General features: G+C 44.6%; 1 protein-coding gene across 2 annotated transcripts; it reads right to left on the bottom strand.

Moving 5' to 3' along the window:
* Window positions 1-34,321: 34,321 nt before the first annotated feature.
* Window positions 34,322-43,627, bottom strand: LOC309348685 (kelch-like protein 26). 2 transcript variants are annotated; one of them, XM_081874318.1, is made up of 5 exons: window positions 43,517-43,627; window positions 41,002-41,139; window positions 39,671-39,749; window positions 37,558-37,779; window positions 34,322-35,921 (listed from the first exon to the last, which is right to left on the bottom strand). In XM_081874318.1, exons 2-5 carry the CDS (start codon window positions 41,078-41,080, stop codon window positions 34,412-34,414), a joined length of 1,890 nt encoding a protein of 629 aa, XP_081730444.1. In that variant the 5' UTR covers window positions 41,081-41,139; window positions 43,517-43,627; the 3' UTR covers window positions 34,322-34,411. The 2 variants fall into 2 exon arrangements, with proteins under 2 accessions (XP_081730444.1, XP_081730445.1); XM_081874319.1 differs by lacking the exons at window positions 39,671-39,749; window positions 43,517-43,627 and having other exon boundaries at window positions 41,002-41,141.
* Window positions 43,628-72,089: the final 28,462 nt, after the last annotated feature.

Genomic DNA, 72,089 nt, shown 5'->3' with positions numbered 1-72,089 from the left:
ATCTAGTCCAACCCCCTGCAGAAATCTCAGCTGAAGCATCCATGACAGATGGTCATCTGCTTAAAAACCTCCAAGGAAGGAGAGTCCACCATCTCTCGTGGGAGTCTGTTCCACTGTTGAACAGCTCTTACTGTCAGAAAGTTTTTTTGAATGTTTAGTTGGAATCTCCTTGTAACTTGAAGCCATCAGTTCGGGTCCTACTCTCAAGAGCAGGAGAAAACAAGCATGCTCCCACTTCTATGTGACCATCCTTAAGATATTTGAAGATGGCAAGATGGCTTTCATATCTCCTCTCAGTCTCCTCTTTTCCCGGCTAAACATACCCAGCTCCTTCAACCGTTCCTCATATGGCTTAGTTTCTAGACCCTTGACCATCCTGGCTGCCCTCTTCTGCACACATTCCAGCTTGTCAACATCCTTCTTAAATTGTGGTGCCCAGAATTGGACACAGTACTCCAGGTGTGGTCTGACCAAGGTGGAATGGAATGGTACTATTACTCCCTTTAAAACAATTTATAAGCCATAGAAGTGAAAGGACGGAAAACAGAGGAAGTCACAGCTGCCATCACGCTAAGTGCCTCCTCCCCGCTGAATGGTTTCTACAGACATTCACAAAACCCTCTTGATCTTCCATTCAGGTAACCCAAAGGCAGTACCAGAAGCCCCTCCTGCGCTAAACATTTATATCAGTGTCACATGACCTTATATAGCCATGGCTTTCCCCCAAGATTCCTGGGAACTCTAGTTTGTTAAGCGTGCTGAGAGCTGTTAGGAGGTCCTTGCATACTTTCCCATTTACTGGCCCATTTTATATATATATATATAAATTTTTATTAATTTTTTAACATATCGTTTTCAACAGTAATTAAATATACTTTTACATCTTATTCAGTTTTTTTGATTCCATCAGTCCTGTCTGAAAATTTTCCAATCTAATCTCTTAGTATGCATTTCTTATTTTCCCTATTACGTTTCAAACTCATAATCAATATCTCTATCTTTTTCTACTTTGTAACACTTCGTATATTTCTCCTTACAAGACTTCTTGTAGTCCTACTAGCATAATTTGTTGATTACAGTTGCTTTTCAAATAATTCATATACTTCTTCCAATCTTCTGTAATTCTCTGGTCCCACAGGGTTCGAATCCTTCCTGTCATTCATTTACTGTACCATTTTAAGCAAGACGCGGGTGGCACTGTGGGTTAAACCACAGAGCCTAGGACTTGCCGATCAGAAGGTCGGCGGTTCGAATCCCCTCAATGGGGTGAGCTCCCATTGCTCGGTCCCTGCTCCTGCCAACCTAACAGTTGGAAAGCACGTCAAAGTGCAAGTAGATAAATAGGTACTGCTCTGGCGGGAAGGTAAATGGCGTTTCCGTGCACTGCTCTGGATCGCCAGAAGCGGCTTAGTCACACTGGCCACATGACTTGGAAGCTGTACGCCGCCTCCCTTGGCCAATAAAGTGAGATGAGCGCCGCAACCCCAGAGTTGGCCACGACTGGACCTAATGGTCAGGGGTCCCTTTACCTTTATCTTTAAGTGAGACAACCCTAGGTTTACAGATGCCACCTTGGGACAAGAATCGACCAAATATGGATAACTAGAGGTCTGGCACCCAAGGTTAGAAAAGTGGAAATCTGCCCAAAGACCTGCTCCGACCATAATGCGCTGAAGATGGACATGACACTATTGCCAACCGGTTCCTTTAGATGGAAGATGAATGACAACTTGTTTAGAGACCAGGAGATTATTAAGAAGGCCCAAAAAACTCTGAAGGATTACTTCGAGATAAATATGAACACTACGGTGGAAAAAAGAACTATCTGGGACACAAGCAAAGCTGTGATGAGGGGGTTCTTGATACAACAGAACGCCGTAAAGAAAAGGACACAAAATGAAAGGAAAGATAAGATCTTGCAGAAAATTAAAGAATTGGAGAAGAAATTAAGATCAAATCCGAAGTCACAGCCGATTCTGAGAGAAATTAAACTATACCAAGCACAATATTCTAAATTGATAAACCAGGAAATAGAGTGGAAGATTAAATTAATGAAACAAAAAACTTTTGAATCGGCGAATAAATGTGGGAAACTGCTTGCATGGCAGTTGAAGAAGAGACAAAAATTAAATACAGTTACAAATCTAGAAATTGAAGGAAGAAATATTCAGAACCCCATGGAAATTAGAAAGTGCTTCCAGAGATACTTCAAAAAATTATATACTCAAGGGCCGCAAGACGAGGTTGAGATTAAACAATTTTTGGAAAGAAATGGACTAACAAAGTTGTCACAAAAAAACAGATTAATCCTGAACAACAAAATAACACAACAAGAGATTGAACAAGCCATTCAGAACATGCAACTGGGCAAATCTCCAGGGCCAGACGGCTTGACTTCCAAGTATTATAAGATATTAAAAGACTATTTGATCCAACCAATGATGGAGGTCTGTAACGAAATTATGGAGGGGAAGAGGGCGCCGGAATCGTGGAAGGAAGCCTTTATCACATTGATACCTAAACTGGAAACTGAAAAGACACAACTTAAGAACTACCGTCCCATCTCCCTTTTAAATGTGGATTACAAAATATTTGCAGATGCTTTGGCAAGTAGATTTAAAAGAGTTTTAAACGAGGTAATTCATAAAGACCAAGCAGGCTTTCTCCCAGGTAGACACATGTTTGCTAATACAAGGAACATTATTGACATTTTGGAACTTTTGCAAACAGATATAAATACAAAAGCAGTGCTAATTTTTATAGATGCGGAGAAGGCCTTTGATAATATTTCTTGGAAATTTATGAAGGGAAACTTAAAAGAAATGGGAGTGGGACGGGGGTTTGAGAATGGGATTGATGCAATATATTCAGAACAAAAGGCCAAATTGATAGTTAACAATGTGGTTACAGAAGAGTTCAAAATTGAAAAAGGAACACGACAAGGCTGCCCGATTTCCCCTCTGTTATTTATCTCGGTTCTGGAGGTGCTCTTGAACATGATCAGAGGGGACCGGTTGGTGGAAGGGATTCAGGTCGGAGCGAAACAATACAAACTTAAAGCTTTTGCAGATGACCTAGTTTTGACCCTGCAGGAGCCAGAATCTAGTACGAAAAGAGTATTACAATTGATTCAGGACTTTGGTCGGGTGGCGGGATTTAAATTAAACAAACAGAAAACCAAGGTGCTGGGAAAAAATTTGACAGATACAGAGTCAGAACGGTTTCAGAGAGAAACAGAACTAACTATGGTTAAGAAGGTAAAGTACCTAGGGGTAAATATAACAGCAAAAAATCTGAGTCTATTTAAGGATAACTATGAAAAATGTTGGTCTGAAATTAAGAGAGACTTGGATAGTTGGACAAAACTGAAGCTTTCTTTGTTAGGCCGAATTGCTGCTATTAAGATGAATGTATTGCCAAAAATGTTATTTTTGTTTCAAACACTACAGATTGTGGACAAAACGGAGTGCTTCCGGAAGTGGCAGAAAGATATATCTAAATTTGTCTGGCAGGGCAAAAAGCCCAGAATTAAGTTTAAGATATTAACAGATGCGAAAGAAAGAGGGGGCTTTGCCCTGCCAGACTTAAAGTTGTACTATGAAGCCGCAGCTTTCTGCTGGCTAAAAGACTGGCTACTTCTCGAAGACACTGACGTACTGGACCTGGAAGGTTTTAATAATGCTTTTGGTTGGCATGCATACTTATGGTATGACAAAGTTAAGATCAATAAGGCCTTTAAGAACCATATTGTCAGGAAAGCAGTGTTTAACGTCTGGACAAAATATAAAGACTTACTGGAAAATAAAACTCCAAGGTGGCTTTCACCTCTGGAAGCTAAGGCCCGAAAAAGACCCAATATGGAGGCCAAATGGCCAAAATATTGGGAAATATTAGAAAAAGATGGAGACAATTGGAAATTGCAGAGTTTGGAGAAAATGAAGGATAAAGTGCGAGACTGGTTACATTACGCTCAGATTAAAGAAGTTTTTAAAAATGACAAAAAGTTAGGGTTCCAGGTGGAGAAATCGAAGTTAGAAACAGAATTGTTAGAACCAAAGACTAAGGTACTATCTAGAATGTATAACTTGCTGTTAAAATGGAATACACAAGACGAAATGGTTAAATCGGCTATGATAAAGTGGGCGCAGGACATTGGGCATAACATTATGTTTGAGGATTGGGAAAGGTTGTGGACCACTGGGCTGAACTTCACCGCATGTAATGCTCTGAAGGAAAATGTAATGAAAATGATATATAGATGGTACATGACCCCAGTTAAACTTGCCAAAATATACCATTCGTCTGATAATAAATGTTGGAAATGTAAAGAAAATGAAGGAACATTCTTTCACCTCTGGTGGACATGCCCTAAGGTGAAGGCCTTCTGGGAAATGATATATAATGAGCTGAAAAAGGTATTTAAGTATACCTTCACCAAGAAACCAGAGGCCTTCCTTTTGGGTATTGTCGGCCAGAAGGTGCTAAGGAAGGACCGAACATTTTTTATGTATGCAACAACGGCAGCAAGGATACTCATCGCAAAAAACTGGAAAACTCAAGATCTACCCACACTGGAAGAGTGGCAGATGCAGCTGATGGACTATATGCAACTGGCCGAGATGACTGGCAGAATCCGAGACCTGGGAGAAGAGAAGATTGAGGAAGACTGGAAGAAATTTAAGATGTATCTACAAAAACATTGTAATTTGGTTGAATGTTAAGAAGGATGCTAGATTATAAAAAATTGGCCACCACTAAATTAGATTTATTTGAGGATAAGTGAGACTAAAGAAAATATAAAATTTTTTGGAAGAATTGCTAGATTATATTTGAATGAGTGGACACGAGTTTGTAAACAAGTTGATAATTTGTTTGGAAAAACCTTTTAACGATGTAAATGGGAGCGGGAGATGCGAGGGAGTCCAAAGAAGTGATGAAACTATGTTTGTGACAGAAGTAAGATTGTTTATTATTTGTGCATTCATATTCAAAAACTTTAATAAATATTTATAAAAATAAATAAATACAGATGCCACCTTGGCTCCTGATCCCAATCCCGGATGTCCCATTTTGGCTTCTGTGCTCTGGCTGTGCAAGAGCATGGGACCCAAAGGCGCATGTTTTTTTCTACCCTGTGCTGTGGTGTGCGTCAGTTCGCTCATACCAGAGTGTGAGCCCCAAACCTGGAAGCCACCGTGCGTCACCACTCATCTTCCTCCTTCCACCGCAGCTTTCCAGCTGACACACTTCATGAAGTCAGCGCTGCTGATTTCCGGAAGTACGTTGGCAGCTGCAGCAGAGGTGGAAACTGCAGTGGCAGCTGCAGTAGTGGTGGCTGGTGAAGGTGCAAGGCAGGGAGGGAGCCAAGGGGGTGGTGCTGGAGTCAATCAATCAATCAATCAATCAATCAATCAATCAATCAAACCTTTATTGCATTAGCCAATAGCCATAGCAGGATAAAAAAAAAAATGAAAAAAATATGCTAGAGACAAACAACCAAACAAAATTCAAAGCGATATTACTGCGAATGTATATAAAGCATATAATGGCCCCAAAATAGGCTCGGGACATTAGGTTAAAAAGGTAATAAAAGAATTAAGACAGGTCCAGGTCTAGGACACACTACCCGTCAGAGTAGCCCTGAGTTTCAGGCCTGCACTATAAAGATTGCCACCCCACTTGGGGATTTGCGTCCACAAGAAGCGATTTCAAACAGTCTTCCTTAGATGTGATGGTGGACGGGATCAAGAGGAGGAGCTTAGTTCTTATTAGCTCATAAATAGGGCAGTAGAAAAAGAAATGTATGAAGTCCTCTACTTCATTCATTGTGCACAGACATAGACGCTGAGTAATAGGGGTCTTAGAGTAAATCCCCTGCAGGAAGGCCGTGGGTATAGAATGGAAACGGGCCATGGTAAACGCTCTTCTTAAATTGGGCTCCGTCAGGTCTATCAAGTAGTTGGCAAGTGATCTTACCACTTTCACTTTAGGGAGCCACATGGAGAGGCGAGCTGTGGTGGACTGTGCCCGGTCCATGGCCTCGTCTCTAGTAAGAATCCAGGCCCGGATTTTATGTTGATCCCAAGCTGACAGCGTGTCCAGATCTGGGAGGGAGTAGCGTGCAGTAATAGTCTCCATGGCCTTGGACCATTTATTGCTGTGAGAACAAGTTAAAAAGGCTTGCCTGGCTAAAAGGGAACCTGGGGCTTTGATTAATTTACAATAAAAACTAATAATTCTAATGTGGGCTCTCGCAACAATGGAGGGGAGGCCCAGTTCTGTTCTTAACTGTGCAGCAACCGAGCCCTTGAGGAGACCCAGTACCTTTCGTGCAAAGGAGTTTTGTAGAATCTCGAGCCGTTGTAGTGTTTTTAAATTCCACCCCCAGATTTCAACCCCATACAGTAGCATCGGGAGGACTTTGCTGATAAATGCTTTTCTGATTGGTGGAACCAACTGGCCGCCTTTTGCATAGAAGAATTTCTCCAAAGCTTTGATGGTTCTACGGGCAGCCAGGATGGACATATTTAGGTGAGCTGGCCAGCTAAGCCCATACTGAAAAGTGATACCCAAATACTTGAATGCTGAACAATATTCAATAGAGTGGCCCTCAAAATTCCAGAATGGCTTCCGAGTTTTCGTGCCAAAAGTAAGAATTTTGGTTTTGGTGAAATAGATTTTGAGGGAGTTGGTATCACAATATGGTGCTGGAGTCAGAGGGGGCAGGGCCAGAGTGAGAGGGGGCACAGCCTCCATTGAGATCATGCCCCCATTGCCCTCAGGCCTGTGTTGGAGGGTGTGTCCTTGTTCCCCTCACAGAGCTACAATTCCCAGAGATCTCTGGGCAATGGGATTTACTGTTAAACCAATCTGAAAATTATAGCTCTGTGAGGGGAATAGGGGGAGTAACAATTTAGCAAATTACAGCCCCTAGGATTCTCCTCATTATTTAAGACTCGCTTGTTTAGGACTTGTTAGTATTGAGCCTCCAGAAAAAAGCCCAAAACATTTGTTCTTCTTTTTGGCAAATCTTCCAAGGGCTATCGTTTTTTTAAAAAATTATCACCATAGCATACTCTTTTATGGTACCGCAAAAAATAAAAAAAATAAAAATCCAATCTGTGGAAATAACGAGATGGTTGTTGATCTGAGGCAGAACAATGTTACGGCCCTAACTTTCTTTTTAATAAATACTCCATTTGCATTAAAATTACAAGCATATGTGCCCAGCACTGGAAGCCCTAATTACATCATAAATTTATGTCTGCGAATTCTTCTTTGAATCAATCATAGAACGTATAAGGCTTCGGTTATGAACCATTAATGCTGTGTAGGATTTAATTCCTCCTGGATATGCATCTGAAACATGACAACTTGTATCCACGGATTCTTCCCAGAATTATATCCATGAGGCTGTGAGAGATGCACTATTTTTTATAATTAATTATTCCAATGGGTATGCAGCAAGAGATTTCAAAAGAGCATAACTCAGATGAATAATAAAATATGGACGAAATTCAATAAGTTAACTTAGTTGCACTCAGCCGGCAGTCAAAGTTTTTAGGCCAAGAAAGAAGAGACTTAAACATCTGCTGGAGGATGAGACCATTTTCAAAGTGTTAGGTGAGTGACTGAGGTTGTAAAAAAACCCTTACAAGCTTTCACTTTATATCCTTCATCGCTTTCTGCTTAGATTCTTTTTCTAAATTTTTGAGAGTCTGATGATCTATGGAACATTGTCTGTGATGACTGGGAGCGGCAATTTTATAATTCATCCGAGGAAAAAAGGCTTTGACCATCTTCCCCTGGAGCTCAACAATCTCATCCGCAAAGCAACATTGGTCGCTCCCACACTGAGAATCAGGAAATGAAGTCACAGGTCTCACTGAGTTTACGCAGAATGTTGTCAACACTTCAACACGATGCACAGCCATTTGCAAGTCAAATTTCTACTCAGGTGTGCACTAAGGAGAAACAGATCAGAAGAGAAGTGGGTAAACTCACGCGTTTGATGCTCAGACAATGTTTGCCAGATGCAATTGAGAAAAAAGTGCAGCATCGGAAACATGACTGGCCGGGTTGCCTAGAGGTGACAAGAGAATTTCTCCTTCCTGAAACAAAAGGCAAGAATTCCTCTGATAAAGGGATGTGATTCAGAGTGATGAGAAGCGTCTCTGCGTGTGGTTCTCCTCTGCATTAAATACAACTAGGGATGACAGAGAAATTTGATTCAGTTCACATTTAAAAATCTGTACTTCCCGAAGCAATAAATGAACAAAAATACAGTTACCCTTCAGAAATGACACTCATCTGAATCTTTTGTGACTCAGTTGCCAACCAAACAATGGTTGCATCTGTTAGGGGAAATTGCTTGCAAAAACCTGTACACGAGTCAAAACTCTGTACAATAATGTATTTATATGAAGAAATCCGCACTAAAATGCTGATGAATGTGCAGGAGGATTTTTAAAACAACAGCACATAATTTGGTGCAGGAATGTGGATAACCAAATGTAAGGTTAGCAAAATGGGAAAGTGAGAGACAGAACCTTCCACCCTCACTTACGACCCACATGTGCTTCTTCTTCAGGGGCACATGTATTTCTGCTTAGTGCCAAATCCAATGCTCTTCTATTTTTGCAATGCAAGCTGCACTTACTAGGGAGTCTTTTTCTTCTTCTTTGGCAATCACTCATAGCTGAGTAAGACTGTCTTCCATAAACACAGTCTTAACAGTCTGGTGACTTCTGTTTCCGTGTATCTGAAGAAGTGTGCATGCACACAGAAGCTCATACCAATAACAAACTTAGTTGGTCTCTAAGGTGCTACTGGAAGGAATTTTTTGATTTTGTTTCAAGCTGAAAAGAGTACAGGGAAGATGGCTGCCTGATGTCAATAGGCGGGGAGTTCCGAAGTATAGGTGCTTCTAACAGATCAATTTCTTACAAGTGCAGAACGACTGTTATGTGGCATCTGTAACAGGGTCAGTTCCACAGATCAAAGCGGTCAAGTGGGCATATTGGGGTAAGGCGACCCTGAAAGAAAACCGGACCGAAGCTGTTAAGGGCTTTAGATACGAACAGATATGGCACCGAAGCTGATTTTTGTCTGAATGTTAGGTGAAACTTTGGAGCTGTTTTGGCAGGGGAGCAGTCCGTCTCAAGAAGCGGTGGGCTCTCTTTCCGCAGAGGTGTTTTAACAAGAAGTTGGGACAGAGTTCTATCAGGGATGCTGTAGTTGTACGGCCGCATGAATATTGATAGCCAAATGCTGGAAAGAGGAAAAAGACCCCCCCCAAAAAAGATTGGCAAATTAAGTTAATGGAATATGCAGAGATGGCCAAACTAACTGGTAGACTTAGAAATCAGGATGATAACAAATTTAAAAATGAATGGGGAACTTTTATTGCATATATGACAAAGCATTGTATGCAAGTAAATACATCAGCAGGATTCTAAACGCACTTGCAATATTATCATAATAGATAAAAATAGATATGAATGGATGGAAATATGATTTGGACAAGCACGATTTAACAATGTAATAATGTAAATACGGAGGGGGTAGAGGGAAGTCGGGGTATTGGAGAAATCCCATATTTCGGTAGTATATTGAATGAACAAACATTATGCAAAATGATACAGTTGCTGAAATTTTTATTTTTTATTTCTTAATGTTTATTGTTATAAGATGTTTGTTATAATGAAAACCAGTAAAAATATTATCAAAAAGGGATGCTGTAGTTGTTGCAAAAATCAACGTTTGGGGCTGAAGAAAGACTCTATGCAGTGAATGAGGATAAACATAAAGTATATTGCTGGCTCAGAGAAATCAGTTTCCAAAGTCTGAGCCCCCTCAAAAGGTAGGGGCTCCTTCATATATACATTTTTGTTATCTCTTAAGGTACTACATATGCATAAACTGCAGCAAAATCCTTCCTATCCTAGGCTACATTGCCCTATTAACATACCCTGTATGGTCTTCCCTTAATTGCATATACATTAAGCAAGCACACAATGAACTCTCTCTAAGCAGCACCTTGCTGCCCGTGATCGCTTTGAATTCCTTTCCTTATATGGGTTTACCTAAGGGAGTTTAGGACATGGAGCAAGGCAGGTCTCCCTTTTTTACGCAGACACTCTGGAATGTGTTTTTGCAAGACAACTGGATAGTTATCATGGTACGAGATTAGGATAGCCTGGCTTGAAGGTCCCTATATGCATCATAGTTCATACACAGAGCCAGAGATTGGACTTGATGATCACTAAGGGCCCTTCCAAAGCTTGCATTCTATGATTCTGTGATTCTCTGAATCAGTCTCTGATTCCTGCAAGGTCCTCTCTACCTGGCCTAGGAGGTGGGGTCCACACTCACCAGCTCTACTAAAGAGGCTCCTGGTGGGACTAGAGGGACATTGCTATGCCTGATAACAAATCCTAATTATTGGATTCTTTTGCCCCGTCTTTTTGTGCCTGCCAAACAGCCGCGTCATGCTTATATTTCATTCTCTTGTTAATTATGTTGTTTTAAATGTGCATTTTATATTTGACTTCACTTAGCATTGTTTTCTGTTGAAATGTTTAAGACTTATTTTTGATTAACTTTATTTGTGTTAAATATGTATTCCATAGTGGACCTCCTTTGCAATGTTTTATTTTGAAATCTTTAGGATAATATTTTAGTTTCCTGTTAATTATGTTGCTTTGACTATATACTTTGTATTAGACTTTCTTCATAAATGTTTGATTCTGGATTGTTTTATTGATGGTTAATATGCTGTATACCGCTTTGGGATTTTTCTTAAAAATATAAAGCGGTATAGAAATGACATGACATGACATGAATATATACATACATACGTCTCTGAGGCCCTGTGTGCTGGTCCTGGGGGCTAACCGAGAGGCGCGGTCCAAGTCCAGTCCGAGGCCGACGGTGCGGTATGGAGTCTGTCCGTCAAAGTTGTAGCTGGGTCCAAGGCAGGGAGTCGGGTGGGGTCAGGAACTCTGGCCGAAGAGCAGGACAGGGTGCAGGCAGGAACAGGCTAGCAACAACGTTGCTCCCGCAACCTGGGACTGGGGCTGACTGGCTTTCATCTTCCCCGAGGCATTAGGCGGCCCCGATCCACAGGTGACTCGCCTCTCCTGGCCTGGAGGCGAGCACTCCTCCTGCGGCAACTTAGTTCCCTCCGCCTCTCTGCCCTGAGCCTCTGCAGCTCAGGAGAGGCTGGAGGGTTACTGGACCCAGAGGCAACCTCAGCTTCCTCTGACCTGGCTGAGAGTGGAGCACTTGCAGGCAATGGATCCTCCATCACCTCAGGGGCCAGAGCAGACTCAGCTGGTGCCTGCACCTGAGGATCCAGCACAGGTGAGGACCCTTCAGGCACAGGCCCCAGCCCCGGCTTAGCTGGCTCTGGAGGCGGGGACTCCTGTGCAGGCTGGGATTCCTCAGGTTCAACCTCTGAGTCCGAATCCCAGGCCATCACACCCTGCAGGCGAGTGGTAGAAAGCCTTAGCAATGGTGAGTGCTGTTTCCGAAGTCATTATCAGCTGCTAAATATTCACCCGTGCACCAGCAAAAGCAGCTCATTATATGAAGAAATGGATCACTATTTCTAATTTACTTGCAGTGGTTAATTACAGCCAATTATTACATTGAGTAATAAATAACTACTTCTAATTATACTGTGGGTACAGTTGGAACCATTAGAAATGCAATTTGCACTGTTGTTTACATCCCGAGAATGCCTAAGTAATTGTACTTCCAAAATTATATGGAACAATTGGTGTTAAACAATGTTAGGACGCCCACATGTGATGTTCTGTTCCTTGGTGGAGTTTCCAGGTGTTCTGAGAGCAAATGAATGCTTTTCTTTATGGCAAAGCTTTTCAGACTTTCCATACCCAGGGAGTCCTTTCGACACGGGCCCAGCTACCTATAAATATCTATCACTGAACCTCTGTGAATTGCAGAGGGTTCTCCAGAACATTCCAGGCTGGGGGTGATGAAGTGGATCTGACTGCTGGTTCATAATCCTCCATCCCTATTGTCCTCCATGGATCAACTTGTCAGGTGGGCGGGATCACTAACCTGTCACTCACTTAGCATCATAATGATGTCATTGGTCAGGGTGCCGATGGTCCTCCTGGGTCTTCCTGTCAGTGCTGATCAGCAGGCATGCTGCCTTTAGATGGCATGATAAAAGTCTGTAATTTTATTAGGACAAGTTACTACAACTAATCCAGAATGTGGCAGCTAGACTGGTGACTGGGAGTGGCTGCCGAGACTATATAACACCAGTCCTGAAAGACCTACATTGGCTCCCGGTACGTTCCAAGCACAATTCAAAGTGTTAATGCTGACCTTGAAAGCCCTAAATGGCCTCAGCCCGGTATACCCGAAGGAGCATCTCCACCCCCATCATTCAGCCTGGACACTGCAATCCAGCTCCGAGGGCCTTCTGGCAGTTTCCTCCATGCGAGAAGTGAAGCTACAGGGAACCAGGCAGAGGGCCTTCTCATTAGTGGCGCCTGCCCTGTGGAACGCCCTCCCATCAGGTGTCAAGGAGATAAACAACTCTCTGACTTTTAGGAGACATCTGAAGGCAGCCCTGTTTAGGGAAGTTTTTTTATGTTTGATGTTTTATCGTGTTTTTAATATTCTGTTGGGAGCTGCCCAGAGTGGCTGGAGAAACCCAGCCTGATGGGCGGGATATGGGATATAAATAATAAATTGTTGTTGTTGTTGTTGTTGTTGTTGTTGTTGTTGTTGTTGTTATGATTACTTGTTTACTGTTGTAACAATTGTTTTCTCAACATTTATCTTTTGTACCATGAAAATAACAGTATGAACAAACAAACAAACAAACTAATGATAGGCATGCTGCTTTTGTCTCCCGGTAATAATCCTCTCATTTCAGAACACCACCTGACAGAGCTGGTCTCACGATGAGGCAAAGTGAGGCAGCTACCTCAGGCGGCATATGCTGATGTGTAGGGAGGAAACAGACCTGAGAGTGCTCTGTGGCTTGCCCTGTATCACCTACACTAGCCTGCTGCCCTCAACTGAAGTGAAATATATTGTCCTTTCACCATTTTTGGAATAAGATTCAACTTCCAGTCCATTTGGCTTCTGTAGGTACCTTGGGGGAGGGCGCCATCTTGTGATTTGGCTCAGGCAGCAAAATGTCATGAGCAGGCCCTGTTACCCGAGAAGCACTGAGGAGAATCCAGTGCTGCTTTGAGAAGAGGCTATCCTTTGGCTGCAGAGAAGGTCCCAGGTTCATTCCCTGACACCTCCAGCTAGGAAGAGCTCAGCTGCCAGGTGACTGGCTTCTGCCTGAGACCTGGGAGAGTCAGGATAGACGATGCTGGAATAGATCATTGCCTCACCTAGAAAAGGATCTCATGGCACTGGAAAAGGTTTAGAAAAAGGCCGTCAAAATGACCAAGGGGAGGGAGGAACTCCCCTGTGAAGGAAGACGGCAGAATATGGGGCTTCATAGAGTAATAAGAGATACGATAGAAAAAGCAGAGACATCACCTTGCCGACAAAGGTCCGTATAGTTAAAGCCATGGTTTTCCCAGTAGTGATGTATGGAAGTGAGAGCTGGACCATAAAGAAGGCTGATCGCCGAAGAATTGATGCTTTTGAATTAAGGTGCTGGAGGAGACTCTTGAGAGTCCCATGGACTGCAAGAAGATCAAACCTCTCCATTCTGAAGGAAATCAGCCCTGAGTGCTCACTGGAAGGACAGATCCTGAAGCTGAGGCTCCAAGACTTTGGCCACGTCATGAGAAGAGAAGACTCCCCGGAAAAGACCCTGATGTTGGGAAAGATGGAGGGCACAAGAAGAAGGGGATGACAGAGGACGAGATGGTTGGACAGTGTTCTCGAAGCTACAAACATGAGTTTGACCAAACTGCGAGAGGCAGTGGAAGACAGGAGTGCCTGGCATGCTCTGGTCCATGGGGTCACAAAGAGTCAGACACGACTAAACAACTAAACAACAACACATGGTGTGGAGAAAGTTGATAATTTCTCTCTCTCTCCCAGAACTCGTAGACATCCAATGAAGCTGAATGATGCTTGTCAGGTGAAGGAGCACTTCTTTCATAGCATTTAATTGGCTTGAGAGCAGTACATGTGAAAAGGTTCTAGGAGTCTTGGTTGACCACAAACTTGACATGAGGCAACAGTGTGACGCGGCAGCTAAAAAAGCCAATGCAATTCTGGACTGCATCAATAGGAGTATTGCATCTAGATCAAGGGAAGTAATAGTGCCACTGTATTCTGCTCTGGTCAGACCTCACCTGGAGTACTGTGTCCAGTTCTGGGCACCACAGTTCAAGAAGGACACTGACAAACTGAAACGTGTCCAGAGCAGGGCAACCAAAATGGTCAAAGGCCTGGAAATGATGCCTTATGAAGAACGGCTAAGGGAGCTGGGCATGTTTAGCCTGGAGAAGAGGAGGTTAAGGGGTGATATGATAGCCATGTTCAAATATATAAAAGGATGTCATATAGAGGAGGGAGAAAGGTTGTTTTCTGCTGCTCCAGAGAAGCGGACATGGAGCAATGGTTCCAAACTACAAGAAAGAAGATTCCACCTAAACATTAGGAAGAACTTCCTGACAGTAAGAGCTGTTCGACAGTGGAATTTGCTGCCAAGGAGTGTGGTGGAGTCTCCTTCTTTGGAGGTCTTTAAGCAGAGGCTTGACAACCATATGTCAGGAGTGCTCTGATGGTGTTTCCTGCTTGGCAGGGGGTTGGACTCGATGGCCCTTGTGGTCTCTTCCAACTCTATGATTCTATGAGTTCCCACAAGAAGTAGTGAAGGCCGCCATCCTGGGTGGTTTTAAACGGGGTTAGACAAATGTCACCAATGGCTACTAGACATGATACCCATGTTCTTCACTGTTGAAGGAAGCATGCTGAAATGATAGTTTTTGGAAACAGCAGGGTGGGAAAGAGCTGTTGTGAGACCTCTGCCTGAGAGCCCAGAAACTCAGCGTAGACAATGCTGGACTGGATGAGCAAATACTTTTCCAAGCCGGTAGAAGGCAGCTTTCTTGGTTCCTGTATCACAATCTGGAAACTCCTGTATTAAAACATTCATGTCCATTAACTAGTATTGCTAGCAGCCTCAGGGAGGAAACACACTTTTCACCAGCAATTACAAGCTTGCGAAATACATGTCTGCTGGTGAATGTGAAAGCAGGGGCAGAAGAATTTGCAAGGAAGGGAAGGCTGAACTCTTCTCGTACCGCCCTCTCTTGCAAATGTTCCTGCCCTGGACTGCTTTTTCATCCCCTCACAAGTCTTGGGAGTCTGAGGTGGGGAGCAACAACAGCAGCAGCAACAACATTATTAATTGAGGAATGCATTTGTAGAGAAGATTGGGTAGGTATAGGAAACATTATGCATCTGCTTGTTGGGAATGGTGGGAAAGGATATTGATAAGAAGGATCAGAAATTGTTCCTATACGCAACAACAGTGGCGAGGTTACTGCTGGCTCAGGTGTGGAAACAACAACAATTGCCAACAGTAGAAGAGTGGCAGTACAAGGTCATGGAATATGTGGAAATAGCCAAATTAACGGGGAAAATTTGATATGGATAAGGTGAAATAGTGAAATCAGTAGAATGGAAATAAATCTCATAATGGGAAATTAAAAGAAACTTTACTGGATGTTAATGACAATATGAATTAAAATGTAAAATACAATCAAGGTAACTAATTGTATCTGTAAATGAATATAGACAAACAACAAGATGTGTATATTCAGAAAGATTTATTTGTGCAGTGGTACCTCGGGTTAAGTACTTAATTCGTTTCGGAGGTCTGTTCTTAACCGGAAACTGTTCTTAACCTGAGGTACAACTTTAGCTAATTGGGCCTCCCGTTGCCACCACACGATTTCTGTTCTCATCCTGAAGCAAAGTTCTTAACCTGAGTATATTTATATACTTGCACTTAACCTATTTCTGGGTTAGCGGAGTCTGGAACCTGAAGCGTATGTAACCTGAAGCATATGTAACCCGAGGTACCACTGTATATAGACACTGTACGGATAAAGTTGAAAGAAGAACAACAATATACAAAATCGATAAAGACAATGCGAAAAACTTAGAGACGACATAAAAAAGCCAGAAGAGGGAAGGAGGGAAGTCAACTCTTAGGAGTAAATGTAAAGTAATGTGTATATGTATAGTATGTAATAATAAAATCAATAAAGATTATCTTAAAAAAAGAGAGGAAACATTATGCATCTTGCATGCTGATTCTCCTCTGCAAATGCTGTTCCACCTCACTAGTCCAGTTCAGGCATTCAAGGTATACATCTAATGAATGCTCGTTGGTGAGGAGGGTTTGCCCTGACCTCCGCATGTTCATTAGCATGGCTGTGGGGAGCACCTGTGCATTATCCAGCACATTAAGAGACGTGTACCAGCTGAAACTCCCTGCAGATGTTCAAAGGAAAACTCACGGATTGTTGCGGGTGTATGCAGAACCTGCCAACCTCCACATTCATGCACGTTCATTGTGTACGCCTTGAATACCTGAACAGTGAGGCAAACGTGGGTTGGAACTGCTACGTTTGCTCTGAAACGTACAGTGCAGACTCAGATGCACTGGAGTTCTCTATTCTCTAAGCCCCTGGTCTTCACAGCACAACGACCGAGAAGAAAATGATAGCAGTACATAAATTCCCTGCATTGTGGAAGCCTGTGATAGGGACCATGTGCACAAAGAGGCCTGTAATGTTATTGCCTTAATCTTCAGCTGCTGCTTAGCAGAGATATAAGGCCACAGGACCAAATACAGTCAGCTTCAGATGCTGAATCCAAGCCCTCGCTTGCCAGAAGGAGATCCCTGCTTAATCCTCTGGAATGCTCAGTTCTTTGCCTAAGGAATCAGCTACAAAACAGCAAGGTGATAACCACTGGGTAACCTAAAGGATGGCTGAAGGGTGCAAAAGGGGATCCAAGCTGTATGACGGAACAATCTGCTGCTGTCTGGCTATGCGTGTGTGCTGCGGATAGATTTTGGAATAGAAAAGCAAAGTCTGGGTGCTCCTGGCAACCCAGGGGATTTTAAGCACGCCATAATGAAATCCACTCTGTAGAATGTGGGCACACTGGGAAAACCAGCTTGCATATTAACCCTAAAAAGTGCTCTCCTCATTTCAGGATGAATTTAAAACTTTTGTGAGTGCTGCAACCTGTTTTGCCAGTTATGCAAAGGGGTTTGCCTCCTTAGATTTGACGCAACAAATTGATGGAGCGACCACACTTGGAATACTGTGACCAATTATGGTTGCCTCACCTCAGAAAGGATATTGTATGTTACATGCACCCCAGTCTCCAAGCAGTGAGAGAGGACCTCTTTGGAGGTCTTTAAGCAGAGGCTTGACAACCATATGTCAGGAGTGCTCTGATGGTGTTTCCTGCTTGGCAGGGGGTTGGACTCGATGGCCCTTGTGGTCTCTTCCAACTCTATGAACTCTATGATTCTATGAGACTCCAGGGGTTCCTGTGTTTCCTTGGAATGAAGGTCAATGAAGGTCAATAGAGACTGTAGTGTCTTGAAGACATACAGCTTTACTTACTTACATCCTGAGTAAAGGATGGAGGGTCTTACAGAATTAGCACCCCAACAGATCTTGCTTCCTCATTAGGTAAAGGTAAAGGTACCCCTGACCATTAGGTCCAGTCGTGGCCGACTCTGGGGTTGCGGCTGTCATCTCGCTTTACTGCGCTGAGGGAGCCGGCGTACAGCTTCCAGGTCATGTGGCCAGCCTGACTAAGCCGCTTCTGGCGCATGGAAACGCTGTTTACCTTCCCACTGGAGTGGTACCTATTTATCTACTTGCACTTTGACGTGCTTTCAAACTGCTAGGTTGGCAGGAGCAGGGACCAAGCAACGGGAGCTCACCCCGTCGCGCGGATTCGAACTGATTGGCAAGTTTGAAAGCAAATTGAATGAACAAAACCAGACTTTTTTTTGAAATAATAAAAAAAATTCTCCAGTCCAAAAATATGACCCAAAAGCTTTACTTCCAGAACTCAAACTCCAAAACAACAACACCACCCAACCTAAAACAATAAAGTTACATTCAGTTAGAGGCGCAACTTTTTATACTGGTCCCAGCATTGGTTAAATAGCTTAGATAATGAATATCTTCCACCTAGAGCTAAAAATCTAAGCTCTGTCTCGTCTCCATTCCAACCTCCATTAGCCCAAGGCTGTTTTCCTGGGGAGAGATTAGTATATCCATTCTCTCCAGTAGCTTGAGAACAAAGACTCACTTCACCCAAGATGGAAGCCTACAGATTAGCATATGCCTAGACTTGTAACGGCAAGGCTGTATATTGTCCCCCTGCTTATTTAACTTATATGCAGAATTCATCATGTGAAAGGCTGGGTTGGATGAATCCCAAGCCGGAATTAAGGTCGCCAGAAGAAATATCAACAACCTCAGATATGCAGATGATACAACCTTGATGGCAGAAAGTGAGGAGGAATTAAAGAACCTTTTAATGAGGGTGAAAGAGGAGAGCGCAAAATATGGTCTGAAACTCAACATCAAAAAAACGAAGATCATGGCCACTGGTCCCATCACCTCCTGGCAAATAGAAGCGGAAGAAATGGAGGCAGTGAAAGATTTTACTTTCTTGGGCTCCATGATCACTGCAGATGGTGACAGCAGTCACAAAATTAAAAGACGCCTGCTCCTTGGGAGAAAGGCGATGGCAAACCTAGACAGCATCTTAAAAAGTAGAGACATCACCTTGCCAACAAAGGTCTGTATAGTAAAAGCTATGGTTTTCCCAGTAGTGATGTATGGATGTGAGAGCTGGACCATAAAGAAGGCTGATCGCTGAAGAATTGATGCTTTTGAATTATGGTGCTGGAGGAGACTCTTGAGAGTCCCATGGACTGCAAGAAGTTCAAACCTATCCATTCTGAAGGAAATCAGCCCTGAGTGCTCGCTGGAATGACAGATCCAGAAGCTGAGGCTCCAGTATTTTGGCCACCTCATGAGAAGAGAAGACTCCCTGGAAAAGACCCTGATGCTGGGAAAGATGGAGGGCACAAGGAGAAGGGGATGACAGAGGACGAGATGGTTGGACAGTGTTTTTGAAGCTACAAACATGAGTTTGACCAAACTGCGGGAGGCAGTGGAAGACAGGAGTGCCTGGCGTGCTCTGGTCCATGGGGTCATGAAGAGTCGGACAAGACTAAACGACTAAACAACAACAACAGACTTGTAACACTATATCTTTCATGTGATTTAAACACCCCATGACTGAGCCCCAAAGACACAGCCCCACTTAATCATTAACCCGTTAGGCTCTCTTCTCAGCCCTTCTTTAGATTCAGTGGAAATCTCCATGCCATGCTTCACAGTGTATATTACGGAGTTATTCTCTATTTCAATGTACACGAAACAATTATACTTAATACTCATTAGCTCTCCAGGGAAGCTTCAAGTCACAGCTTTGGATCCAGCACAGAATCCATTTTTCATACAACCCTGACATATACCCAGCCCCTCTTGACTTATAGTTATTCATCCTAAGTTGACATTGCATCCATCGAGGTGAGATGGGAAAAGGTCCACTCATTTATCTCTATGGCCACCTTTTGGGACTTGTAAATCCCAGTATTTAATGACCCACCAAAGTCATTACTTTAAGGAAGAAACTGGTTTGGCTGGTTTCCTCCTATAGATTCTTCCCCACATACACAAGATCTCAGGTTTGGAATGGAGCCAGGATAGCATCCAGATGGACCCCACCCCCAAACCTACAACAACATTGTAGAGCTGGGAAAGGTTCAGAAACGGGCAACCAAAAATGGTCAAGGGGTTGGAGCAATGCCTTTATGAGGAACGCTGACATTGGTTGAAGCTTTTTAGTTTAGAACAGTGGGGACGGGTGGGGAAGACTGCTAAAGCCTTTAATAACCTTCTATTCTATTCATTTGGTTATCCACCTTTGGAAGCTGCCCAAGTTGGTGGCTTCCACGGTGTAGAGGTGTGAGGGTGGATCATTGGTCAACCGCCCTGAGACCTCCAGATATAGGGCGGTATATAAATTCAATAAATCATAAAAATAATAATAAATGGTGGATCATTTAGGGAAAGATGTGGCTCATTAACCTGGGGTGGGTAGATAGATAGACCATGTAGGAGACTGAAAACTCTGATCCTAAACCTTAGCTGGCTTGTGGGATATCTTCAGGAGACGATAAAGCTAAGAAGGAAACCCTACACAAATGCCTAGTAGAGTCCCTAAGATGGTTGGATGGGATCTTGTACACCTCCTTCTGGCAAATCCTGCAGCCAAGCTGGTGCCAAACGTATTGTTCTGCTTTCCTTTGGACCACACCAAAGAGGCCGAGATGGGGGTCTTGTCATCTGGGCAGACCAGGACCTCCGTACACACTGCCCAGGTTTACACCTCGGAGAGGTTACTTTGGTGCTGCTAAGACAGCAGTGCAATTTCACCCCCAGAGGCACACTCCATGTGTCTCGTGGACTGTTTGACAAGACGATGCAACCTTTTACTAGCATTCTGAGATTTATACTGCAATCTGGCGTAACGGAGCCCCCAACAGCTGTTGGCTACTTTATATCTATCCTCGCAATAAAAAGGTTTCGAGCTTTTCAGGGTGGAAACAGTATTTAATAAGAAATGAATGGGCCTCTATTTTTCATAAGGTTAAAATTCATTTTTTAAAAATAAACGATTGTTCTGCGCTTGCCATGCTAGTTGCTATTTAATTAGCACGAAGAACTCTGAGCATTTTTCAAGCGAAAATGGATGAAGAATCAATCCCTGGGGGATAACTGCTGCTTAGCGATTTTAATCACACCCTTAGCGTTGCATCTCTCATCCTGCAGTGTTCGGAGAGAGATTAGGGAAGGTGGTTTCAGCTGGCAACATTGTTTCTATAAATACTTTTGGGTGCCTACTGCAGGGGTGGGGAGCATTTTCAGACTGAGGGTCACATTCCTAACTGGGCAGTCTTCTGGGGTCCATATGCTAGAGATGTGAGCAGAGGCAAAAAACACAAAACCAAATGCAAATATTGCCTTTGTATTGTAGGTTGGTTTCCACACACATTGCACGTCCCTATTCTTCAGCCAGGCAAGCAAGTGATATCATCCGAGTTGAAGGGCACATTCCAGCCAGGCAAGAGCTGCTTCCATTGTCAGAGATGGCTCCCTCACTCTGCCTAATGGTAGAGCCGGCTCCGAATAAGTATCCTATCCTCAAGGAAGCCTTCCTTCCTCCCTCAATCTGTCAGTGAATCTCTCGCTGTGTACTCACTAACCTGATGGTAGCACAACATTGCAGTCTTTCTCAATCCAGAATTATTTGCGCTCATCCTCAACATGTTGCTTTCAATCTAGATTGGTTGTGTATGTTAACCAGCCTCATAAAACCTGCTTAGGTAAAGGTAAAGGGACCCCTGACCATTAGGACCAGTCATGGACGACTCTGGGGTTGTGGCGCTCATCTCGCTTTATTGGCTGAGGGAGCCGGCGTACAGCTTCCAGGTCATGTGGCCAGCATGACTAAGCTGCTTCTGGCGAACCAGAGCAGCGCACGGAAATGCCGGTTACCTTCCTGCCGGAGCGGTATCTATTTATTTACTTGCACTTTGATGTGCTTTCGAACTGCTAGGTGGACAGGAGCAGGGACTGAGCAATAGGACCTCACCCCGTCACGGGGATTCGAACTGTCGACCTTCTGATCAGCAAGCCCTAGGCTCTGTGGTTTAACCCACAGTGCCACCTGCGTCCTGCCTACTTGATTCTAATTAATGCACAAAGGGGTTAATGCCATAGAGGGAACTGTCCCGCCAAGCTTAGCCTTTGCCACTTCCCCTCATCTTGGGAGGAAATTTTTGTTGTGGTCAGTTGACATGTGAATTTAGTGTGTGAGGAGATCTCAGCTGGTTGCTCTAGCTCAGCCACATGACTTTTGTTTCAGTCTAGAATGAATTTTGAAACTTGTATTTTTTAAAAAATAGCAATAGTTTAGGAACTTTTACCATTTTGTAACCCAGCAGTGATTTACTGCCTGTGCAACTTTTTCTGACTGCTGTATGAAAAAGCACATGAATCTGACCTTTGAAGAGTTTTGTAAGTAAACCATTTTATAACTTATTAAATGTATGGTTTATCTTTGTACCAGGGGAGTGAGATGCTTTGGAGAAAACTATTGAAAGGGCAGGTTTTTAAAGGTTTTACCGACTATATTCCCAGGCTTTTCTTTACTTCATGTTTTGCCATGTATAACCTCTGCTGGGGTTCTCTCGCGAAAGAGTCCTTGCCCTGAACTTAAAGAAGGAGTGAGTGTTAAATGATCAGAGAATTGTAGCTCTGGAAGCAGAATAGGGGGTTCCCCTAAAGACTCACAGCACCCTTAACAAAGTTCAGTTCCCAGAATTCTTGAGGAGAAGGCACAACTGTTTAATGTGCAATCATAAATGTGGGGTATTATTATTATATTATTATTATTATTATTAGTGGCAGGGAAGTAGTGGCTGAATGAGGGCAGACTGTTAGTGCTCCATTGACCCTAACAGAACAGCCTCCACTAGGAGCTGATAAGCAATTTTTTTTAACAATGCAGAGTTCATCAAGTCTGACAATGTGTGCATGAAAAAAAAGTTATTTTGTGCTCCTCTACTTAACCTGTCCACTTAAAACTATGTGTTACTGTGAATAACATAATCTCCGATTTTGCTCTTGCAATGTTGAAAAACGTATCAATCAAGGAACCGTCAGAAATCTTCCTTTGTCCTTTCATTGCTTCTTAAAGAGGGCTGCTGTTTTCCCTTAATAGCAGTACAGCTTTAATTCCCTGCTCATCTTCAGAGGACTGGAAAGAGCCTGCCAATAAAGGAGGATTTAGCTTTCCCCTAGGCAAAACTTAACCTTTTCCCCCACTGCATTACCAGCTACGCCTGCACATAGGGGTGTCCTTTTGAAAACGGGAAACTCAATTGAGATGACACATGGATTAGGCAGCCAAAGAAACCAAGGCTAGTTGCGTTTTGCTGATTTCTTATCTTCAGGACAAGCTAACCAGTAAAGTTCCCTTTGCTCTTCTCCAGGATTTTTAGAAACTCCTGTTGTAAGGTATCTCTCGTAGTAGATGGCATGGTGGGGCCGTTGCGGTCACCTGACCTCCAGTTGTCGTGGTGCAAATGCACCAGCAGGAGTGCCGGATTGGCTCTGCTGGCGCGTTTGCACTGCAACAACCTCACTGCAGCCTCCTCCACTATCTCCTAGTAAGCAGCAACGAAGAGACAAACCAGAAGTAAGGTGAGCATCACTACCCTGCTCTCCCATCTGCTACTGAGCTTAACCAAATTATATTGCTGATGTTTGCATCCGCCTTTCACCATGCATAGACCCTGTAGGATAGGGACCAGACCTCTCTATCTGGCTGTCAGGACTCTCCCTAGGCTATGCCACATTCCCAGGCCAATGTCCCTCGCTGGCTCAGATCTGTTTATCCCATGGATACTTTGGCCTAGCTAAAATGTGTCCCTGACGTACAACCATGCCTCCTGTCTTGGCAGAAGTTGTGTGTGGAGGTGCAGTGTATGTTTGGAGGGAGTCTGCATGCTGCTGCTGTAGGCAGTTGCAAATTACCTAAAACCTTGCAATAACTACGATCCGTGGAGGAAGAGAATGACCTACAGTGTCTGGGGAAAACTCTGGAAAAGTGACTTGAAGTTTACAGCATGTTATTCTTTGAAGGAGAACTACCTGAAAATGATTCACAGATGGTATTTAACTCCAAGTAGGCATTCTAAGACTGAAACAGATAAGTGCTGGAGATGCAAAGAGGTGGCGGGAATGTGCTTTCATATGTGGCGGACTTGTAAAAGGGTAAAAGAGCATTAGGAAATGATTCATAATGAATTGAAAAAAATGTTTTAAAGTACTTTCCCCAAAAACCCAGAGTCCTTTCTGTTGGTGATAATTCAGAATGAACTTCCCAGGTGTCAAAAAAGGTTATTTATGTATGCCACTAATGCAGCCCGTGTTTTTTTAGCCCCCAAATGGAAAACGAGCGAGGTCCCAGCTAAAGAAGAATGGCAACTCAAGTTGACAGAATATGTGCAATTCACAGACTTAAAACATAGAATAAGAGAACAAGAAGAACATGTGTTTAAAGTAGATTGGAAAACGTTTATTGAATATATGGGGAATAATTGTGTACACTTGGAAATGCTGGCAGCATTAAGATAAATTCAACAGTGTAAACAAGTTTTGATGGAAGCAATAATGGAATACTGAATGGTATAGTTTTTGTAAAATTTGCAGGGATTTATGATTCGTAAAATGAACCATGGAAAGAGAAGAATGAAAGTCATTGATATCTTAAGGATGTAAAATTAGTATTTTAAATTGTAAAACAGAAAATTTAATAAAAATTATATACAAACACAACACAACACAACACACACACACACACACACACAAGAATGACCTTTTGTTGTTTAGTTGTGTCCAACTCTTCGTGACCCCATGGACCAGAGCACGCCAGGCACCCCTGTCTTCCACTGCCTCCCGCAGTTTGGTTAAACTCATGTTGGTAGCTTCAAGAACACTGTCCAACCATCTCGTCCTCTGTCGTCCCCTTCTCCTTGTGCCCTCCATCTTTCCCAACATCAGGGCCTTTTCCAGGGAGTCTTCTCTTCTCATGAGGTGGCCAAAATACTGGAGCCTCAGCTTCAGGATCTGTCCTTCCAGCGAGCACTCAGGGCTGATTTCCTTAAGAATGGATAGGTTTGATCTTCTTGCAGTCTATGGGACTCTCAAGAGTCTCCTCCAGCACCATAATTCAAAAGCATCAATTCTTCGGCGATCAGCCTTCTTTATGGTCCAGCTCTCACTTCCAAACATCACTACTGGGCAAACCATAGCTTTAACTATGCGGACCTTTGTTGGCAAGGTGATGTCTACAGTGTGGCTAATTGTTATTGATATCCTCGTTCTCTACAAACTGGTCTGATCCTCTTTTAAAGCTGTCCAGGTTAGTGACCATTACTGTCTCCTATAGGAGCAAGTTCCACTCTATGCTGCATGAAAGAACTTCTTTGTTTTATTTGCCCCTACTCTTCCAAAATTCAGCTTCACAGGATGCTCAAGAGCTCTAGCATTTTATGATAGAGGGAGAACAACTTTTCTCTCTCTGCTTTCTCCATGCTATGCATAAGTTTTTATAAATTTCTATCATGTCACCTCTTACTCACCTAACCGTCCCCCCAATCCTAGAATTGTAGAGTTGGACATTTGCCTTGAACATTTGTGTTGCCCTTTTCAACCCCACAGTGTCCTTTTTGAGTAAGCTAGGTGCAGACATTTACCCTCCATCATATAGTGGAGGGCCAAAATGTAGCACCCCCAGATGGATCTTCTCAGTTATGGATCTGCTCAATTTTGCACCCCCTCGGCTTGGTGTCGTGTACAGGGAAACTGGTTGCACCATCCTAAATCTGGTGCTGGGGGCAGAGGGGGGTATTATTGGGCTATTGTTTTTGTTATATATTTTGTATACTGTGATCTTTTTGTGTGAACCGCCCTGAGACCTCCAGGTATAGGGTGGTATATAAATTCTAATTCTAATTCTAATTCTAATTCTAATTCTAATTCTAATTCTAATTCTAATTCTAATTCTAATTCTAATTCTAATTCTAATTCTAATTCTAATTCTAATTCTAATAATAGAATGGGTAGGTGGGGCCAGAAAGTATGTTCCTCCCCTCTCCTGATTCTAATTATGATAGGTGTCGGGTACATTGACTCAGGAAAGCGATTTTGGGTGCTGATCATGACATCACAATGTTGGGCATGATGCCCAGACATCAAATGTGACACCTGGATGTGATGCTGTCATGCATGATGTCTGGGCATCACAAGGCAATCTGCGGTTCCTCTGCCTCCTGCCTCCACCATGGGCTGGGTGCTGCTTCCCCTTCATGGCAGGTGATGGAGGAGGGGGAGGAGCCACCACGTTGCTGGATCATGTGATGATCATTGAGGGGGCCCTGCCCCCTCACGAATATTGGGGTGGCTCAAAAGGGTTCAGCCCTTAGGAGTTGGCACCCCTGATAGGTGTAGTCCACAACATGTGGAAGGAATCATGCACGTGCATATTTCCTACATCCATTTTAGGATGTGTTGGAGGTAGGAGGTAAGTTTGGTGGAGTCTTTTCATTTTGTCTCTTTGCGTCTCCCGACTGCGGAATCAAGTTATATTAAAAAATGGCTATGGAAAAGTTCTGAATAATTCATTGGCAAGACAAAATGCAGTGAAGGGAGGAGGCAAACACCTGATCCCTAGCAAAGGCAGGCTTGGGATTCTCTGGAATTAAAAGTTTTCCACTTGGCAATTGTTGCCAGAGGCTGATTTTTTTTTAAGGGTTAAAATGAGGAAATCAGCTTTTGGCACCACCCACACCTAATTATTCTACAAAGGACCCAGCATCTCTGTCAGTGGGACAAACTAACACGTTCAATGATTTGCATCTGGTTGCATATAATTTTTTAATTGGTTGACATGGCGAAATCCTTGACAAGATAGTGAGCAAAAGCCAGCAGCAATCTTTCTGCATCCCTTTGATTGCATGCCCTCACCGTGATGGGATCTCCTCCTGCCGCCACGTTGCTGGAACAGCATCAGACAGATGGGCGAAGAGTAAAGGCTTCAAGTTTGCTGAGAGTTAAAAGCTCAAACGACAATGGTGCGCATTCAGTTGAGGTGCCTTGCTCATCAGCATGCATACTGATCATCAGGCACCTGGAGGGAATTTCCACAAATCTGTTGTTCAGACCTTTAATCATCACATTGACATTCAAACAAGTTAGCGCAAAATGGAGCTTCATAAAATACAGATCAGGCTAGTTCTTGCACCTTAGGACCTTTTGAGGGTTGACTGGGTTGAGTCAGGGACCCTTCAGCATCATGGGCTAGGATTCACTGTTTCATTCAGCTCTGTCTATCTATCTATCTATCTATCTATCTATCTATCTATCTAATCTTTTATTAACCACTTTCCACAGAGCCTGGTAAGCTGTCAGGGACTGTGCTGAGGAGGGTTGCACAGATGAGAAATGGTGGGAGCCTCCCCCTCCCCCTGCTCCTAATCAGGATCCTGAATCTTCCCAGGAGCACTGGGCAGTATAGATTTGGAACAGTGGTTCGCAGAGGGACATAGTTCAGAAGACAAAAGTTGGGAAGAACTGGGTGGTGAACAGCAAGGAGAAGAAGAACCGGGAGAGAGAGAGTTAACAGACTCCTGCTCACTGGAAAGTGCCCAGTTGACCAGTCCAAGGTCACAGAGATTAGATAAGGTAGCTGCACAGAAGGCACAGTGGTTGTGAGATCAGGTTGCAAGAGGAGGAAGTGACAAGGGTGATTCATGGGGAAATGGGTGTAAACCTTAATTGGGAGCACCTTTACTGCGGGAATGGACTCTGTTCTTTCGCTGTGATCATTAAAATCTCTTTAAATGGTAAGAGACTATTTTTGCTTTGTTTCTGTTTATCCACGGCCAAAGGGAGGGAGGAAGTTGCTTCCCCAAAGCCTGACATAAGCAGAGATACTAATATAAGTACACAAATCATTAGAGGGAAGGAAAGTAAAAATGAAGTGATATCCAAGTAAGTGATACCCAGAATCAGGGCCGTCTTAAGCATATGCGGCGCCGGGGTGTAAAGATCCACTTGGCTGCTCCAGGTTGCCCAGAGTTGTCAACCTTTTTTAAGGGGGGGAACCACATGGCACACATGGCGGAACTGGCCTGGCCGGCCGCCTGAACAACAACAGGGGAGCCCAAGGCAGTGGTAGCAGCAGAGCAAGGCGGGCGCCAGGCGACGGGATGGGCGGGCAAGCAGAGCCCAGCACAACAATAGTCGAGCCCGAGGCTCGTGTGAGCAGCGTGCACTGGGCGGGCCTCTCGACGGCCCGCCAACCCCAAGCGTGCAGGAGGGCTGAGCTGACCGGCTGGCTCAGAGCCTCACTCTCCCGCAGCAGAAGAGCTGCTGTGCTCCGACAGACTCTGCTCCGCTCGGCAGCGGCTGTCAGTTCTTCCCAATCCCCAGACTCCAAATCTTGGCCCCAGACTCTTCGCCTGGCACCCCTGAGAGCCCGTGCCTGGGTGCCCCGCACCCCTAGCGCCTATGGGTAAGACGGCCCTGCCCAGAACAGACCCACTTAAATCAATGGACTCAAGTTTAGCGGTGGCTGTCATTTTTTGCATATTCAAACAGTGTCCTGGATCAATGCTGGGTCCAGGGTACTTTGGAAGGTACAAAGTGGAGGGCAAATTGTGAACATAGTTGGCAGGGTCATAGGGAAAAGGCTGCAGTATGAGGAGCATCCAAAGGGATGAAGCTGAGACATGCACTCAGAAGGTCCTAGGTTCAATCCCCAGCCTGAAATCCTGAGGAACTGCTGCCAGCCAGTGCAGACAATGCTGGGGAATATGGCCCAATGGTCTCACTCAGTATAAGGCAGCTTCCTAGGAGCTGCATAATCCTCTCCCACAGCGAACGAAGAAGGAATCCATGCCATTACTGATGGATAGCCCCACCCCCAGGAAGTTGTTGGAGAACTTAGAATCATAGTATGTTAGAGCTGGAAGGGACCCCAAGGGTCATCTAGTCCAACCCCCTGCAATGCAGGAATCTCAGCTAAAGCATCCATGACAGATGGCCACCCAACCTCTGCTTAAAAACCTCAAAGGCTGGAGAGTCCACCACTTCCCAAGGGAGGCTATTCCACCGTCAAGCAGCTCTTACTGTCAGAAAGTTTTTCCTGGTGTTTAGTTGGAATAATAATAATAATAATAATAATTTATTATTTGTACCCCGCCCATCTGGCTGGGTTTCCCCAGCCACTCTGGGCGGCTTCCATAAAAACCAGAGATACACTAAAATATCACAGATTAAAAACTTCCCTGAACAGGGCTGCCTTAAGATGTCTTCTGAATGTCAGGTAGTTATTTATCGCTTTGACATCTGATGGGAGGGCGTTCCACAAGGCGGGTGCCACTACCGAGAAGGCCCTCTGCCTGGTTCCCTGTAGCTTTGCTTCTCGTAATGAGGGAACCGCCAGAAGGCCCTCGGCGCTGGACCTCAGCGTCCGGGCAGAACGATGGGGGTGGAGACGCTCCTTCAGGTATACTGGGCCGAGGCCGTTTAGGGCTTTAAAGGTCAACACCAGCACTTTGAATTGTGCTCGGAAACGTACTGGGAGCCAATGTAGGTCTTTCAAGACCGGTGTTATGTGGTCTCGGCGGCTGCCCCCAGTCACCAGTCTAGCTGCCGCATTCTGGATTAGTTGTAGTTTCCGAGTCACCTTCAAAGGTAGCCCCACGTAGAGCGCATTGCAGTAGTCCAAGCGGGAGATAACTAGAGCATGCACCACTCTGGCGAGACAGTCCGCGGGCAGGTAGGGTCTCAGCCTGCGTACCAGGTGGAGTTGGTAGACAGCTGCCCTGGATACAGAATTGACCTGCGCCTCCATGGACAGCTGTGAGTCCAAAATGACTCCCAGGCTGCGCACCTGGTCCTTCAGGGGCACAGTTACCCCATTCAGGACCAGGGAGTCCTCCACACCAGCCCGCCCCCTGTCCCCCAAAAACAGTACTTCTGTCTTGTCAGGATTCAACCTCAATCCATTAGCCGCCATCCATCCTCCAACCGCCTCCAGGCACTCACACAGGACCTTCACCGCCTTCACTGGTTCTGATTTGAAAGAGAGGTAGAGCTGGGTATCATCTGCATATTGATGGACACCCAGTCCAAACCCCCTGATGATCTCTCCCAGCGGCTTCATATAGATGTTAAAAAGCATGGGGGAGAGGACGGAACCCTGAGGCACCCCACAAGTGAGGGCCCAGGGGTCTGAACACTCATCCCCCACCACCACTTTCTGAACACGGCCCAGGAGGAAGGAGCGAAACCACTGTATAACAGTGCCCCCAGCTCCCAGCCCCTCTAGACGGTCCAGAAGGATGTTATGGTCGATTGTATCAAAGGCCGCTGAGAGATCCAGCAGAACTAGGAAACAGCTCTCACCTTTGTCCCTAGCTCGCCGGAGATCATCAACCAGCGCGACCAAGGCAGTTTCAGTCCCATGATGAGGCCTGAATCCCGATTGGAAGGGATCCAAATGGTCCGCATCCTCCAGGCGTGCCTGGAGTTGTTCAGCAACCACGCGCTCAATCACCTTGCCCAAGAATGGAAGATTTGAGACTGGGCGATAGTTGGCCATACTGGCCGGGTCTAAAGATGGTTTTTTAAGAAGCGGTTTGATGACCGCCTCTTTCAGCGGATCTGGGAATGCTCCCTCACAGAGGGAAGCATTCACCACCCCGCAGAGCCCATCGCCCAGCCCTTCCCGGCTTGCTTTTATTAGCCAGGATGGGCAAGGATCCAGGAGACAGGTGGTTGGTTTCACGCGTCCAAGCAGCCTGTCCACATCCTCGGGGGTAATGGATTGAAATCGATTCCATGCAACTTGACCAGACAGAGCTCTAGCACTCTCCCGCCCCAGCCCTGCTCCCACGGTGGTGTCTAGCTCCTTCCGAATATGAGTGATTTTATCTGCAAAAAACTTTGCAAAATCGTTGCAGGAGATCTTGGGGTCTTTACAAAGCCCCGGTGGTAAAGGTGGTTCCGTTAAATTACGAACCACCTGAAAAAGTCTCCTGCTACTATTTTCTGCAGATGCAATAGAGGCGGTGAAGAAAGTCTTCTTCGCCGTCGCTATCGCCACTTGGTAGGCTCGACGTTGAGCTCTAACCTGTGTCCGGTCAGATTCGGAGTGAGTTTTTTGCCACCGACGCTCTAGCCGTCTCAGCGATTGTTTCATCGCCCTCAGCTCCGAAGAAAACCACGGAGCTGTCCGGGCTCCATGCAATCGGAATCTCCTTTTCTTGGAACTTCTCTCCCATGGAGAAGTGAAATGGTGCTGCAAAGAGGGCAGGGAATTCTGGGAGGCCAATTCTTTGGTTACGTACTTAATTTGTTCCGGAGGTCCGTTCTTAACCTTAAACTGTTCTTAACCTGAAGCACCACTTTAGCTAATGGAGCATGTTGTGCTGTTGTACAGCCACCGAACGATTTCTGTTCTCATCCTGAAGCAAAGTTCTTAACCCAGGGTACTATTTCTGGGTTAGCGGAGTCTGTAACCTGAAGCGTATGTAATCTGAGGTACCACTGTACTCACCAGGAGTTTTACACAGTGGGAGAGAGCGCAGGCTTTACGACATGCACCAGGTGCAGTCAAATTTTGGAGAACACAGCTGCTACTTTGCAATCAGCCTCAGCATACTTTGCTCAGAGGCAAAAGTGACTAGCTTCCTTCCACGATGCTGTAATTGCAAATTTCGCTCAATTAGGGATATGTGTGATGAAGCTCATCTAGGACCTTTGCTCCTCAAAGAATACTGTGCACAGGTAAAAGTGTGCATTTGTGTGTTTTAAAGATAATTGGGTTTTTCTTTTTCTTTACAGCTACACAAATCTCTTTGCAATGCGGTTTGGCTAGCTCTCTCTGACACATATTCTAGAAGATGCTGGAGTCTAACCAGTAGTGGATGCTGTGGTGGTGCAAAGACGCTGACCTGACCTGCAAATAGGTGAGTCGCTGCTGCTGAGTGGGAGGGACAGAGTGAGGTGGGCATTGAGGTGGACGCAGTGCAACTGCACAGAAAGCTAACCACTGGAGGTGGCACTAAGAAAATTTGTTGGGTATTTTTCTCATATGTTGTGGGAATGTAAAAAAGTGAAAAACGTATGGGAAATGATATATAATGAAATGAAAAAAAATGTTGAAATATACATTTATTAAGAAGCCAGAAGCATTTTTACTTGACATTGTAGGAGGTGATATAAATAGAAAGGATTGTAAATTATTTTTATTTGCAATGACGGCAGCAAGAATATTATTGGCACAAAATAGGAAGCAAGAAGAAATACCGACAAAAGAAGAATGGAGGATGAAACTGATGGACTATGCAGAATTAGACAAATTAACAGGAAGAATTTGAAACCTGCGGGACCAGAGATTGACAGAAGACTGGTGTAAATTTACGGACTATTTGAAAAGTAATTGTGACGATCAGATTACGCTTGTAGGTTTGCAAGAAGTTTTGTAAGGTGAATTATTTGAATTATTGCAAAAACGGTAAAGAGGAGAATTGTTAGTTAAGATAATTGAAGGCAATATGAATTTAAGAAATGCAGAATAAGTGATAAGAATGGCGGATCATCAGAGGTGCTGATGGAAGTCCAAAAAGATTGTATAAGAAGTGAAGTTTTGTTGTATGTATGATAATTAATATGTTAAAATTAATAAAAATTATTATAAAAAAAGAAAACTTGTTGGGTAAGAGGTGGGAAGGAGCAGCTGGAAGACTGAACAGCAGCCGTCCACACTGCAACTATTTTGTTGTGGTACCTCTTGCCATAATATTAATGCAGAGTGCTGGGGGAAATTTGCAGGAGTCCATTTTTCTCTTCCAACACTGATTTCCTTTCCCTTCCAGGTTCAGACCCTACATATTGCCTCTTGTTGATTCAGGCTGGGAGATTAGTGATGAGCCATCTCTAAATTTGTCCTTCGAAAATCCTCACTAAATTGCCCCTTTGCCTTTTTCCCTTTCCTAGAAGGGGGAGGGGTGGGGAGGCAGAGAAAGCAGATTTTAATTGCCGGTTTCTTCTCACTATTTAATTGCGATATATATATATATATATATATATATATATATATATATATATATATATATTTAACACAACACAGAGACCTAATAAAGTTAGACATTCAAGAATAAAATATCTTGATATCCAAAACAAATCCATAAGCTAATATCTGCAAATAACAATAACATATAGAACGAACACAGAAAGCTGGAAACCCATTCACCTCCCTGTAAGCCAATTATAAACTTTAAAGTGCAATAGTTCAATTATAATTCTTCTTTTCTCCTCTCTTAATAGCACTATTTATAGTCCCATTTCATCTTAAAAAAAAAAAAGGAAGGGAAAAATAACAAGAGGTAATCTGTAATAAAAGCCCCTACTCCCACGGAATGAGAAACAGGCTTTGGGAAATTTAGAGAGGCTGTGCCAGAGGTAAATCAGAGTCCTCAGCCCAGATCAACAGGAAGCAACATAATGGACTGAACTTTCAAAGAGGAAGTGTTCAGCTTAAAGCCCTGAAATTTTGTATCCCTTACAAACCAGTGCCAAGGTTTTGTCATTTTATATATTTTTGTAAAGGTAAAGGTACCCCTGCCCGTACGGGCCAGTCTTGACAGACCCTAGGGTTGTGCGCTCATCTCACTCTATAGGCCGGGAGCCAGTGCTGTCCGCAGACATTTCCGGGTCACGTGGCTAGCGTGAGAAGCTGCATCTGGCGAGCCAGCGCAGCACACGGAATATTTTTGTAGGGGCCCCCCCAAACAGAGTAATTGATACATCCAATCAGGGTTCATAGTTAACACCCAGAAATGCAACACAGTCTGATTCACTCTAAACTGGTGCCAACATTTTGTAGGTTAATGAAGCTGATGGGGCAAAAAAACCCCCATGGGTTGCTTAGAACTAGCGATGGGGGAGAATTTTGATTCATTTTGTATTTAAAGGTGAATGTACTTAATCCACATTTTCCAAAGCAATTTGCAAGCTGAGACACGGCCACCCTCAGAAATGTGCACTTCTTTGAATTTTGCGGTGCCAAATAAGACTGCATATATTAGTGAAAATAACGTATGAAAAGTCATTATTTTAGTGGGGGGAATGCCTTGCAAAAATATGTCTTCTTAGGCAAAATCGCATACAAAAAACGCGTAGGAGGAATTTGCAATAACATGCGGCTGAATTTTCTCAAGGACTTAAGTAAAAGAATTCGGAAACTGATGCGGAAATGTGGAGAACTGAGTTTAGGACTGGGGAAATGAGCAAGTGAAATTGACAGATTGAGCCACCCCTATTTAGAACAGGAACAAGTAGTCCATGGACCTCTAGATTTTGCTGGATTAAAACCCTGACCATCGGCTATGTTTGCTGGGCTTTACGGGATCTGGGGTCCAACAGATTCTCCATCCCTGCCTTGGAAAATACCAGAATACAAAATTCAAGGAGAACTTGGTTGTTGTTGTTTTTTTTTAATTAAGCTTCCAGGTGTAAGCTTTTCTGTTCCTGTTGTCCTTAACCCCATTATTCTGAGGGCAGCACCAATGAAATAAATGGGAGCTGGAGGCAAAGCAAAGTCCTACTTTCAGATGAGAGACAGACCTTTATTATGGGAGTCCATTCCTAAAAACACAGGGAAGCATATGGAGCCTTTGAAGCGTTTGGGGGAATCATCTTCCACCCCAACAGCAGTTAAGGCTGCAGCCCTCTCGAGAGGAAGAAGAGCTCAGCTGCTGCTTCTTGACATCATCCACCCCGGACACCGCTGGGCTCAGTGCGGCGCCAAACAGAAGGAGCTGGATTGGTTTTTTGGGCATCTTCAGGGGTGCGGCACTGAATATTCTCATCTGGGAAGCCGTCGTGGGGATTTCCTCAGGGCACCGGGTCCAGCTTGTGTCCTCTGGAACCCAGCTGTAAATTGTGTTATAGGAGCGGGTTTCATCCTTGCCCGCCAACAGGTAGATCTTACCTTGCCATTCCACCGCGCAAGAAAAAGCCAAGGCTATCGGTAGCTCTGGAACAGTGACTTCCCAGCTCACCCTGCCATTCTCAAAGAGGTAAAAGCTCCCTTTGGTGCAGTTGGGGAGCTCCTCAGTGGCCATGGCGCTCTGGACCAGGAAATTGCCCCTTTCCTCGGTGTACCCACCGAAAACATATATCCCGTTACTGACCGAGACAGCCGCTGCACCGTAGCAGGCAAAGTCCATGGGCACCTCATTCCACCAGTCGGCGTTTGTGTCGTAGATCAGAAGCCCCTTGTAGCTCCTGGAGGCTTTCCCCCCTACAAGGTAAAGCTTATTCCTGAGCACAGTTGAAGCTGGGTACATCACGGCAAGGGGCAGGCTGGAGATAGGGGCCCATGCTTTCTGCTCAACGCTGAAGGCCTCCGCAGAAGAGAGAGGGCCAGTATCGTTGCAGCCCCCGACAGCATAGAGCTTTTTCTCACAGGCCAGAAAGGGGTGGAGGGCCCGGGCTGTGAACATGGACGGGAGTTGTGTCCATTGGCTGGTCAAGGAATCGTACTGATGCAGAGTGTCCACAAAAGAGCAGTCGGCCTTCTGACCTCCAGACAAGTAAAGCTTGCAGCCCATGGAGGCACATCCAGAGTAGCTCAGGTACTTCAGCGGTGGCAACGTCTCCCACTTCTCTGCGTTGGGGTCGAAACAGTACAGGTAGGATTCTGGGTCATCTCCATCCTGGGTCCTGCTCTCGTCGACCTTCAGGCAAGCAAGGCAGTCGTCATACATGCCCTTCCTGAGCCCTCCACTCGCTTGGAGCCTCCCCGCCCCATCTAGCTCCTTCCACTTCAGACGCACGTGCCTGTAGTACTCTGCGGTGTCCGCCTGGACATCGATGAGCTCTTCGTGGGTGAGCAGCGAAAAGCGGACATGTCCGAGGAGCTCCTTGTACAGCGGGAGGCGCACAGAGGCTGCAAACTCCACCCAGTTGCGCACAGCCTGGTAGACGATCAGCTCAGAGGGCACTTCCAGGTTGTCCGAGGAGATGAGGCTGATTAAAGCTTTGGGTTCCAGGTTCAGGAAGGCTTCCTGCTTAGCGAGGGGCACAAAGTGTTGCTTGATGTAGCACGAGGCTGCGTCAAGCAAAGGCTGGTAGTTGTGCTGATGAGCCAGGCTGTAAAGGCTGAGGCAGTTGTTCATGGAGATGTTCATCTCGAGAAACCTGGCAGGGAAACAAAAGAGATGCCATCAGTTTTAGAGACCAATGCCTTCTCCCACTGAAATGTTTGGATAAAATATTGCTCTGGGAATTACGTATCTCCCCATGTTGATATGTCCCCCCCTTCTCTCAACAGAAACATTGAGCAATTAACAGAGGGGTAGACCCAACATGGTGCCTCCCCTCCCTGATGCTGTAGACTACAGTTTCCATTATCCTTCCTATCTTGGCTGGGGCTGGTGGGAATTGTAGTCTAAAACATCTGGACAGACCATGTTGGCTACCCCCGGGCTACCAATATCAATAAAAAATATTTCTATCAACATTATAATGATATGCACAGAGTAGCAGTGTCAACAAAAAGGATGATTACATTCCAAAGAAACTTCATGCCTAAATGAGGCCAATAAAGGGGAAAGCCATTTGGGAAAGAGTTCCTTAACTGTGGGGTGCCATCACCAAAAAAGCCCTGCGATCTATATTGGTGGTTCCCAAACTTGTTTTCTCATGGACCACTTGTCTTGGCAGGCCACTTAATATCCCCCCCCCCCCCCGTTGCTGTAATACACTGTGCTAGACACTGTGCGGTTTTTAACTGTATTTTTACAGTGGGTCATTGATCATCTGCGGACCACAGTTTGGGAACACCTGATCTATTCAATATTTATGAATAGGTTTTTAAAGGGAATGATAAGAATATTCTCTGACTAATGTTTGGATTCTCTAAGACTTCTCAATGGTTTTTCATATGACTAACCCATCCACTCCATGAAGAGCTCATGCACTTCATGCAGAAGCTACAGTTAGTGCGCAATGCTGAGGCAGGTGTTCAGAATGCAAAGTTGTGCTCTGTCCCACAGGCACCTGGTTGGCCAATGTGCAAACAGGATGCTGCACTAGATGGGCCTTTGGCCTGATCCACCAGGTGTCCTCTTACACCCATATGTTCTTAGGTGCTATGCTTGGGAATGTGGCAGTCTTGCAATGTGTGCAAAAGTTTTAAAATGGAATGGGGCGACTTCCTTGCTGTCAGGGACTGGTCTGGATCGAAAGATTGGGAAATACAATCACAGGGAGATCAACTCCTAATAGAAGAGGAGGAATATTTCCCCCCCTCCCTGCTTCCAGCATTTCCAGAAGCAGAGAGACAGGCAGACGCAGAAGCTGCACAGTTGAGAGAGGAGCTACCCAGCTATGAGATAGTAGCTAAGCAACCAGAAAGGAGGGAGCAGCTGGGTGATACATCAATTGGGAGTGGGGGGAACCCCTCCCTCCCCCAAACTCAGAGGTCCAAGCGTGTCAGAGAACAAATGAGACATGGGCGGCGGGGGGGGGGGGAGAGACTTCCCGCTGGCCCGCTTCTTGCTGCAGAAGTGCGGAGTAGTCAGAGTAGGCAACTGATATCCTTATGGAGGTTTGCCTGTTTGTGCTTGCAACATAATGCTGTAATAGAAGGACTACAGATCTACCAAATGCTTGTTAATTCTTATCAGTGAGAAGGGAGAGGGGAACTCCTGTACTTCTTTGTATCCTGTCTTAGTTTCATGATGTTAGCCCCCCTGAGCCTGGCTCTGGCCAGAGAGGGCGGGGTACAAATAAAATTTTCAAATTATTATTATTGATTTGACACTTGCATTACCTTCCAGCAGTCTCTTTCAGTGGAAGGATCTGGAGCTTGCTAGCTGCAGTAAAGAGGTCCTGGGCAGTTTCTGCAGTGAGAGACACCTCTTCCGTGTAGAGATAGTCCAGCAGGCAATGGAGTGTGGAAGCAGTGATGTCCTCAAGCTGGATCTCCCCGTTGTGTGACTCAGAATGGACGAACATATCTCTGAAATAAGGACTGACTGACGCCAACAGCATCCTGCATTTGGAAAGAAGAAACATGCACATTATTTATTAGCTATATTTACTTGAGAGGGGACCATAGCTGTCAACTTTTCCCTTTTCTTGCGAGGAATCCTATTCGGAATAAGGGAATTTCCCTTTAAAAAAGAGAAACATTGACAGCTATGCAGGGGACCCCCCCCCCACTATTATTGCCTTCTAGGCATTGTGCAGGAAAAGAGTAAATCCAAGTAAAATCACAAAAACCAGAACAAGCTTCAAAATGCAGTTTTAAAACACTGAGGGTAAGCTGCATTACAAACAGCAGAAGTAGAGAATTTAGAATTTAATAGAAACACTTAAAAAGCCTGAGAGAATGAAAAGGGTTGGGTTTTTTTTTGTCTGGTACCAAAAATGCATTAAATTAGTTGCCAGGTGGGCCTGTCAGGGGAGAGCATTCTATACATGTGCAGCCACTACTGAGGAGGCCATGAATCATGAAAGGGAACAAGAAGATTCTCTGACTAATGTTCTTTTTCTTTTTTGGCCATGGAAAAGGGAGAGTTGTTTGGATTCTCTAAGACAGGGTTTCCCAAACTTGGATCTCCAGCTATTTTTGCACTACAATTCCCATTATCCCTGAGCACTGGTCCTGCTAGCTAAGGAGGATGGGAGTTGTAGTCCAAAAACAGCTGGAGACCCAAGCTTGGGGAACCCTGCTCTAAGACCTCTCAGTGCTCTTTCATTTGACTGGCCATCCAGTCTTCCTGGACGTTTCTCAGGTTTAGGACAGAGTGGCACTCTATTGTGGGGTGCCCTCTGGTGCTTTCGGAAGGTAATGTGGGGTCATCGCTGCTCTAACTAGTGACTATTCTCCTGTGGGATATCACAAGGTTCCTTTGTTGTTGTTGTTTAGTCATTTAGTTGTGTCAGACTCTTCGTGACCCCATGGACCAGAGCACGCCAGGCACTCCTGTCTTCCACTGCCTCCCGCAGTTTGGTCAAACTCATGCTGGTAGCTTCGAGAACACTGTCCAACCATCTCGTCCTCTGTCGTCCCCTTCTCCTTGTGCCCTCCATATTTCCCAACATCAGGGGCTTTTTCAGGGAGTCTTCTCTTCTCATGAGGGGGCCAAAGCATTGGAGCCTCAGCTTCAGGATCTGTCCTTCCAGTGAGCACTCAGGGCTGATTTCCTTCAGAATGGAGAGGTTTGATCTTCTTGCAGTCAATGGGACTCTCAAGAGTCTCCTCCAACACCATAATTCACAAGCATCAATTCTTTGGCGATCAGCCTTCTTTATGGTCCAGCTCTCACTTCCATACATCACTACTGGGAAAACCATAGCTTTAAATATACGGACCTTTGTTCCCAACACTGGAGAAAAATCTGCATTCAGATGCAAGGAGTCCCTTGATTTGAACTGTGCTGGCATCCATATGTTGACAAGACTCTATTTCTCTCTTTTTAATCCAATTCAGCTGTCCTTGTGTCTTCCTGGATTGCCTAGATGCTATTCTGGATAGAGTGAGACCTAATAGGTTGAAACTCAAGGCAGATGTGACAGAGGTGATGATAACTGGCAAGCCTTGGGGTAGGGCAGCTTCCTCCAACCTGCTGCCCTCCAGAGGTTTTGGACAGCAACTCCCATCATCCCTGACTATTGGCCATGCTGGAAACCACCAGAAGGGAAAGAGTTAGGTAGGGGATTTATATTTCTGGATACAAGCACCGAGTAAGTGTATGGCTCAAGTACTAGAACTTCCACAGGACCACATGGGACCCAAAAGCCATTTAGATCTACCTGCTGAAAGGTTCCTTCTACATAAAACAACATGGTCCCTGTTGTGGTGGGAAATAGGCCAGGATCAAAACAAGTTTTGTTTTGTCTGCAAGGGGTTACCACTGCCTGCAATGGTACAGACTCACCTGTGGCAATGAAAGCTCTTTCCTTCCACGCCCAAGGTGACATCGCATAGCTGCTGGTTCTGGTATAGCTGTTTCAAGCCTTAAAAAGAAGAAAGGGAACAAAGCTGTTGTTACTCTCTCCCCACACAACAGCGAGATTTTGGGGAAATGGAATTATAGAACCAGAAGTAACCCTGAAGCTCATCTGGTCTAACCCTGAAGCTCAGCACAGGCTCTGTAATGCAGAATGCAGAATGCAGCAACAGCTTCCCTGACAAGTAGCCATATAGCTCGGCGTAGATACTATTTGTGGAGAGCCCACCACCTCCTAAAGCAGTCTGTTTAATTCTGAGCATCAGGCTGTTTCTCATAAACTGTAGCTTGGGAGTATTTGCTTCCCTGCAATTTCCACCCATTGGTTCTAAGTTCTCTGGAGCAACAGAGAATACGTCTGCTCCAACATTTGAAAAGACAGTCTTTCAGATATCTGAAGGCAACTGTTATGTCCATCTCCTAACCTTCTCTTCTCCGGTCTTACCACACCCAACTCTTCCTTTTTAAAAATCCTTTATTATTTTATTCACACGATATACATTCTTTACAACAAACAACTCCAAAATAAACAGATAACTCCAAAATAAAATCATATGTAACAAAACCATAAGTCTCATGTTTTCCTTTACACTGATCTCCTCTCCGATATCTTTACTTGATATTTCTTGCTGCTTGCTGCTTTCTGCTTTCCTTATAGAATCTTTATGAAAATTTAAATCTCTTAAATCCTATACCAATCTTTAACAGTTTCAATTAATCGCTTCACCTCCCTCCCCCACAGCCCAGTAATTCCCTCCACCCATTTTTTGGGGTGTGTGTGTGTTAAATTGCTTTTGTTTGATTTTACAAAAGTAAATTTATAACAAAACCAAATACATATCCATATAGACAGATTTCTCTGGATCTCAAGACTCCCCCCCCCATCTGATCCATGGGTCCTACTGTCAACATTTTCAACTGCATATTATTTCATAATCTACATTTTAAATCTATCCACATTGTCCATAGTATTTGTTATATTACAAGTGAGATTAAAATCCTGCTGATGTTTTCATTTGCTTACAGTTGTCTCCTAAATAAATTGTAAATTTTCCCCTTTCTTTCTTTAAGTTTTTGTCTTCTTGGTCCCTGAGCTTTCCGGTCAGTTTTGCCATTTTGGCGTAGTCTAAAAGCTTGATTTGCCATTTCTCTCTTCTTTCCACACCTAACTCTTCCAACTGTTCCCTGCAGGACTTGGTTCCCACCACCCAAGAGTGAACCATCCCATTTCCCTTCACTCGGGAGATCTTGAGACTTACCCTGACATAAATAGGCTTCATGAGACGGAAGAGGTTTTTCTATGCCATCCTCTTCGTCGCTATCCCTCAGGGAATCCATTATCTCAGCCTCTAAAAAAGGCTCAGGAATCACTCGGCAGCTTCATCACATTCACCTATCTGGAAATAGAATAAGACTATAGAGCTCAAACAGCCTTTCCCACTAACTCAGCCTTGTGTGGTGTAGTGGCTAATGTGTCAGACTAGGACCTGGGAGACCAGGGTTCAAATTCTCACTCAGCCATGAAGTTCACTGGATGACCTTGGGCCAGTCACTGCCTTTCAGCTCAACCTACCTCACAGGGTTGTTGTGGGAAATTCAGAGAGGAGGGGGAGAATCCTGCACACCACCTTAATTTCCTTGGAGTAAAGGTGGTATATACCGTATTTTTTGCTCCATAAGATGCACTTTTTTCCTCCTAAAAAGTAAGGGGATATGTGTGTGTGTCTTATGGAGCGAATGGCGCTGTGCAGCTCTCCCTCTCTGCGCAGCACCTCTTCAGTGAAGCGCGAGAAAAAATGGAAGGGGCTCCATTTCTCCTCCAGCTTCTCTAGAGAGGCGCTGCGCAGAGAGGGCCACCTTAACCTCACTGGGTTATTGTGAGGTTGTTGTGTGATAGCCCTTGTATAGCCCCCTGAGCAACTTGACAAACAGACAGGAGACCATTATTCTTGTTTTCCCTCTTCAGTCAGTCTTGGATTCCATCACTGCCCAAACCATGTGCCTCTATCTCTCCAAACGGCCAGATGATCCCATCTTTTTTTTCTGGGGCTTCCTGTGAGAGAATGAAATCCAAGCACTAATGCCTGTTAAAATGCTTCTCCTGTTCCCTTGCAAAATCAAGCTTTTGTAAAGAGGCTCTACAGAAATAAAAGATTCAGAATAATTTTTTTTATTGTTTTCCTGCTCTAAAAGCTAGGCGCGTCTTATGGTCAGGTGCGTCTTATGGAGCGAAAAATACGGTAAATGCAATAAAAAATAAAATAAATAATTCCCCAACTTGGCACACTCTCGATGTTTTTGATTACAATCTAGCTTTAGCCTTGGCCAGCATGACAAATGGTCAGGGATGATGGGGTTGCCCAAAACATCTAGAGGGAACACGATTAAGGAAGGCTGTCCTAATCCAAGTTCTTGAAATCCCAGGCTATGAAATTTTTTCTCAGTTCCACATCCTGCCTCTTAGAGTGTGGTGCTGATAATGCCAAGGTTGCAGGTTTGATCCCCGTACGGGACAGCTGCTTATTCCTGAATTGAAGTATGTTGGACAAGTTTTGCATCAAATCGGGTAACCAGTTTGGGTGCCCAAAAATCATGCTGCCACTAAATATAGAATTTGTTTTGTCAGCTACAACCTGTGATCAACCTATTTCCAAAGGGAAAGGGAGAATTATGGTGATCGTCTAGGATTAAGCTTCCTGTTCCTGTCCAAGAGTTTCCAAGAGCTTCTGATCTGGAATTTCTCACAGATGTTAGGTTTACTTTTAACTCTTTTTTTTTTACATTAAATTTTTTTTAAGGACACTTTTTAATTTAATTCCTAACATGCAAACATAGTACTTGCAGATTTGAACATATGTGTTTCAGACCGCAGCATTGCAAAGGTATTGTGTTCTCATGATACCACAATACATTTTCTCATAAAAATGTCTCCAGCCATGTAACCACCTGATACTGTAAACTTTCATGTTTCCTGCCTCTAAGAATGGAGATCCCAAGATTACCCCAAGACATTTTGCTGCCTCTGGTGAAGTACAAAATCGTGCCCCACTTCCTAGTCCACCTACAGAAGATGGCCAAAATGTCTGTTGACCCTTTGTTCAACACTGCTGACAAGACAGCATCATCCACTGTATAATAATAATAATAATAATAATAATAATAATAATAATAATATATTTATTTACACCCCACCCATCTGGCTGGGTTTCCCCAGCCACTCTGGGTGGCTTTCAACAAAATATTAAAATACAATAGTCTGTTAAACATTGAAAGCTTCCCTAAACAGGGCTGCCTTCAGATGTCTTCTAAAAGTCTGGTAGTTGTTTTTCTCTTTGACATCTGGTGGGAGGGCGTTCCACAGGGCAGGTGCCACTACCAAGAAGGCCCTCTGCCTGGTTCCCTGTAACCTCACTTTTCACAGTGAGGGAACTGCCAGAAGGCCCTCGGCGCTGGACCTCAGTGTCTGGGCTGGATGATGGGGGTTGAGACGCTCCTTCAGGTATACTGGACCGAGGCCATTTAGGGCTTTAAAGGTCAGCACCAACACTTTGAATTGTGCTCGGAAACGTACTGGGAGCCAGTGTAGGTCTTTCAAGACCGGTGTTATGTGGTTTTGGTGGCTGCTTCCAGTCAGAGGTAAGCTTTGGGGTCACATTAGCAGGCTGTGTGGGACGCACAGGTCTGTTCTCCAAAGTCTCACAGATGCTGCACTCTACCCAATGGTAGGGCTGGACCTCAGTGTGTCCGTATGTGTATGTGACCATAACTACTAACCTGTGTTGCAGAGACAAGGCCTCAATTTTTTTTTTCTAGGCTTACATAGCAGGGGAATCAAACGAAGAATGATAATGGTCGCCTCCCCTCTATGTTCCAACAGCTCCAACTGCCAGTGGATGGCTCTTAAGGGGGCAGGCACCTCAGGTACACAATGTGCTTTAAACGTGTAGTGTGCACATGGTCGGGATGGCTTTTGTCATTCCAGGACTATCTCTGGAAAACTGGGACACTTGGAGAGTATGGAACTTTAACCGTTGTTGCTGATTTGGTGGTGTAGAGCAGGTATTCAGTGCTATAGCAGACAACCTTAATGTCTTTCTTAATGCGCTCTCTCTCTCTCTCTTCTGGAATCTAGACACATATAAAAAATGTTGTGAAAATTCTTTTTTTTAAAAAAAGTTTTAAACAATGTATCAAATTTGCCATAGCTCACCATTGCCATCTAGTGTTACATTTCTATAATGCACTTTACAACACAAAACGGTTTATTTGCAGCTGTATAGCTGAGTTCTCTCTCTCTCTTTCTCTCTCTCTCTCTCTCTCTCTCTGTGTGTGTGTGTGTGTGTGTCTGTCTCTTGAAATGTATCTCTCACTAGAATCAAATCAAGCGGAAAAGAGAGATATTTCAAAAACTGTGAACTCTGGCTATTTCCAACAACAGCAAGAGCCTGTGGCTGAAAAGCTACAAAAGCACCATTCACCCTTTCTCTGGGATTTTTTGCAATTGCTTGAAATAGCTAGAAGAGCTCCCCTCACCCCCCACATTCCTTCTCTAGCCTATCGTTTTCTTTAACCTCAAAAGGCGCCTGAATGATGTCCTTCAGAGGTCTTTGAAGCACTAAACTTTTCAATAGCACATGTCACAAAACTTGCACCTGAGGCTCCGAGAATGCCAAGGCTGGAATTGCATGATATCATTGCTTATCGAGCCAACAAGGGACCGCTGAGTGACACCAAAGTCAGTTCCATGTCGATGGAGGTGATTGTAGTAATGTCGCAAGCACAAAAAAATACTGGTTGTTGTTACTTCTTCTGGCCATGTCTCCTACTTCACAGGTTACAATCGCCTCAAAAATCACCACATTAGACGTAGCAATGCTTCTGAATAGAAGTTGCTGGAAACCACAGGAGGGGACAGGAGAAGAAGGCTCTTGTGCTCAGATCCTGCTGAGCATCCCACAGGTGTCTAGTACCACAGGCACCCCTGAACATTAGGTCCAGTCATGACCGACTCTGGGGTTGCGGCGCTCATCTCGCTTTATTGGCCGAGGGAGCCGGCATACAGCTTCCAGATCATGTGGCCAGCATGACTAAGCCGCTTCTGGTGAACCAGAGCAGCGCACGGAAATGCCGTTTACTTTCCCACCGGAGTGGTACCTATTTATCTACTTGCACTTTGATGTGCTTTCGAACAGCCACTGGGAGTGCGGAATTAAATGGTCCATTGGCTGACCCAACAGGCTCTTGTTATGCTCTTATGTGGAAGGCTGTTGTGAAATTGGAGAAGGTTCAGGATAGGGCAACTGAAATGATCAAGAGGAATGAGGAATTCCCCTAAGAGAAAAGGTTACAACATTTTATAGTTTAGAGAAAAGGTAAAGGTAAAGGGACCCCTGACCATTAGGTCCAGTCGTGACCGACTCTGGGGTTGCGGCGCTCATCTCACTTTATTGGCCGAGGGAGCCGGCGTACAGCTTCCGGGTCATGTGGCCAGCATGACTAAGCCACTTCTGGAGAACTAGAGCAGCGCACGGAAACTCTGTTTACCTTTCCGCTGGAGCAATACCTATTTATCTCCTTGCACTTTGATGTGCTTTTGAACTGCTAGATGGGCAGGAGCAGGGACTGAGCAATGGGAGCTCACCCCGTTACAGGGATTCAAACCGCCGACCTTCTGACTGGCAAGTCCTAGGCTCTGTGATTTAACCCACAGAGCCACCCACCTCCCTAGAGAAAAGTGTGGAGAAAAAATTATTAAAAATAATAATTTTTATTTATACCCCACCCTCCCCGGCCAGAGCTGGGCTCAGGGCAGCTAACACCAGTAAAATTACAGTAAAAACACAATAGGAAAAAAAACCCCAATTTAAAATACAAGTTAAAATGCAGCCTCATTTTAAAAGTAGCCCCTAGATCAAAACCATAAGGGGAGGGAAACATAAGGGTCAGACTGAGTCCAAACCAAAGACCAGGAGGAACAGCTCTGTCTCGCAGGCCCTGCGGAAAGATGTTAAGTCCCGCAGGGCCCTAGTCTCTTGTGACAGAGCTTTCCACCAAGTCAGGGCCAGTACTGAAAAGACCCTGGCCCTAGTAAGATTGTCTTCAATAAACAGGTTTTAACAGTGAGTCTGTAAGTGGCTGTGGAGGCCATTTCCGGACTGACACATCCTTCCACAGTGGGAACATAGGTTTCCGGGCACGAGTTGATCACGGTGAGGGTTTGCCAAGCATGCCTTCCTCTTAGCACATTTCTCCCTTTTGTCCTGAGTTCGAGTGTCTTCAAAGCCCATGACACCTTTGGTAAAAGCTGTTCTCAAACTGGAGCACTCACAGGCCAGTGTTTCCCAGTTGTTGGTGTTTATACTACTTTTTTAAAAAATAGATTTGCCTTGAGAGAGTCTTTAAACCTCTCTCATAAAACTAGAATGTGTGGACATCCAATGAAGCTAACGTTGAAAGATTCAGAATTGATAAAATAAAGTACTTCTTCACACAGCACATAGTTAAACTGTGGAACTCACTGCCTCAGGAAGCAGTGATGGCCACCAACTTGGATGGCTTTAAAAGAGGATCGGGCAAATTCATGGAAGATAAAGCTATTAACAACTTCTAGATTGAGTGGTGCTCCTCCTATGGTGCTGGAGGAGACTCTTGAGAGTCCCATTGACTGCAAGAAGATCAAACCGATCCATTCTGAAGGAAATCAGCCCTGAGTGCTCACTGGAAGGACAGATCCTGAAGCTGAGGCTCCAATACTTTGGCCACCTCATGAGAAGAGAAGACTCCCTGGAAAAGACCCTGATGTTGGGAAAGATGGAGGGCACAAGGAGAAGGGGATGAGATGGTTGGACAGTGTCCTCGAAGCTACCAGCATGAGTTTGACCAAACTGCAGGAGGCAGTGGAAGACAGGAGTGCCTGGCATACTCTGTTCCATGGGGTCACGAAGAGTCGGACACGACTAAACGACTAAACAACAAGACTGAGTGGCTCTGTTCTGCCTCCACTGTTGGGAGCAATTTGCTTCTGAATACCAGTTGCTAGAAACCTGCTTCCCATAGAGGAGCAATGACATCTGAATAGGGTTACTCTTCTGTCTCTTTTTCTATCTAGCAGATCCCTCTCCCAGTCAGCAGAATACATTTTCCTGTGCTACTCAGCTCAGAAATTATGCATCATCACACCATCAGCACAGTTGTGCAGGCAATGAACCAGCAACTGGCCAGTTCTTAGTCAATACAGCAATGTTGACTTGTTATCCAGAGGCAGCTGTACTCGAAGCATCGCATTTCAGGGATGAAAATGTAATGGTTCTTGCCCTGATCTGCCTGCCTGTCTGCCTTTGGGATGAATGATTAAAGAACGTGAAAGATGTGCAAGTTCTATTCTAAATTCTGCACCAGGAAAACACAAATTCTTGCAAATAAAGAATGTTTCCCCGCATTCCTTGTTTGTTTATTTGGTTGTTTTTGTGGTTTTTTTTTAACCCCAAAACACAAAGTTGCTTGTCAATTTACTTTGATTTCATCTGCGGAATTAGGAGTTTAAAAAATGGCGGTGGCAAGAGGCGACGTACGAGTAAACGAGTGACAGCATAATATAACCAACAACTACAGTATGAAGATGAAACTTGTTATTAATATAGCACTTTTCCCCTAGAGTGCTCACATGCATTATCTCAATAACCTTTGCATCAACTCTGCAAAGTAGACCAATATTTTGTTATTATGGTCAAATGGGGTGGTTGGTGCCAAGCCTGAAATTGCAGTGAGTTAATATCTAAGGCTGCATACATACCATGTATTTTAAGCACAACTTCCCCTGAAGAATTTTGGGAACTGTAGTTTGTTAACAGCGCAGCGTGAGGAGCATACTGCAGTTTCCAGGATTCTCTGCGGGGGAAGCCATTTTTAAAAAATGTACTTTATATGTAGGGTATTGTGATGGGATGATGAGCTGCTTGTGCGTAAAAGCTTAGTCCCTCAGAGCATGGGCATGGTTCTCAAAACTCTGTCTTAAGCGGAGCCCCTTAAACATGACTCCCTTAATCGCTGGCAGAATCCGACAGTGGGCGTTTCCGGAATCTGCTCCAACATAAAAGTTCCTTAACGGAAACGCGTCTTCGGGATTCTCGACGCGACAGTTTCTGGCGAGGAGTGGGTGTACCTATGGGGGGTCCTGAGACTTCTCCACTGTTTTCACTAGAAGTCTCTCGGAGCCCTCCCTCCGTCTCACTTTCTCTCTGAGCTCCTTCCCCTGCTGGTACCTTCCTCTGCTGCCGAGTCTCTCTTAGCATCCGAGAGCCCTTCCACAGCCTGCCTTTCCGATGGCAGTTCCCTGACATCCACCTCCCCTCCAGGGCCCCCTTCACCCCCTCCCGCCCCCTCATCTACGGGCGGTGAGGACGGAAACCCCCGGAAAGAACCTCCCTCATCGTCAGAGGACTCGAACACTTCTCTCCACTGACTCCCGTCTCTTCTTCCCGAGTACTCCTCCTCATCGGAGTCTATTCCCTCTTCCAGCCCTGATTCTGGGAACCCTTCGAACTCCTCTTCCTCATCGGTGGTGCCGAAGTGTTCCCTCCCGAACCGTGTCACCGGCTGAGGTTTCCTTGGGAACTGTTGATGAAACGTTTCTATTAAAACCTCATCATTGACCTCTTCTGCTGGTACCCATGTGTTCTCTGACTCTGGTTCTCCTTCCCATTCTACCAAATACTCCACCTGATTCCCCTTCCACCTGGAATCGACGATTTCTGCCACATGATTGTTGCGTTCCCTTTCTTCTATGACTGGTGTTTGAGTAACCTCCCTCTCACGTCCCCCCCACTCCCGCCCCTCTCGGTACGGCGACAGTAAGGACCTGTGAAATACTGGGTGCAGTTTCATGTGGTTGGGCAACCTGAGTTTGAATGCCACTGGGTTGACCTGTTGTATCACCTCAAATGGTCCCAGCCGTTTAGGTTTCAATTTCTTACACCCGCCCTTGAACGGCAGCCCTTGGGTGGATAACCACACCTGATCCCCCACCCTTATGGTTTCACCTTCCCGTCTGTTTCTGTCTGCTTGCCTCTTGTATTCTTCTTTGGCCCTCTCTAAATTAAGTTGGAGCTGCCGGTGGATCGCTTCCATCTCTTCTACAAAGTGTTCCGCTGCCGGGACACTCCATCTTTCCCCTCCTTCTCCTGGAAATGCCCTGGGATGACACCCATAATTTGCCAGGAAGGGACTCATCCCTGTGGACACATGCTCTGCGTTGTTGTAGGCAAATTCTGCCAGAGCCAACTTATCTACCCAATCATTTTCTCTGTCATTAAGATAACACCTCAGGTATTGTTGTAGAATACCGTTTGCCCTTTCCGCCTGCCCATTTGTTTCTGGGTGTCGGGCAGTCGAAAAATTGACCTCTACGTGCAGTAAGCTCATGAGCTTCCTCCAGAACCTGGAAGTAAATTGTTTCCCTCCGTCTGAGACCACCCTCAAGGGGGCGCCATGCAACCTAAAAATATGTTTGACCGCATGCGAGCAGGCTATAAAGTGGCACATCTTGGTTAATAGGTCTACCACCACCATGACAGCTGTTTTCCCCTTGGATTTTGGCAGATCCGTCATAAAATCTATGGATACTGCCTCCCATGCCCTTTCTGGTGTGGGTAAGGGTTCCAGTAGCCCCGCTGGTGCCAGCCTCTCCCCTTTTGCCCGCTGGCAGGGAAGGAGCTCAGAGAGAAAACCAGAGTAAAAAAAAAAAGCAGGCCTACCCCCCCTTAATTATTTTGGGAAAGCAGATGTGCTGTCCCTCTTTCCCAGTGCGCTGTCCCTCTTTCCTGGCCTGTGCGCTTGGAAAACCATTTCCCCAATTTCTGCCTTTTGTAGATGCTGTGTCAATACTTTGTTAATTGCTGGAGTTGTCTTTCTTCAGAGCTCGGCTCTCCCCCCAGGGTCTCTGGAAGTTAATTCTCAGAGAAGATAACTGTGTGTTTCTGTATGCGTGCGTGTGGGTTGGATGAATATTATCTCACGGGGGTGGATTCATGCACATGAATGCTAAGTTACTAGGCAGACAGCACAGGTACTTTATTTTACAGGGGACCCCCCTCTGTTCAAAGGCCAATCCACTCCAATTCAAAGGTAAAGAAGCCTAAGAAGTTGCCCACTAACAGGTAAAATACCTGGGAAAGGGATTCAGTTGTCACACAAACCACCTGGCCACAGACTTGTCCCCCACTATGTTGAGACGCGTACGGGATATAAATGAATGAATAAATATTGCTTTTGCTTTGTGCATTAATCATTTATTACGGCGCCATTTACTTCAGAGTCCCGGCGCCGACTGCTGTGACTGAGGAATGTTTTGAGGCAACAAAGCCTGTCTATTGCAGATGCTGCTCCATATTCCAACGCCAGCTGCCAGCAAGGGAAGACTTGCTTCCATTATGGGTTGAGCGACCTACGGCTGATCAGGCCCAATGCTTTGCCCCAGAAAATGGGAGCTGTAACTTGGCAACTGGCAGATGCCTGCAAGAGGATACTTGCTTCTGTTATGGCCTGAATGAGATTTAGCCACTCAATCTTCTTTCTTTACCTCAGAAAACAACACCGAGGAAGGCCCAGCCCGAAGGCAAGAAATCCCACCTGAGTAACGCTGTCACGATAGTGGCATTTCTTCGATATCATTTTTATTGTGAGAATTGTTTCATAAGCCGCTTCAAGAGCCTCTCGGGGTTATAAAGTGGGGTCTAAGCATTCTGATTTTTTAAATATATCCTTTTTTTGGTGGCCTTTTAAAAAATATTCAAAAATATCTAAAATAAGAAGAAGAGATTTCAGCTCAGCTTTGAAACCAAGCTTTAAACGCGGTGCTTCTAATTATACAACCTCAGACAGGAAAGTGTGAGGAGGAGCCCCCCAAATTTCATAATTGAGAAAAAGTGACAGTGTCATTTTTGGCATCTCGAGCCAAAATCGCAGCTTCTGCTACAGCACCAGCATCTGTGCAGTTCTAATTAACGCTGGCGTTACCCTCGGCTTTCTGCTAGACAAATCTGATTTGTGCTGTATTGTGTATAAGACTCGCCTCGTTTGGGGAGGGAGAAGGGCACCCCGTGTACAATTCCGCATACCGGTTTAAAACTGCTTTGGACCCCTTCAGTATATAAGAACTCCATATAAATGTAAAATATTCCATAATTGTTTATTATGATTCTCTGCATGGCAAGCGCCTCTGGGACGTTCCCTTTGGTGCGCGTGAAGCATGGCGTGTTGTGATGCTGATATCCCACCCTGCGTTGCGCCTCGCCACAGCTCGAGGAGCTTCACACATATTAAGAAAAATTAGATAAAGGAGCCAGCTCTCTGCATGCATAGCATTAAAGCACGGCCTGCGACATTCTTCTTTCAAGCATTTCTGAACAGAGAATCTTGTCTCCGGGAAGTGAAATGCCTCTTCTATCTTCTGCCTCCCACCGCCATTGTTTGGTTCCACTTACCTGAAATCTACCCTGTGGGGCTACAGAGTGGGGTCATTGTTCTTTGAGTGGTTGGTGTCTTCCGATCACATGTATACAAAATAAAGGACTTGGATATATATTTGTGTGTGTGTGTGTTCATTTATTTGCTTTAATGATTGCTCGATCTCTGCCATTCCATACAAGAGATTAGATAGATAGATACAGCGGTACCTCGGGTTATATACGCTTCAGGTTACAGACTCTGCTAACCTAGAAATAGTACCTCAGGTTAAGAATTTTGCTTCAGGATGAGAACAGAAATCACACGGCAGCGGCAGGAGGCCCCATTAGCTAAAGTGGTGTTTCAGGTTAAGAACAGTTTCAGGTTAAGAATGGACCTCTGGAACGAATTAAGTACTTAACCAGAGGTACCACTGTAGATAGATAGATAGATCCCCTCTCTCTCTTACACACACACGAGCATAGCTAGAAAAAAAGTGCAACCCTGGATACAAAGCAGAGATGGGAACTATATTATATAGGCGCCCTGCTTTTTGTTTAGCACCAAGTCAAAATATCTTTCTTTTTTTAAATTTAAAAAGCTTGGAAATTTCTGCCATTTCTGAAGGCAATGAAGTTGTTCAGGGAGCCTTAACATTAGGATCTGTGTGTGGAAATGGCTATCTTTAGTTTTAGACTTTATTTTTTGCTTCCATGAAGGCTACTAAAGTTTTCCCCATCTTCTCCGCAGCCCACAATGCCCCAGGCATAGAGTCATCCCAGGGCATTCTGGGAAGGGTGGGGGAAATGGCAGCTGCCACCCAAAATGGCCGCTATTAGTGAGGGTCTTCCATCTTGTAGGGTGGCCACCATGTGAGGGAGCCGATTGGTTTCATTTGCCCTGCTTTTAACTGTTTTATCTGGGATCCTCCAGGATACAAAATCATTTTTTATAAACAAAACACTGTCTTATTTACAATACTAGAACTCAACTCTCAGTTTAATTCCTTCCATGCTGCTCCCCTGTCCCTAAATAATTTCTCACTGAACAAAACCCAGATTTTATTTTAACAACATGCCGAATATGTTTCCAATCTCCTCTTTTAAAGGACAGTCTGAAACTCTCTGTGAGAGAAGTCCCACCAGCCTTTTCCAAATGTTGATTTGCATTTTTGATCGTGCAGTAATATCACTTCCAGCCAAGCCATCTGCTGGGGAGTTTATTACCACATGTAAGGCAAAGACTTCCCATTAGATCCAGAACAGGGATGATAAAGTAGCTCAGTCCTCTTTCTCTCGCCTGCATTTCCAGTATAGATTGGTGTCAGCTGAGTTGCCGAACAGCTGCACAGATGATGGATTTTCTGAAAATATACACTGTTCTTTGACCAAAAGGCTCTCTCTCTCAATTCCACCGTTGCCAGGAGTCTTGCTGAAATTAATGCCCTGGGAGAAGTCAGATTCTATTCCATTCCACGTAGATCTTTGCATTCTGTCCCTAGTTGATACACACTAGGTCTTCCCAGTGTTCTATTAGTAATAGAATGATGCACCAGGAATGGACATGTATAATGCAATTTCCCTCTTGCACACACATATATGCATGTACATGCACACCCTGAGGAAAATGCCAGCTTTAGGAAATAGCAAAGTTTCGGATGGAGCAAGGGGGGGGGAGAGCAAAGAGGGCATATCTTATTTATTTATTTTAAGTAGTCCCTCTGGGTCCCTTTTTCTACCGAAGGGTTCAAGGTGACATACAACAGGAACAGCAGAGGCTCACCAATAAAAATGTAAACAATTTCTGGACAATAAAAATAGAACATTTGCCAATAACGAAAACAGCCGCCGCCACAGTCAATAAAACAGCAGTTCATAAACCCAAGAACCACTAAAATGATAAAAGAGTAGAGCAATCACTTAAAAGGCTTGGGAGGTCGGTGGGAACGGTGATAACTTAGTAGCATAATGCTAAAATACTGAGGTGCCGGATGAGTCAATTAGGGGTGGTTATTCCAAAGAGTGGTTGGGCAGTGTTCTCGAAGCTACCAGCATGAGTTTGACCAAACTGCGGGAGGCAGTGGAAGACAGGAGTGCCTGGTGTGCTCTGGTGCATGGGGTCACGAAGAGCCGGACACGACTAAACAACAACAACAACAACAATTCCAAAGGGACGTGGGTGGCACTGTGGGTAAAACCACAGAGCCTAGGACTTGCCGATCAGAAGGTCGGCAGTTTGAATCCCCATAATGGGGTGAGTCCCTGCTCCTGCCAACCTAGCAGTTCAAAAGCACGTCAAAGTGCGAGTAAATAAATAGGTACCACTCCAGTGGGAAGGTAAACAGCGTTTCTGTGTGCTGCTCTGGTTTGCCAGAAGCGGCTTAGTCATGCTGGACACATGACCCGGAAGCTGTACGCTGGCTCCCTCTGCCAATAAAGCGAGGCGAGCGCCACAACCCCAGAGTTGGCCACGGCTGGTCCTAATGGTCAGGGGTCCCTTTACCTTTATTCCAAAGGTAAAGATCCAGAACTGAAAAAAAGACCCTCTCTCTGGTAATCACCTGCCTCCACTCAGTTGGTCCTCTGGTGACTCTAAGAAATGTTCCTTTTTCTCAAAATTGCCTCTTGACTTAAGTCTCATGGCTTTTGTCTTATGGCCAAAGTAGATGTTTGTTCAACATGTAGCATACAGGGACAGGGAACCTCTCTGACCTTTGGGACTCTACTTCCCAGTCATTCCCTCCTTGAGTAGTTTTTGTCTAGCTGGAATCAGCAGCGTAGCTAGCCACTTGGTGAGGGGCGTGTCCTGCAGCTGGGGGCAGGGTAATCCATCCATGGGGTGGGGCGAGCCTCTCCGACACTTGAAGCCTCTCCGCCGCCTCCCCCTCAGCTGTAGGAGTGAGATGGGGTGGCAGCTGGTCATGGGATCATGGGAGACATCAACAGCAGCAAGCTAGTGAAGAAGCCCTGCCCTGTATGGGACTAATACCTGACTGCTTCACCAGCCATTTTCAGGCCAGGAGATTCAGGTGCAAGATGCTAGATGGAACCCTGGAGAATTGCTACTGCGGTGGCTCATGATGGTTCCAGAGACCACCCTACCTGTGAGTCATGCAAGACGTCCTACTCAGGATACACAGAGACTATTATTTAGGAGTTTTTGTTGGGGTCAAGATTCAGTTTTGGATATGCTTAAGTTTGCTGTTATCGTTTTATTTATTTATTAGGTAACAAACTTTGCATACTGCTTTTTACAAAAAAAGCAGATGAAAGACAAATCTCATTTGCCTCCAGATGACCTAGACTCTACCTTGGTTTTGGACAGATACTTCTACCTAGCTGTGCACAGTCTGTAGCTGAAAATGAAGCAGATGTCACATTTTGTTCTTACTGCATAGTATAAGGGTAGCCAATGTGATGCACACCAGATATTGCTGGACTACAACTCCCATCATTCTTGATCATTGGTGATGCTGGATGGGGTTGATGGGAGCTGTAGTCCAAAAACACCTGGAGGGCACAACATTGACTACCCCTGGCATAGTACAGTACATCACAATAACATGATTATTTTTATTTAAAAAACTAGACTGCAATGAAATATGATAGCTACTAGCCCATGCAAGTACAGTTGACGTCATAATCAGATTTCATTAGCATAATTGCCATTCCCTAATTTATGAACCATTGGCCTATGCCTTCTGTAGAACATGGCAATCAATGCTTGAGCCCAGCAAGTGTCTTAATTATCTGGTAGCCATCTGGCAATACTCTAACAAGGCAGAAGTTAGCATAGGAGCACAGGGAGCTCCCTTTTACTGAGTTAGGCCCCTGGTCCATCTAGCTCAGTATTGTTTGCACTATCTGGCAGCAGCTCTCCAAAGTTTCACAGCCTTACCTGCAGATGCCAGGGGCTGAACCTTCTTCATGCAATGGAGATGTTCCATCACTGAACAGAAGAACTGAACAGAGGTCAGAAGTGTGCAGGTGCAGTTTGAGACTGCTTAGGAAACATTCTGGAGAGGAAGGGCCTTAAGGGTGGTAGAAGGCAGGGACCCTCAGTCCTGTCAACTCCTCCAAAGGGGCAAGACCTACTGGGAAGGGTTGCTGAGACCACTAGGCTGAGCTGCATTCCCTTTCCTTGCTCTAAATCAAACCAAACTTGGGTCTCTAGCTCTTTTTGGTCTACAACCCCCATCATGCCTAGTTAGCAGGACTAGTGGTCAGGGATGATGGAAACTGTAGTCCAAAAACAGCTGGAGACTCAAGTTTGGGAAACATGGCACTAAATCATGCAGGGAACCTACTGGAGTAGAGAAGGCAATCCTCTGAAGAAATTACCATTCGAATGCACAAGTGATTCCAAAACCATTTCATAAGAACATGCCAGAGGGGATGGTTATAACCAGCTCTCCTGCTTACGTGGGTTGAACTGTCAAAAAGGGCAAAACCAGGAATGAGAAAGCTGTGTCCCTCCAGATGTTTGAGCCATACTCATCCTCCTTGGCCATTGGCCATTGGGCATCCTGGCTGGGGCTGATGAGAGCTGGAGTCCATCAACATCTGGAGAACCACATGTTTCTTCATCCCTGGGCTAAAGGCACTTCATAGACATCAAAGTGCACATTTTAGGACCAGAACAGCCATGTAGTGACTTAGGCCGGATCTCTAAATTGGTGACTGGCAGGCAGAAAACTTCTAAACTATTGATTGAAGATCAATGATCTCCCAGTGTTAGATCTCCCACTGGCAAATCTTTACAAAGAAACACAGGAAGGTCACTAGAAAATTAAAGAACCTTCCTCTGCTGTTAACCTATTTCTCCCTCCTTCCCTTTGTTGTGCTTTGTTGCAGGAAGGAAGAGAAGGGAGTTAAAAGGAGGCTCCTCTTATTGTTTTTATTCATTGCTTCCCCAGAGGAAAACTGAAGCAGACACATTAATGGGGAACAATTGGTACAAATGCGTTCCGTTTTCTGCAGATCTATGTAATCCAGTTCGGTGACAGATAAAAGAGCACTGATTAGAGGAGGAATTTCTTTCTCTCTCTCCCCCCCCCCCTTTCCCTTTTAAAAATATGCCTTAACCCTTTGGGGATTTTTGTGTGTGTGGTTATGTAGAAAACCTTTTATTTCCATGCCATAGGGTTTGAGCAGTAGCTCAGCAACATCAACATCAACAGGGGGGGGGGGGAGAACTTCTTTATTTCTTTGTTGTGGAACTGTTCAAACACTTCGTTAAAACCAATGAGAAACAAGCTTGACGGGGTGCAAGAGAGTCTGGCTGGAAGATGCTTTGGCTTGGTTCAGAAGCTTCCCTGAACTTTAGAATCTACTCCTTCCTAGAAACCTCCCCTATACCCCCCTGTACATGTTATTTCTGCAGGAAAGACATTCCATAATACTGGCCCCACCAGTGAAAAAGCCCATCTCCCTGAGACTCAAAGCCAGGAGGGCCAGGTTCCACCCAACATTTGGGGAGATGGGACTGGTGCATGTGTGTGACATCACTGTTGGGATGCTGCCAGGGAGACGGGGGCATCAGGCAGGCCCCCAGCTGGTTCCAGCCACCGGCTGGCAGCCGGGCGAACACCGGTCTCCCTTGGAACAGCATCAAACAGCGACATGAGCCTCAGATATGTTTAGAGACTTGGCACGTTCTATCAGCAGAGTGAATAAATCTCCATAACGGAAGTGGCGGACAGAGTCATGTGTAAGCATATTTACAGCATTTATTCAGCATAGTTCAGGAGCAAAGGAAAAAACATGTCTGCTTCCCTTCGTGTCCAGCTAAAAACAGCAATACAAAAGCAATATACAAAACAGAAGTTCCCAGCAGACTGCTGGAAGTAAACATGCCTGTGACACACAACAGTCATGCCTGATCCTTTTAAGGTGGAATGGAACTATATCCTAACTATCCCATGGTAAGAAGAGTCCTGACTGTGCCGGGTGTGCCCTTCAAAAGTCCTGACGGGTGGAATGGGAAACAAAAGATGGACAGGTGAAACCAGTGATGATACACTGGGCAAGAAACTTTGATTATCTTCTTTGGCAATCACTCGTAGCCAAGTATTGTCTTCCATAAACACAGTCTTTTTTTTTTTTTAAATGATATTTTATTAGATTTTAACAAGAAAAAAGTTACAGAACAATAAACAGAAACAAAAAACACAAGAAAAATACAAAAACCAAAATTTAACATAAAAAAAGAAAAAAGGAAAAGAAAAAAAGAAAAATCCCTTTTTCCCGTTTCTTACCATTCATTTACTTATTTTCCTGACTTCCTCTCACCTTCCTTTTTTGTATTCCATTTAGAAAGTTGGTTCAGCAAATTCATACCCTCTTAATTTACCCTTAATTGTTTATCCTCATATATTATAACTTCAGATTTTCGTCTAATATCAATCCATTCTTGCAAATTCTTATTTTACCTTATTACTAGAACCGCTTCATTTCATTTCAACATCATTAACATTTGAAAATTTTACAGTTCATTTTACCCTTAATTTCTTTAACCTTATCTTACCTTCAAAACATTAAAATTTCAAAATTTAAACCATATTTAAACTTAACTCCTTCAAACCTTTCTGCTAAAGCCAATTAATTTATTTCCAGCACATTTTAGTATTTCATTAGTATTACACTAATTCCAGAAGTAAAATAATTTATAAAAGAGAAATTCTCGTTCTGGTTTTATCCAACGTCCCTTCTTCCTGGTTTCGGATAATGTCAGTCCTTGCACTATTATATCCTGTCGATCAGTCGGGTGTTCTGATATCTGAGGCTCTCAGGTCCCTTCTATGCCCCCTCTGCAGGTTTTCTTGTTCCTGTTTATACTTGCACACATCCTTGTCCCTTGTTGGATTCTTGCATATTTTCTTCCTTTTCTCCTTGGGGAGTGAATCTCCGGGGAGTTCCATATAGTAATATTCTCCATTTTCTTTTATCAGGTTGTCTCATTCCTCGGTAATCCACTCCCCAATGTTTGATTTATAATCCAAAAGGTAGTTGTTCCAAAAATAATCATCCACTTGTTTCACAGTCCCATAAACACAGTCTTAACAGTGAGTCCGTAAGTGACACTGGAGGCCAATTCTGGATCCACATGTCCTTCCACTGTGGGGACATTGCTTTCCGGGTGGGAGTTGATCACAGTGTGGATTTGCCAAGCATGCCTTCCTCCTAGCATGTTTCTCCCTTGCATCCTTAGTTCGAGTGTCTTCAAAGCCCATGACACCTTTGGTAAAGGCTGTTCTCCAACTGGAGCACTCGCAGGCCAGTCTTTCCCAGTTGTCAGTGTTTATACTACATTTTTTTAGATTTGCCTTGAGAGAGTCTTTAAACCTCTTTTGTTGATCACCAGCATTACACTTTCCATTTTTAAGTTTGGAATAGAGTAGTTGCTTTGGAAGACGAAAATCAGGCATCCGCACAACATGACCAGTCCAACGAAGTTGATGTTGAAGAATCATTGCTTCCACACTGGTGATCTTTGCTTCTTCCAGTACACTGGCATTGGTTCACCTGTCTTCCCAAGTGATGTGTAAATTTTATTATTTTCATTTTACTAATGTAGCTGAGTCCTCAGTACAAGGCAGCTTCATATGCTCCTACTCACATCAATGGTGTCAGAGAGGCACAAAAGACTCATGTATGAAAAGTTTCCAGAGTGTTTGGAATAATGCAACTCTGGTCAGGGTGGATTAAAAACAAACAAGTGAGCCACTCAAAACCAATGCTGATAACAAACCACCACAATGAAATGTTTTACTGTACATCTGTAGACTTGTACCGCTTCCCATCTGTGCAAATTGATGGTAGCAAATAGTCACCACAGCAAGGAACTAATTTATTTTGGGATAAATTATTACTGGGACCCATAAACATGTGCAAGAACAAGAGACTCATCAGCAGATTATTTATTGAAGTGGATGACGTTCTGTTGACCATTCTCCAAAGTGCCAAAATCAACAGACTCCATACCAGCATTCTGGAGACAGCTGAGCTGTTCTTTCCCCAGCAAAGTCCTGCTCATGGCTTTGTTTATTAGCCCCTTGGAAATCTAACCAGAAGAACACACACATAATTTATATATGGCAAAATGGACTGAATTTTGAAATGTCGGGAGGTGGAGAATGTTAGTATTTCATGAGTGGAATGGCATGAGACACCCAGTTTATTAATTTACGACACCTCTGTGGGGTGGAATGTGTTTTTCTGCTTAGCAGGGAGACATGCGCTGTGAGGTCTTCTTTAGCTAGACATGTCATAAAATCAAGAAAACTGTTATTTGTTATTTATATTTTATTGGGTTCCCTTCCCCCCACCAGTGCTGTTTTTTCTGGGGAAAAAGGTGCCAGAACTCTCTCTCTTTTTTTTTGCCAACAAAAAGTCTTTATTGAAATTCATTACACAATCATCCATAGTATTAACTTCACACATACACATACAAAGAAAAAATATTCTTGAATAAATTTACCATAGGGTATTGATTTAGACTTACACTTTCCACATAGATTCAAACTAAACTAGAATCAAATAACATAAAATAACATAACATAAAATAAAATAAAATATAACAAAGATAGACTTCCCATCATTTCCCAATGCAGTTGACATTTATAATATTGAATGTACTTATAATTATTGCCTTACTCTTAATATATTTTCTAATACTTTCTTGCAACATTGTACCAACTTTTCTTCATTTCTTAATATTTTATATACACAAGGGTCATTCAAATGCTGCCAAGGTGGTGCCAGAACTCACCATGAACGCATCCCTCATTCTCTCAGAATGGCAATGGCGTCCACCTGAGAGTTGCCAAAACAGAGTTCCGGTGAGTTCTGGCTGAAATAAAAAGGCCTGTTTTCTATTTTTATCCTACTCTGCTTTATTCATTTTGCTGAAACCCACAGGTAGAGCTTTATTTAGTTGTAACAGTTATATCATCATTTCCTTTTTTTTTTGAATAATATTTTATTAATTTTTCAACAAGAAAAAAAATTACAAAACACACACAAAAATACAAAAACCAAAAATAGGCATAAAAAAGGATAAAGAAAAAAATCCCTTTTTCTGATATCTTACCACTCATTTACTTATTTTCATGACTTCCTCACACCTCCCTTTTTTGTATTCCATTTAAAAATTTGTTCAGCAAATCCATACCCTCTTAGTTTACCCTTAACTGTTTATCCTCACATATTATGACTTCAAATTTTCATCTAATATCAATCCAATCTTACATATTCTTATTTTGCCTTATTACTAGAACCGCTTCGTTTCATTCCAACGTCATTAACATTCAATAATTTTACAGTATTTCTGTAGATAGATTTTAAATTTCTTCCAATCTTCTTCCACCAACTCTTCTCCCTGGTCTCGGATTCTGCCAGTCATTTCCGCCATTTCCATGTAGTCCATTACTTGCATCTGCCATTCTTCCAAGGTGGGTAGGTCTTGTGTCTTCCAATGCTTTGCGATGAGTATTCTTGCTGCTGCTGTAGCGTACATAAAGAAAATTCTATCCTTCTTTGGCACCAATTGGCCGACCATGCCCAGGAGAAAGGCCTCTGGTTTCTTCAGGAAAGTATATTTAAATACCTTTTTCATTTCATTATAAATCATCTCCCAGAAAGCCTTAATCCTTGGGCACGTCCACCAAAGGTGAAAGAATGTACCTTCAGTCTCTTTACATTTCCGGCATTTATTATCGGGCAAGTGATAGATTTTTGCAAGCTTGACTGGGGTCATGTACCACCTGTATATCATTTTCATAATATTCTCTCTTAAGGCATTACATGCCGTAAATTTCATACCTGTGGTCCACAACTGTTGCCAGTCAGCAAACATAATGTTATGTCCAATATCTTGTGCCCATTTAATCATAGCAGATTTTACCGTTTCATCCTCAGTATTCCATTTCAACAGCAAGTTATACATTCTTGATAGTATCTTAGCTTTGGGTTCTAACAGTTCTGTTTCTAGTTTTGATTTTTCCACCTGGAAGCCAATTTTTTTTATCTAAATTGTAGGCCTCCCTTATTTGAAAATAATGAAGCCAATCTCGCACTTTATCCTTTAGTTTCTCAAAACTCTGCAATTTCAATTTGTCACCCTCCTGTTCCAAAATCTCCCAATATTTTGGCCAGTTGGCCTCCATCAGTTAGATCATCATTTCTCCCTGAGGAGCTGAAGGTGGCATATGTGGTTCCTCCCCTCCTCATTTTGCCCTCTGAGATTGCTTAGACACACACACACACACACACAGAGAGAGAGAGAGAGAGAGAGAGCTAGAGCGAGAGAGAGCGAGAGACTGACCCAAGGTCACCCAGCGACCTTCCTGGCTGTGTTGGCATTTGAACCCTCTTCTCCAGCTCCTAGTACAACACTCTAACCATTACACTGTACTAGTTTCCTGCAGGAGCTCTGGTATTTCTCCCCCTCCATGGTCCTTGATGACAATGGTTGGGCCTTGTAGAGTCACAAGAGCTACCAGGCGCGGTTCATCCCATTTCGCTGCCAGGGGTGAAATGGGAATGCAACACTGCCCTGCTGCCCTGACACTGTTGCAGCCTCCCTTACCTTGGGTTGTATGGTGGCACCCAAGAAACACCAATGCTGGTGGTAGGTTCCGGTGAGATCTTTGCACTACTTCCCTGTTGATAGTAAATGGGAGGGTGGGCATCAGAGCCTGACATCCAGTTAAATACGGGCACATTTAAGGGACATGCTCACTGCAAAAGAGGCTGAGCCAGTGCAAACACGAACTGAGCAGGAAAAGCAAGCAATCTCTCTTGTATCATGGATTTCTGAAAGAATATTTACTTTCTTGGGTGCACAGTCACTCCCGAGGACACAACATCTGCTTCTGTTTTCTTCATTTCATCTGCATACCCTCATCCTAGGTTTGACTTCCTTTGGATGAAAGGCTGAGCCACATCAGTTTGCCGCTACCAGGGATGACTTTGAATACCTTCTGCGTTAACTGTTGTTTAGTATTTCTATTTCCTTTTTAATGCTAGATGTTACACTAGAGCAGCAGCTCGCAAGCCTGCGACAGCTGGCAAGAAAAAGCCAGAAAGGGGTGAAGTTTATGTGCTTGGAGGCAGGAGCCAGCTGTGAGATATTTGTTTAAATAATGATCCAAACAAGCATGTATTGATTCCTGAAACAGGCAGAAGGAAAGCCTGATGGTGTCAGCCGGAGAAGTCCCAAGGTGTTTCTTATATGGAAATTTGATCTGTTTTTGCTACTCTATTACCTTGCCAAATGACTCAAACAATGATATGAGATGCATGAAGCCAGCAGTGTAGACAATTGCTCACTTTTTTTAAAAAAAAAAACTGCCATAGTACTGTTGCATAGCACTTTGGATATGCAAAATGACCTTTTATTTTGGCCTTTGCATATAACAGGTGTATGGGGTGATAGGGGAGGGGTTTGTTGTTGTTTAGTCATTTAGTCGTGTCCGACTCTTCGTGACCCCATGGACCAGAGCACGCCAGGCACTTCTGTCTTCCACTGCCTCCTGCAGTTTGGTCAGACTCATATTGGTAGCTTTGAGAACACTGTCCAACCATCTCGTCTTCTGTCGTCCCCTTCTCCTTGTGCCCTCCATCTTTCCCAACATCAGGGTCTTTTCCAGGGAGTCTTCTCTTCTCATGAGGTGGCCAAAGTATTGGAGCCTCAGCTTCAGGATCTGTCCTTCCAGTGAGCACTCAGGGCTGATTTCCTTCAGAATGGATAGGTTTAATCTTCTTGCAGTCCATGGGACTCTCAAGAGTCTCCTCCTGCACCATAATTCAAAAGCATCAATTCTTCGGCGATCAGCCTTCTTTATGGTCCAGCTCTCACTTCCATACATCACGACTGGGCAAACCATAGCTTTAACGATATGGACCTTTGTTGGCAAGGTGATATCTCTGCTTTTTAAGATGCTGTCTAGGTTTGTCATTGCTTTTCTCCCAAGAAGCAGGCGTCTTTTAATTTTGTGGCTGCTGTCACCATCTGCAGTGATCATGGAGCCCAAGAAAGTAAAATCTCTCACTGCCTCCATTTCTTCCCCAGGGGAGGGGTAGTACCTCTGAAACACATTGAGCTCCTTCTGGGGGTAGTGTGGTGTTTGCCCTCCTAGGTGTGTGACATCATACTGGGTTCATAAGGAAAGCGTTAACTAATTGTAAAATGACTAACCAATGGGAACCCAAGGGGCGGAGTTAACTGTGTATAAGGTTTAGCACAGAGGGTTTTTTGAGGGAGTTAGGGTTAGGGTGGTTGAGAAGACAGTCTGGAGTTAGAAGAGACAGAGAAGATAAGTCTGTGGGTTGGGCTAGTCTGGTGTCAGAGAGAATTTGTTAAGAGGAGTCAGTCAAACAGTTGAGATAATCAGTCAGAAGTTATTAGGAAGGTATAGGCTGGTAAAGAAACTAAAGTTAAGATACTGACAGGAATATTATCTGAGAAACCATAAACTTGTTAATGTTTGTAAAATAAACTTGGGGTTTTTTTGGTTCACTTTTAACAACTGTCTGGACTCAGTGTTTTACCAGAGAGTAACGGGTTGGTGGCAGCGGGGAAGCGAGCACAATGGTGGAACAGGGATCAATAGATCGTTAAACGTCCAGGGACCCTATGTGATCGCCACAGGTAGTTTGTCCACCTTTGATTCCCACCCTGCACACGACTCTCCACTGTGGCTCCTAGAAGTTATCAGCATGTGACAGCGGCCACACCCTGGGAATGGCTTTGACTGGCCAGCAAAACCAGGTGAGGGTAGCCGATGGGTATCAAACCTTCCATGAGTTAGGGACTTCCCCTGCATGCAAAGACAGACTCTGGTAGCTTGAGTCAACAAGACCAGTAGCGGATCCAATGGTCAAGAAGGTAGTTTCTGCATGTGCTATAGAGAGAAGCGAGGGGCAGATGAGGCTCGTCCACCTGGGAAGGTAGCCCATCTAGGAGAAGGAAAACTCTGATCCTAAACCTCCGCTGCCATGCAGGATATTTCCATGGGTGAAGTCAAACTATTGCATTAGCAGCACAAAAGTGACCTTCCTGGGACACAAGCCTGGGCAGTGTGTACAAAGGTCCTGGGCTGCCCAGACGACAAGATCCGCTTCTCAAGCCCCGTCTCAGCTTTGATCCAAAGGAAAGCAGAGCAATACATTTGGCACCAGCTCAGCTGCAGGATTTGCTGGAAGGAGTCGTACAAGGCACCATCCAACCATCTTAGGGACTCCACTCTGGATCTGTGTAGGGTCTTCTGTAGATATCCTGCAAGGCAGTGGAAATTTACTATGTAAGATGCCACACCAAAATTTCCTCCTTTTCCGCTGCCCCTCTGGAAGTCCCCACTTGACATCCATTTGGTCACGTGTTGGTTCTGCATGGGAGAGGCCCATAGAAAACATTGTACGACTTGTATCTGGCCACCTTGAGAAGCCACAAGGGTAAAAGTTGGTTTGGGGAGACTGATTCTCTTGTAAAGGTGAGTATTTCCTCCTTGATTGCTTGTCTCTTCCTTTCCCCACACTCAGCTGGTATACTTGTAAATCACTAGCTACAAAAAAGATACAGAGAGTCTGCAGGGCTCTCTCCTCGAAAGGAAACCAACACCATCAAAGGCTGTTTTCAAAGTTCCCTCTGCATGGGGGAAATTCAAAGCAGTATGATGAGATAAGAAAGAGTTTTTGTACACTTGAAAGTCCTTCAATTTACTCAGATAATAGCATCTTTCCCATGTTGCTGCGGAGGGTCCCATTGCTCAGTTTCAGTGGAGACATTGCAGAAAGGATATGTATTTAGATAAAGATCAAGGTGAATTGTGAGCATCGCTTCGCAGTAGGAGCTTGTTCACAAGAAGAACTGGGCACGAGAAGGAGAAAGACCACAACATACTTGAAAGCCATGTGTTAGTTTGAGTATTCACATGAACAACTGGAGTACATAGGAGGACAATATCATGGCCGATTTTGCTTTGATTGGTTTGGTATAGAAAACAAACCACTACTTTGGAAAGGCTTCCTTTAGGGATACAGTGGTACCTCAGGTCAAGTACTTAATTCATTCCAGAGGTCCGCACCTGTTCTTAACCTGAAGTACCACTTTAGCTAATGGGGCCTCCCGCTGCTGCTGCGCTGCTGGATCATGATTTCTGTTCTCATCCTGAGGCAAAGTTCTTAACCCGAGGTACTATTTCTGGATTAGCAGAGTCTGTAACCTGAAGCGTCTGTAACCCGAGGTACCACTGTACTTCTGAATTCCTCTACTTAACAGGTTCCTTTCCAAATCTGCTTTCTTATCTTTCTTGTCCTGCATGCTGAACAGCACCAAATGTGGCAGCTTTTCACCCCTTTTTCTGATAATATCTTCCTAAGAATGTAAGTGGAGCCCTGTTGGACCATCTAGTCCAGCATCCTCACATTAATGAGGTGAGAAACCAGATGCCCTGGTGGGAAATCCAGCCGCAGGACCTGTGTTGCCATTCTTAGCAACTGGTATTAAGAGTCATAGCCATCGTGTCTGGAAATTCTGGTGCCATTTCCAGAATTCTTCTGTCCACCCAGGCCTCTCTAAAATTTGGAGTGATCAAAGACTGAGCAACTCTGATCTAAAGATGTCATTTGTTGAAAGATGGTCGTGTAGGTGTGAAGAATGTCTCTAAGTTAAAGGGCATGGATGGGGAAAATGATCCTTGACACTTTCCAGCTTTGTAGTCCCCCCCCCTTAAGTGAAAGTGCTGCTCTTTCTCCTTCTCCCACCTTCTTTTATACAAATATGCATCACCACATTCTCCACCTCCTCCTCAAGTACTCTTCAAATACCAGAGGAGTGGTTTCAGAATTACGGATCTAATAAGGCAGTGATTTCTGTTCCAATCCATCAGTGGTGGACTTTGGGGTCTCAAACAAAAAAAAGGTTAGCCCCTCCACAATTTATAATGACAGCCCCTCCCAAAATTCAAGCAGAAATCAAGTTTTAAATACATAACTTGACGTACGCACAACAGCCACCTCAAACTCAGCCAAACTGATATTTTGCTATTTGGAGGTTCAGTCATAACAAATGGCACCTCACATTTGCTCTCAAAATCAATCTTCCAGGACCCACAGTTGGTGATTTGCATGATCCCTTACCTGCGGGTGGCGCTGTGGGTTAAACCACAGAGCCTAGGACTTGCCGATCAGAAGGTCGGCGGTTCGAAGCCCTGCGACGGGGTGAGCTCCTGTTGCTCGGTCCCTGCTCCTGCCAACCTAGCAGTTCGAAAGCACATCAAAGTGCAAGTAGATAAATAGGTACCACTCTGGCGGGAAGGTAAACGGCATTTCCGTGCACTGCTCTGGTTCGCCAGAAGTGGCTTAGTCATGCTGGCCACATGACCCGGAAGCTGTACGCCGGCTCCCTCGGCCAATAAAGCGAGATGAGCGCCGCAACCCCAGAGTCGGTCACAACTGGACCTAATGGTCAGGGGTCCCTTTACCTTTGCCTTTGATCACAAGCCTAAAAAAGAAGGGGTGGGTGAAGAGAATAGCAGCCACTGTCATGGATGGGCTAGGAGCAGCAGCAGCCTGAACGAGCAGAAGGCAAAGTGACTCCAGACCTGCTGCTGATCAGCCTTCTTGCTCCTGATGAGAACCTGCTGGCTCCAGCTTTCTTAAACTGGCTTTCCAGCTTCAGTCATTTGCTGAAAACAACACTGGTCGGTCCTGGCCAGACCTTCTACTTCTTGCTTCTCGTGACCTTGGACGCTTGCATTTCTTGACCCCTGGATTGTCAGACTACGTGAAATGAGATATTCCTGACCTTAGGACTGGACTGCACCTTGTATACAGACTCTTCCTCCAGGCAAGTACCCACCTGAGACTAGCTGGTTGGCTGGCTGGCTTCTCCCTCCACTGAGCTTTGCCATGGCTGGCAGCACAGGACTACGACAGCCACAGCTTCTGCCAAGACAAGATGTCCACGGATTTCGTATTATCACACTGTGGGGACCAACCTCTTTCAACTCCAGATTGGTTCAAAATGATCCACATTAAGGTCAGGAGTAGGAACATGATGCCTCATAACCTGTTAGCTGCTCCAGCTTTGAGAACACGATGCTAGGACTACCGTGGAACACATCCTGGAATAAAATTAAGAGTCCACCCGCACCTTGCCAGATGGCAGATCAAGCAGAAAATCTTTGAATAATGACCAGTAACTTGAGGTGGTTGGTAGGGAACAACTTGTCAGTTTGCATTTCTTAGTACAGAAAGTATTTGATCTGATGTGTAGAGATCTTTCCTATTCTGCTTAATTCAAGAGGGTTCTTTAAGCTTTGTGTAAAAAAACAAAACAAAAGAAGCAGAAGGTTTATGATGTTTGGGTTATTCCTTCAGAGAAGCTGAGTACAGCTGGTTCAAGCTGGTTCTGTTATCTCTGTCAAGGTCATGCTGCCTATAATAAAAAGGCCAGAAGGAGCCTGGGTTTCACTTTCTCTTTCTATCTCTTTTCCTTCTGGTGTGGTTTTCTGTACATAGTATGCTTAGTGTTAAGGTTTATACTTACAAGTTATTGTAAGTTTAAGTTACATCTGCTGGAAACCACATAGCAAACACCTGAATGGGGCCTGAGTCATTTCCACGACCGACTCTCTCTCTCTCTCTCTTTTTTTAAAAATATTTTTTATTGAATGATTTAAGTTACAAAAAACAATACAGTCATACTACCACTAAATATAATTAAGAAATAAAAATTACATACATCAATATTTAATTTGTTATTTGTTATTTACCGTCTTATTTCCTCCCAAACATTCCATACAAAAACACACATATGTGCAGACACCCACACACCCACACCCGCACACAAAATGATAATAATGAAAGTAAATATTTTCCCCCCTTTTATCTTCCAAAATCTTTTCTTCAACTTTGACTTCCTGTCAAGTTCCTTTGCATATATTTTATCTTACAATCGAATGTACACAAAACAATAAACCTTTCTATATAAATTTTCCAATACATTCTGAAAACATAATAAATCCTTAATTGTTGTCCACCTCCTTTTAGTTCCTTTATCACTCGAATGCTAGCACGGAGTCAAAACTATTATTGTATTTTTGAACCTATCTTCTATAACCATCCCATTTCCCCACAAATTTTTCCTTTTGAGTTTCCTCTTAGTTTACTAGTCAGTTGAGCCGTCTCCACCAATTCCTGTAATTTGATTTGCCAATCTGTTATTTTTGGAGCCTCGTGATCTTTCCATCCCTTGGCCACAAGTATACGAGCCGCTGTGGTTGCATACTAGAATACCTCTCTTATACCTCTCTTGTATATTTCCCCCCAATAAATCTTAATCTTTTCACACGTCCACCACATGTGGATCATGTCACCGTTATTTCCTCCACATCTCCAACAAGCATTAATTCCAATAGTTGGCCTTGATGGGGAGAGCTTTCCATGTGGCACAAAGGAATTAAACAGATGCGATGCAATGCAGGAACAGGGATGCCCAATGATGAAGTGCTCCATTCTACTTTGAAGCACCCTTTCTGATTTGGATAGAAAATGCTTCCTGCAGTGAAACACTCATTCTAGTTTTGTGCTGCGCCACAGTACCACACAGGAGAGTTCAGGAAGGAACATCCCCGCCTGTCTTCCCCCAACAACCATGAGTTCGAAACCCCGCAGATCAAAGCTGGGGTGGTTTGGAAGAGTTGCAGTTAAGAATCCATAGCAGCGTCTCGGTGGAGGAGAGTCTGTTGTGTGCGACAAAGCCCTTGAGAGAATTGGAGTGTTGCACTTTTCAGGAAATTAATTAATTTGTCTCTCCGAAGGAGGCATTAATAATTTATATTAGCAGTGGGACACCGTCGTTCTTTGCCAGCTCGCGCTGCTTGAGGGGGCGAGGTGGTGGCTGTTCGCATATTTCTCCGGAAGTTCAGTGTGTACAAGAGGAATCCAGTTGATTAACCCTCCCCGGGGTTGTCAGTGAGCCTTCGGGGATTAAGGCTATTTGCAAATAATGAACTGGGCCTCATCGAAGCGATGAAAGTCACCTTCCATGGAAGAGTGGGATAGGAACAACTTTCCCCCCTTCTTTATTTTCTTGTGTTTCTTTTGTTCTGAATGTAGTTCTAGTTCAGTCTCTGAGACGATCCTCCTGGTAAATCCTTTAACAGGTCCTCCTAACCCAGGATAACCCACGGCCTAGGACCCTCGTATCTACGGGACCGCCTCTCCCGGTATGCCCCATGGAAGACCTTAAGGTCCATAAATAGCAACACCCTAGAGGTCCCAGGTCCTAAGGAAGTCAGATTAGCTTCAACCTGAGCCAGGTTGTATTGTAATCTTGTTGTATTTTAATCTTGTTTTTAAAGTTGTATTTCAATCAATTGTTTTATATCTGGTGTTAGCCGCCCTGAGCCAGGTGTTGTCTGGGGAGGGCGCGGTATAAATAAGATTTATAATAAATAAATAATAATATAAATAAATAAATAAATAAATAAATAAATCCTTCTGCAAGTTGATGTTCAGCTGGAAAGTGTTGGTCTGTGTGGAACACCCCCATATCATGAACTGTGAAATTGCATGTAGCTGTTTCTCAGGGAAGGACTTTCAGAACCTGAACTGATTCCCTTCTCCAAGGCTGGTTACCCCTAGACAGGAGGATAAGAGGGCTTCCTGTTCCAGCTGAGCACCACTCCATCAATTATTTCTTCCTGAGCTCTGATGTGTTTTTGTATTCTTGGGGATCTGCCCTGCCTAGACCTGTCTCCAAGCAGCCAATGATCCTAAGGGGCTATGAGACTGAACATTCCTACCCCAGGACTGAAGGTCTCAACACCAGTTGGCTAGGTTCCTGGCCAGCAGTCAGACACTGCCTCTTCTCCAGGACCACAGGAACAGAGGAGAGGGTGAGGCAGGAAAGGGCTTCAAAACTGCCTCCAAAGTACACCTGCATGGATCAGGGCCTGACGAAGAGCCAGGAATGGGTGAAGCCTCCTGCTCCTGTATAAGTTCTTAGTTTGAGTTGCTTCCTTGCTGTCATAAAAGCTTCAAGGCCCTTTATATGGGGAAATGGATGAAAATCTCCCAGCTCCCTCCAAGTTTGCCTGGCAGCTCTTATTTTCTGACTAATGGCTTGGTTTCAGCTTTTGTGTCCTGTTAGACTCCTAGCCCTAGCCCTAGCCCTGCCCTGCCCACAACTTTCTGAGCTGAATAGGAGTCGTGTTAGTGAGAAACCACTTGTGTTACTGAGCCAAAGGGTGTATGGGGTATTAGGGAAGGGGTAGTACCTCTGGTGGGGAACACATCATGCTTATTCCAGGGTAGTTGGTCCACCCACCTTCCACTCAGCTCTCATCTATGGTTCCTAGAAGCTGTAATCATGCAACAGCGGCCACATCCTGGGAACGACAGAGACTGGCTGGCTAAAACAGGTGAGGGTAGCCGATGGGTTGCAAACCCTCTGTGACTTAGGGACTTCCCCTGCATGCAAGACAGGCCATGGTAGCTTGAGTCAACAAGACCAATAGTGGATCCAATGTTCAAGGTAGTTTCTGTGTGCGCTATAGAGGGAAGCGAGGGGCAGATGGGGCTCGTCCACCTGGGAAGGTAGCCCATCTAGGAGAAGGAAAACTCTGATCCCAAACATCTGCTGCCTTGTGGGAAGTAATCCCTACAGAAATTTGAATCGGAGTCCCTAGGACAGTTGGTTGGTACTTTGTGCACCTCCTTCTGGTAGTTCCTGAAGCCAAGCAAACATATTGCTCTGCTTTCCTTTGGACTACATCAGCGAAGCTGGGGGGGGGGGTCTTGTCATCTGGGCAGCTAAGGACCTCCAGACACACTGCCCAAGCTTACGCCCTGGAAAGGTCACTTCAGTGCTAACACAGTGGTTTGACTTCAGCCCTGGACATGTACTCCATTGTGTCTCAGGACACGGATGACAACAAAACTGAGCCAAATATTATCACATATCTGCATGCCATATTTTCATTCTCCCCTTCATCCAAACACCTCAACACACATGGGTGCAACTGGCATATATACCGTATTTTTGGCCGTATAGGATGCACTGGCCCATAGGACGCACCTCGTTTATTTTTTTGGGGGGAATGAATAAAAAAAAATATTCCCCCCCCAGCCGCGGGGCTGGGGCGGGGGAAGCCCAAGCTTCCCCTGACCCCAGCCCACAGAACAGGCTGCTGCCTGCAAGCCTTGCGAGCCCGGCGGGACCTCCCCCTGGGCGTGCAAGGCTTGCGGACACCTGCGCGAAGCACGGGGCGTCCTCCAGAGGGTGCCCCATGCTTCGGGCTGCAGGCTGCTGCTGGCAAGCCTTGCGAGCCCGCGGGAACTCTGCCCGGGCACGCAAGGCTTGCGGATAGCTTCCTGAAGCCTGGAGAGGGAGAGGGGTCGGTGCACACTGACGCCTCTCGCTCTCCAGGCTTCAGCGAAAGCCTGCATTCGCCCCATAGGACGCACACACATTTCCCCTTCATTTTTGGAGGGGAAAAAGCACGTCCTATAGGGCAACAAATACGGTAGTTAAAGGTTTGAGTCCTAAGTGCTGGCAATGCGGTCAAGATTTAGGGGTATATGCACATATGTGGTGGGAGTGTATTTGGGTAAAGGAATATTGGCAAAAATTATAAAGGTTATTTATACAAGGATGGCAGACTGAAGAACAAGGATGGAAGACTGAAGAAAACCCAACTAAGAATCATGGCAACAAAAATTGATGGACTATGCAGAACTGGCAAAACTGACATATAAACTATGGGACAAGGATAACTGTGACTTTAAAGATGAATGGGAACCCTTTACAAAGTATTTGAAGACACAGCAAACGAATTGGACTCCTTGGCTGGCTTTGAATAAACCTTCACAAACTTTTTATTGATAATAATCCGCTA

The sequence above is a fragment of the Podarcis erhardii genome, assembly GCF_964252035.2.
Source record: "Podarcis erhardii genome assembly, chromosome: 8".
NCBI classification, from domain to species: Eukaryota; Metazoa; Chordata; class Lepidosauria; order Squamata; family Lacertidae; genus Podarcis; species Podarcis erhardii.
This window is presented reverse-complemented; position numbering and strand designations above follow the sequence as displayed.

What these genes read in the sequence shown, in the direction of transcription:
- LOC309348685 (XM_081874318.1), bottom strand. Translation starts at nt 41,080, where the DNA reads ATGGATTCCCTGAGGGATAGCGACGAAGAGGATGGCATAGAAAAACCT. An exon ending in AAGAGCTTTCATTGCCACAG is followed by an intron (nt 37,780 to 39,670) that starts GTGAGTCTGTAC and finishes TTCCAAATGCAG; the next exon opens with GATGCTGTTGGCGTCAGTCA. An exon ending in CTGAAAGAGACTGCTGGAAG is followed by an intron (nt 35,922 to 37,557) that starts GTAATGCAAGTG and finishes TTTCCCTGCCAG; the next exon opens with GTTTCTCGAGATGAACATCT.